This window comes from Parus major, chromosome 2 (genome assembly GCF_001522545.3).
Source record: "Parus major isolate Abel chromosome 2, Parus_major1.1, whole genome shotgun sequence".
Classification (NCBI taxonomy): Eukaryota; Metazoa; Chordata; class Aves; order Passeriformes; family Paridae; genus Parus; species Parus major.
In genome coordinates this window covers 20,351,365-20,415,505 of record NC_031769.1, presented here as the reverse complement: position 1 = coordinate 20,415,505, position 64,141 = coordinate 20,351,365, and the positions used below count along the sequence as shown (strand labels likewise).

Here is a 64,141-nt window from a genome sequence, read left to right as displayed (position 1 = left end):
GTTTACTATGGTGGCAAAACCTAAACTTTTGGTTTCAGGTACCCAGGAAGTCCTCTTTGTCGGCATCCACTGATTCTCAGACATCTGAAATGCAGACATTTTATACAAAGAAACAGAAAATGAGAATATTCTGCCAGGATGAAGAAACAGCCTTGTCTTGAAAATCCACATTACAACGAGCTGGATTGCACCCAAAATGCCAATTTGTTTTCAGGAGAGGAAGTTTCTTGAGATATTTAATATTTTAGCTACTATTAGTAAATTGTGTCGACATTTTTACATAACAAATGAGACCATTTGCTTGTATTTGCTCCCCCAGTTACACAAACCATCTCTGTTTCATTAGTCTGCCATTAAAAGACGCTAGGGGCATAGGTTTAATTTAAATGAAACACCTTTCTTACAGTGAGACGCCAGATTGATTTACATGCTCTCGCAACACATGCCTCATGGCAAAATACAGACAGCTCTCATCTGAAACCTGAGAGCTATTTAACAGTGCACAGCAATACTTAACTACACTCCAAGCCTTGAAGATAAGAATGTTTTATCCAAATTCATTACCAGGGTTTTGGACAGCATAACACGTACCTGCCACATTTTCTAGCACGTGCATACACACTCAAAGCTGTAGGACTACCAGCAGCCTAGACCAAAGACCTCAGCTTTCATATGGCTACACAAAAAGTCCCCTGAACATACTGAACAAATTACTTTTTGCTGCTTTAATGCAGATCTGGTATATTCTTTAGGTTTGCACCATTCTGTTTTCCTAGAGAAGGAAGGCACATTCCTGGGTGTTTCAGTGCACCAAGATTCAATGCTGATATGCTGATGGACTGAGAAAAATTAATATTCTCCTGATGCAACAGCTTACAAACTGAAGGACTAAATAGCTGAACTCTGACCTCTGCTTTGCCTTGCCCCCTCACCCCTAGTCTTGAACCATGGTTTCCCTGGCTCACAAGACAGTTGGCAGAGGAATTACTGCTGCTTTTGCTAACACTTCTGTGCCAAAAAATTCTCAGTAAGCCTCACCCAGTTCTTGCTGGGTCAAGCAAAATTATGTCACTAGATTGGGAATCTAATTCTTAAGTCTTGAGGAAAACCTGTTGTGAATCTACTGATACTGTTATGTCATAATTCCTGCCTGGATGTTTCACCAAAATTGCAGTTTTCAAAATCTTCTGTTGCCCCTATTCCTGCGCTATGCATATGTAAAAAAAAAAAAAAAACCAACAAAAATCAAAAACTTGAAAAAACAAAATCCCTGAAGTTTTAATTAAGGAAAAAAAAATTGGGTCCTTTCATCTGCACTGAAAGCCAGCTTATCTTCTGTATCTGCAAAATCAATTGCAGGTGCATTTGGAAGTATTTGTACTGCTGACTGTTTGACTGACATCTTCAAATAAATTGTTCATGGTCCAAGTACTCATGTGTAAAGTTTACACAATTGAATTCTAAGTGGATGAGGGAAGCAAAGCTTGACACCTGTATATCATGGTTGCAAAAATACACCTCTTTGAACCCAGTCCTGCCTGCACTTGAACAACATGCTCCTATCAGTCGAGCTAGATCCTAAGGCACTCAAGCACGTGTGGAAATACCCTGTACCCTCAGATATCTGCATGTTTTGATCCATAAAACAGAAGCCTGGATTTACCTGGATTTATAAAGTGTTATAGGAGAACTTGATCAACAACCTTCAATATTAAGCAAAAGAGAATATTAGCAGAGAGCTTTCACTAAAATAAATACATTGAGAATTGAGAAACTCACACTGAGAATGTGAGTTTAATAGAATGTTTAAGTAAACACTTAAATTAAGACAGGTAGCCCATTGTCTTCTTCAAGATCATGTTCAGCTGCTTTTTTTTAACTCATTCATACATAGCTATCAACAGCACTTTTAATCAAACTTTGCAAAACACTTTCCTATAGCAAGTGACACACCTGGCAAACTTACGTGAGCAAAAGCCAATGACTTGTCATGAATGCCACAGAGCACTGCAGTGCTCCTTCTGAAGCAGCAAGAGCAGGACAAGCAGACACACAGCCTGCACAAGTCTGAACTACCTTCTCCTTCCATTGGCTGGATGACTAAATGTCACATTACTGGGGCAGAAAACACTAAATTCTCACTGCTGCTACTTACAATGTCCACTGGGAAAAAACAAAAAGTTGGGGGGAAATATCCAGGGCTGTTAATTTGGCATCTTTCATGACACGAAATTCACACCAAAAAAAAAATTAAGAAGGGAAAAGCAACGGAGGCAGTTTCAGCAAAATGACTGCAAAGTTGTACTTAGTTGTGATAAAACACTAAAAGTGTGGAGTGACTCTGCTTTCAAAGCAATTGAAAAGGTGCAGCTCAAATGCAGCACTAAGCGTAACCAGTTTTTTTCTGGTAGTGTCTTCAGGCTGCCAAATGTATTTTAAAAAGAACCCCATTTAAAACACATCCTTATAGCAAAATGCACAAATATTATCTAATTGGACAGTAAAAGGAGGGGCTGGCTTCCTTTCTTTCAAGCAAGAATGGCTCAAGAAAAGAACATTTCTGTTGCACCACAATAACAAAGCTGTAAGTGACAACTGCATTTTCCTATCAGTTTCAGCCTTAATAGGTCAGTACTACCACTATCACACTGAACTTCAACTTGCTGTATCAAAAAAATTAGAACAGACAGGCACAAGTTTAAGGCAGTTGGTACAATTTAGCTTGACTTAATAGGGTCTTTCTGTGGGAGGATGGCTAGGGGTATAACAGTCCTAAAGATATATTCATACCTTTCTTTGATGCTTCATAAGATCAGCTGCTTTCATAGTACTGGTCATAGAGATATTTATCTGGTTCAGAACATTTACTTAGTCCTTGTTTGAATATCTCAGTCTTCAGTCTATTAAATATTAGCAGATTTTTTTTAAATTTTCATCAAGTTCGGATGCAAGCAGTGACAAATCTTTTGTTTTGTTTTTTTTAATGGCTCTTTGCTCTCCACTCTGTTTTCTGTGCAGACATTTTGGAGCTGACCCACCATGTACTGCTGCTGTTGCACTCCTGATGCCTTGAGAGGCTACCTGGAACAGACTCTAGGCAGTGTTAAAGGAAAAAAAGTAGGTATTTATTAAAAAGGCCTTCAAAGGATACACCTTGGGCAGTACAACAGACTGGCCGTGGCTCCACCCTACATCAGTGTTGGGTCATACATTTTCACACTTTTACATTATTTATTCCATTTAAATATTAGGGTTACTTGTTCAACTACAGCTTCAGGTTATGAAGTTCCATCCTCCCAGATTGCTCTCCTCAATTTGCTGTTTATACTTTTTGGGCCTAAAGCTGCAGCTGTGTCCTTGGTTCTCAGGCTGGAAAAGGATTGTTTAGTCTAACTACATTGTGAAGAGGACTTGCTAATACCTTATATAAAGTTCAGAGATATATACTAATGCAGTAACAAATCTGGAAAATATGAAAGCTAAAACTTAAGGCATCATTCCCAACAGCAAGACTGATAGAGCAGTAGACAGTTCCTGAGTTCCTTCTCTAGACAAAGTAGCTATTTGAGGCAATTTAGATAAATTAGCCCCAAGTCCCCTGCTGTTTTACAGAACATCAGATTTTCCAGCAATTAAAGGTGTCCTTGTAAAAGGAGGCATCCACTTCTCCAGGTCTCTGGGGTAAGTGATACAACTGAAAGGAAGCTATGACCAGGATCTTCATCATCTGGATCGGGTGTTGAGGGCTACTGGCTGGAAAATCGCATTGCGTCTGGCTGAGTCCAAAACTCTGGCATGTGATTATTTCTGAGTTATAAATATTTGCCTAAATTTATTAGGGGGAGCCACAAATTGTTAGAATACAAATGGCTGGAATTGAGTCTGCATATTTGCATATGCACCCATGTTACAGTCAATTATATTAAATATACCAAGTTAATATTTCTGAATTGATAGACTTTCAGCCAGGAAACAGATATATACCCCAAATTTATAAAATGTTCCCAGTATCTCTTATTAGTTTGTCCCATCTGTTTTCCTCAGAAAATGATCTCTCTATAAACATGAGCTTCTATGCATGATTGCTGTCACTGGTACAAATAGGAGGTGGAATTTCACTAAATAAAATTTTCACATTCCTTTGCACAGGTGATTACACAATCTGCATGACAATATAAGAACTTAGACTTACAACTTATGCAAAGCAATTAAGTAGGCAGGTACAGCGTCTCAAGTGCACTGTCTGAAATAATTAATATAATATTCAGAAACTGTAACTTATCCTCTGAAAATGCAACATCTCCTGATTTATCTATCACTGAGAGAGGAGAAAAAAACACTCCCGTTCATAATAGGAATATTGTGGCATAAGGCTTGGTTGGTATCTTGTTCACCAAGGCAATAAATCAAAGAACACAGCAGCCAGATTTTTGAAGAAAGAATGTTTTCAGCTGAAAGAGAACTGTCCTTGACTTTCTTCATGGGGATGAAAAACTATGATTCGACAGAAAATATGAATAAAAAATTAAAATGTACATATAAAATAACTGTAGTTCTAACCTCAGAAATCAAAACATGGGAAAATGAGAAATCTCTCCCTGTAAGAGGTCCCAATTGATAATGCTGTTTCAGGATACAAGGGGATACTGTCAGCTTATAATTTAGAGAACAAAAAAATTAACCAGAAAAGCTCCTTTTAATATCTGTTTTGCTTTTGTGCAAGTGTATTTCTGCGTGCATGTGGATTAGGATGCATGTGTGGCTTTCAGTTCTTTGCTACCTCTTATATATATTATTTTTTTTTTGCCTGCAAGAGCAACACAAACAAGGGAAGATTGACTAATGCACCTCAAGCTGAAAGTTTCTCTCCAGGGAGAACTGCCTTTGCCCACACAGTACACCATTAAAAATGGTGAGGCTCCACATGGGAGCACAGGGCTTCCCACATGCAGCAGCCTGCAGGATCAAGGGAATTAATGATGCAAAATGTTGTCTAAAGCAGCACATGACCAAAGAGTAAAAATCTATAAAAACTTGAGGAGCTCCTTGTAAATGAAAAATAAAAACAAAAAATGTTTTTTTTGGCCTGTTCTCCCACAAGCATCCAATAGGAGAAAATCCCTTTTACTTGTTTTTCTGATTGCCAGTTAGTTGTTCTTGAAGAGCTGTCAGTTTTCCCCTTTTCCCATGGCTACATCAATTCCAGTATGGTGTGCACAACACAGAAGGGAACTACCTTCAAGCCAGATTCTTGGCCCTATTAGAAATTCACAACTGACGAATTATGCAAGAAAATGGTGAATCCAGGTCATCCTCACTGCAGCAATCCCCAGCAGTTGCTGTAGCCTCTGGAAGTGACAGCAGTCAGCCTTGAAATTTCTACAGCCATGTAATATGACTGGAAGCAATACCATGGAGTATACAGTTGGTATCATACAAATTAATACAGTGTAAATTCTGCCACTTTGCTGCTCACCCCAGTGAGCTCTTTCTTTCCCTTTCAAGGAGTAGCTGTGCTGATCAATAACTAGAAAATCTGTTAGAACCAGAGAAAATTGTTTGCCTTGTGAAAACCGTTTCTCTCCTGTAAACATTTGCTTTTAAACAGCATGGACTGACTGCAGCTGCATCCTACATCGAGCAAGCCAGCAGAAATTGCTCACCCTAGTTTGACTTAAAAGGGGCAGTCATTTCTACTTTTATCAGTCGGACTCAAACTTGACCCCTCACCCATCCAACTTATGGTCAACACCAAGGGATTGCAGGATCAGGATCATTAAGCACTGCTGAATGGACAAGTCCTAAAGCAAAGCAGAGGGACAGTCAATTGTAGACAGAATGCAGCAGATTTATATCCACTAGGTGAAAGAAAAATGACTCCTAAATGGGCTGGAGCAGCTGTGAAACTAGTCTGCCACAAGCAAGCATGAAGCATGGGAGTCTCAGAGAAGAGCCTCTTTGCTATCCAGCTCTAAAAGCAATTACCACAGATAAAAGCAAGTTCTTGGCAGGGCAGGCAAACTGACAGGGCTCAACTCTTAAACAGCAATCTGATCCCAAGGGACCTTCCAGACCACTTACAAACCTACCATCACAGCACCATTACTGACTGAAAATATGACAACAGAGTAGGACTGGGAGAGACTGTCCCTTCAAATAAACTGATGTTGCCCAGAAAGAGAGGCAGTAAAGAGAGGATTCCAGTGTAAATTACTGTCCTCAATGCACGTGTTAGGGAAAGCAATACAGTCAGCGTTAGCAAGTTAGCTTCAGTTCTGCAAATCAGAAAGTAAAACTCTCAGGCATTTAAATTTTTAATTGAATCCCCTTTTAGTGTGCTAAATCTGATTGTGATTAGCGTTCAGTAGTTAATTTCACGGATCAGAACAATTGTTCCATAATCTCCCAAACATGATTCTGTAAGGCCTAAAGCTGTATTACATTTTTGCTGTAAGCACAAACTAATATAATTTTTAATAAAATATGAAATAATAATATATTACATTGTATGGAGAGGCAATTATTTGGTCTAGTGGTAGGCATTGATTTATTTTTTAAAAATCAGAGAAAAGCTCAAGGTTAAAGTGAGGAGTTACAGGGAGACTGGAGAAAATACAATATCTTTCATTCTCTAAAAGAAAGTCTTGAACTGTGTGTCTCATGAGCCATGACAGAGAGCAAAAACTGAGAAGATAGAGCAGAGCAAGAAGCTGGACACTGAAGCATGGAAAGATGTATGCTTATTATTACTTAGAGAGACAGGTGAAAACAACAAGTAAGTGAACAAGCAAGAATAAAAGATCAAGAAGATGCAGTTAAAGCTGAAGCAGTAGCAGGTGGCCATGCTGTAAGAAGGGAAAATAAAGAAACCCTGCTTCTGAAAAGAATAGACAAATAACATAAGTTTACAAAAAAAAAGACCTCACAAACAAAACTTTCAGTATGTGGATGGCTGGAGTCAGAACTATAAAAGTTTTACTCAACAGGGAAATGGTTAAAGGCATTGTGTGATAACTCCTCTGCTGAAGGTGCAGTTCTTTGGAGCAGGCTACCTTAATGCAAGGTCCAGGCAAGCTAAGGCATGCATGGGTGCATCATGATCACCAGGGGTAATCTAGATAGCATTAATAAGTACAAATACTTGAGCTTTCCTTGATCAAGCATTAACCAATTTCAGATCCATCTGTTCTACTTTGGATTGCAGCCTGAATGTTGCATGTTAACTTCATATGCTTCTAAACTGCCATTGGTTGTATCTTCTATTAAATAATGTTCATAATTCAATAACCATCTGGACAGAACAAGGGCAGTGTTCTCAGTAATTTCAGAAACACTACTTAGAGAGTGGGGCATAGAAGACCTGATCCCATGCCCCTAAATTCACTCCTAGGTTTGAAGAACACTTATAGCATCTTTCTGTGCCCAAATTAACAGTGGAACATTTAAACAAAATAAAAAATGTGATTTTGGTGAATAAACCAAAGGCTTGTAAGCCAAATTTTATCTTTTGTTAAACATAAGCAGTCTCCTGACCTTCAGAGCCCTTTTCCTAAGCAATGGAAATATGAGGCAAATGAAGAACAAATCATGTTTCCAACAAAGAAATGGGAGATAGAGAGCTGATTTAAGGAGATAGGATTTGATACAGTGAGTTAGTAGGGAAAAAAACCCAGTGTAGCCTCCTTTTATGGCTTACTTTGAGCCTGCAGAGCCATCTCCATTTCAATTCTCCTCATTAAGGAGTTTTCTCATTTTCAGCTTCCCCCATTAAAGACATAAAGTTTAAAAGGTGTCAAATAACTGGAAGAAATTGTGTTTGTACAGTGAATTGAAATCTAGCAGCCTTAAGTTTTGCCCTCAATTACATCCACATGAACATATTTGTAACTTTGGTACTAATTGCAAGTACAGATGGTATCAAAGTCATTTATCTGCAGCTCTTGGGATTTATCAAAAAAATGAAGGTAAAGTGTCAGGCTGAAGTGACAACTCTTGGTTTACTCATGTGTGTTATCACTGATCACCAGCAAAAATAAGCTTGAATTTTGTGATACTGAATTAAGTCATCCTAGCACTGAGCTGGAAACAAAGCAGCAGTTGTTTCAAAATTTCCTCCACACAGTACTATAGAATGATGTTCAAATAAATAAGTGAGTGAAACAGTAAAATTTACTCTTTTTTCTTTTTTTTATTGTACTGTAAAAAAAAATGTTTATTGAGAAGAGCTGGAAATGTTTATTTGGGAATCTTTTGCTGTTGACCAGCAGCCTTTATAAATTATGCAGATTTCCCCATCAGCCTATCTTCCACTCTGTCAGTGAAACTTTCCTCTTCTCTGTTCCTTTTCATTCCTCTCTTTCTTCTGTCCCTCTACTGTGTCATCATCTACAGTAAGACACCTGCAGTTTAAGACTGTATGTGACTTTCATCTGTCATTTTCTTAAAAAGTCTGTGCAGTCACTTGTCATCTAGATCCAGTAAACTTATGTACATGTCTTTGAAAAAAATTCTCTTAACATGGAAGGTGAACATGCACTTTTTGCTGAAAACACCTCAGAAGCTTACAGACTCCCAGGAATACTTGTCTGCATACTCCTCTCTGGGAAAAAAAAAGTTGCTTTTGGATCAAACAAAAGCTTGAAAATACTTACCTCCTAAAATATTAATCAACAAGATAACAGGAGAGGTACCATCATACAAGCTGCTTAGAGTTTTTAGCCCAGTCAAAAGAAAAACAGACGAAGGTGCTGAGAGAATTGAATTCAATGGTATTCTGAAACAACATTAAGCTGAATTCTACAAACTTTCTTAATGATCAGCCTGGCTTGGCTTTTTCTAAATACTCTCCACTAACTCAAGTAATAACTAAGAATGTAGGATTAAATAAATCTTTAGTCAAAGTCAACATTGTTCTGCCTTTTGTCTCTAGAGACATATTTACTTTTGCTGTTAATGAATATCTTTGTGTTATTTCTATTTAAATATTATGTATTGCCTACTTCTTCCAATTTTTATTTGCTCCTTGGAACATCTGCAATTTAACACTCAGACTGGTATCTACCTCTTCAGTACATCAGATTTTTTCAAAAAAAGTCACTGTCATCATTGAATAACGCTTAATCAATAAAACACAATTTCCTGAACAAAAAAGTCATACCTGAAGCCCCTTCCAAACAGTCATGGTGATTTCAAAACCCTACTTACCATACAATTCATATCCTGCATGCATAGAAGGAATCCTGTCTGTCATTCTGTCATTTAAGAGCAATAGGCATACGCCAGATTGACAAGCAAATTATTCTTTCTAACCCTCTAAGTTTATGGAGTCCCTTTGGAAAGAGCATGATCAATAAAGGGTTTCTCTGGAGGATTATTTTTTTTCTTTTTTTACCCTTTCTGAATGAATAATCTCTGAAGTGTTTTTTATGCTCTGGAGGTCCTATTTATTCATCCTACCAACTTGTGGGTTATATTGTGCATATGAGCAAATTATACTTCCTGTTCCTCAACAGCATGTGCAAATGCTTGTGTTTGCAATGGCCCTTGCACAAATAGTGCCTAAATTACATTCTGACTCTCTTTCCTTTCTGTGCTTACTATCTTCCTGAAGAAGGAGTAATACTAATCTGGGGTCTCCAGTCACTAAGTTTTACTATAGCAAACTGTAATTTTCTGTCATCAAGTCATACCAGAAGAATAACTCATATACAGCATGATACTGAAGAAGTGCTTTCTTGTACCTGAAATTTCATCTGATTTTCCAGTCACATTAGAATCACAGAACCATAGAATTTTTGGACTGGAGAAGACCTGTAAGGTCATTGAGTCCAACCATTAACCCAATACTGCCAAGCCCACCACTCATGTCCCTAAGCAGCACATCTACATGTCTTTTACATACCTGCAGGGATGGAGACTTCACAACTTTCCTGGGCAGCCCAGCTGGCCTAATGAAAGATGTAGTGTTTTACTGTTACCACAGCCTCTCCAAAAGGTACTTGTTTCAAAGACAAAAAAGATTGTATTTAAGCTTGTCAGTTTTTCTTATCAGTTTTTCTCTGAGTAAAATGAAAACATGGCATGGTTTTTCTGTCTCCTGTATCACCTGAGAAACTGAGCCCCGAGCAGAAGATTTCAGTCTGGAAGAGCTCAGTCCCAGGGGTCCCACTCCTTGGGGTCCCAGTGTAGTGGTTCAGCTGTTTCCATAGCTACCCAGGTGTCAGTGGTTCTCACAGCCTCTCTGCTCTGGGAAAACCCACCTGGTTTTGGGACCTATACATCCTCTGGGTATGGACCCTTGAGAGCACTTTCCCCAGGTCACCCAGGCTCGATGTTGCAACTATTGGTCTGCTCTTTTCTTCATACACCTTTGGAAAGAGAAGAAATGCTACTGAAGCTCAAGCACTGCAAGTATTTTGTCCTTATTTTGTGTCTACTGTTAAACAGTGGACAGAGTTTATAACAGGGTCCCAAATGGAAAAGGAACATTGGCTTCAGTGCTCCTTATGGTCATGCCATGATTGAGGTGGACAAAAGCACAGGCATGATTTAAACCTGACCAAACTGTAACATCTACAAAAGCTACTGACATCAAGATTTGCTTTAATGCAGACCTGGCAAAATAAAGAACAACTTTTCTTTTTCATTCTTTTTATAATAGTAGACTATTTTTCCATGTTTCTGAACTATGCAATAAGGATATTTTAGCTTGTGGTGTTACTGACAGTTGTCACTGCTGTTTGTATACCTAAAAGGCTTTAGGGGGCAAGAGTGGTGGGTTGATTCCCCAGTTTCATGAACCATTTAATCTGGCAACCAATTAAATATTTCTAGAAAGACCACAGCCTGGTTTTCAGAATTGGAAAGTGGATACAAATATCAGACACATTACACAAGGCTGTATATCACCTAAATTGTGAACCAAGTGTCATATGTATAGACTCTGCCAGCTGCTGACTTGTTTTCACTGTTCACTATGCATTTGGTCTGAACGAGGCAGTCACACTATGTTTACAAGCCTCTGTTTTGTAGCAGGTTGAAGTCAAGGATGTAAAAATCAGAAATATAGTATCTTACTTTGCTTTGGACATAGTGAAGATTGCTTTAAAGAGAAACTCATTCTGCATGTGTAAAAATGCAGATTGAATATGGTTTTACTTTGTACCTACCCAAGTTTTAATACTGCTTGTAAATTTTAAAACACAAAAGATGTAGAAGTGCAGGCCTTATGTAAAATTCATCACAAATCTTCAAAACAGGTTGGATATGGCCAGTGACAAATGATGCTCTATAAAGCATTACTTGACTATTTTTAACATACCCCTCATACATAATTTCTCCTGCACTGACTGCCCAGCAATATGAACATGTCGAAATACAAACCATTAGAAATGACGGGCCTTCATGTCTCCAGGTCTTCATATCTCCACTTAATCTTCACAGGACCCCTACTCACTTGACTTCATATGAGAAGCAAATAAAAACAAGTGGAACCATCCCAACAGCTTAGCTCTAGCCATCTATTTAAATTAATCACTACTGCATATTCCTGGTGAGTGGACGTTAATTCAAAAGATCCCAAGCATTTCACTTATGTCACTGTTTTCATCTTTACTTTCCCTTACTGGGCAATAACTTCCCTTCAGTTGAGATCCTAAAAGTTGTGTCCTCCCCACACCAATATCAGCAGTCATTGAGGACTCTAACCCTCAGGTCTAGTATTCTCAAAATGCCATTTTTACTTTTTTTTTTTTTTTAAGCCAAAATTTAATTTCTCCATCGCTTTCATAAAAGAACAACTTTATTCTACTTCCTACCTCTCTAAAGCTGTTTACTTCAGCACCCTCCTCATTTTTCATCCACTACCTCCACTTTTGTCCTTCACTGTAAGATAGATGATAAACGGCCCATGCATCAGCATGCATTGGCTTTCACTCCCACTTTTGCCCACTCACTTTCTGCATCACAGGATTATCTGGGATCTGAATAAAAGCTAGGATCCATCTCCCCCAGGCCATATTAAAGGCAGGCACACAAGAATCCATTTGCAGGCATCGTGCTGCTATGCCGGCACCAGCCTGTTACAAATGGGAACAAGGAAGAGTCAAAGTAGAACAGATAGCAATGAAAAAAGTACTTCTCCCAGAAAGGCTTGAGGTTCACTTCCTGACTTCAGATTACATGTCTCCTCAATGCACCGGCTGACTTTGCTGCAGCTTTGGCTGCGTGTAAGGGCTAGAGAAGTTCTGTCCCCTGTGTCTTTGCTAGTCATGTTGTCAGCATGTTTACCCTTCTATAAAATGGAATAGTACCACACTGCACACTGTGAGCCTTAGGTAAATAAGCCACTTTTGAGGTTCTCAGTAAAGGATTCTGAAGGTGAATTCTTCATCAGAAAAATTTCTTTACTGAAACGGTTTAAAAGCATTGGAATGGACTGCTCCGGGAACAGCATAGCACTTAGTGCCAAGATAAGGCTGACATGGCAGTGTTCCAAGGTTGGACCCAGTGATCTTGGTAGCCTTTGCAACCTTAATGATTCTAACTTGATGTTAGTTGTGTTTTTATTTCATACTCTGGACCTGCACTTTCCTCCAGAATCAGTCATTGTCATCCTGGGTGTAGATACTTGGAAGTGCATCTTCAACCTTCGTATTTGCATTGAAGGGCAGATTAGAAAATATTGCCTCTTGCAAGCCCAAGCACTCAGAGCGAACTCCCACCCCCCACCCCCGCTCCCCCACAAACTGACTCAGTGATTCCAGCCTCCTCCCTGTGTAAACAGGGGGTACGCACAACGACAGGCAGGATGCTCACAGCCACCGACTCACATTCGTAGTAGGAGGCAAGGATGACACAAAGCACAGCTGCCCCTCACTCCACGGGGGAACTCTCGGGGAAGGGGAGTGAGGGGCAGCGGGCTGGGCGGGTCGGTGTACGGAGGCATTGGGACAGCGCTCCACTCCGCAGCCCTTCTCCCGCTCTCCCGTGCGGCACCCCGAGCTCCCCAGGCCCCACCGCCCCCAGCCTGCTCCGCCACTCGCTCCCGTCCCCGGGAAGTCCCGCCCCGCTCGGGGCGGTCGCGGCTCTCTGCCAGCCGGGGCCCTGCGGGGCGCGGTGCTGCCGGCGGAGGGTCGGGCCGGCGCGGTGAGCGAGCCGGGGCTGGGGAGCGCCTGCGGAGCCGCTCTGCCACCTCCCGCGGCCCAGAGCCGTGCCGGGCCGGCCCTTGGTGCCCTCGGCCCGATAAGGCGCCCGGGCCGGGAAACTTCGCCCGAGTTGAGGGGCGAGAGCGGCTTTCGCTCGCTCCGCTGCTGGCCCGGGAAGGCCCGAGGCGGGAGAGCGGGAGGCGGCTGGCGGTGCTCGGGGCTGGGGCGGGCGGGGAGCGCAGAGCTGTGCCGGGCTCGGGCCGCGGGCCGGGGCTGCCGCGGGCCCGGCCCAGCCGGTGCAGCCCCGGCGGAGGGGCGCTGCGGGCCGAGGGGCAGAGGTGGCCGGGACGGCGGCGCTGGGTGAGGCAGGATCCCCGCGGCACGTCTGGAGTGTGAGGGAACGAGCAGCTCCTCTCTGCAAAAGCGTTTTACAGCACCAGATGATAGTTACCAACAGTGAGCCCCGAGCTCAGGCGGCTTCACTGTGTGAGTGCAGCTACGCTGCTATTATTGGTGCTGGTATTTAATATTTGCACAGCCATAACAAGTTAAATATTGGAACTACGTCCTCTCCAGTACTCCTCTCCCAACAGTTCCCTAGGGTATCTCTGTGAAGGAACAAATGCCTCAATCCAAAACTGGGACCTTCAGAGCCTGCCTTCAGCAGCCTCTCCATCTGGAAGCACCAGCAGCCTACTGCAAGATGCTTCCAGAGTTGCTTAAGCTTGTCAGGGCTCGGCAGCAAAGCTCCAGGCTTGCCTGTGTGTATTGTTTGGATTCCTATACCATGCGTGTTCTCGGTGGCCTGAGCCTTGCTGCCCGTTCCAAGACGCTGTTGTGGCAAGGTTCCCTGCTCCCCTGGCACCGGCTCGGGGAGCTGCGGAAGGGAGGCTGGATCTGAGCGAGGGAGGTTCAGCTCCCCCTGCCAATTGAGCTTCAGCACGGTGGCAAAGCCACTGCTGGGCAGTGGCCTTGGCTTTTGGCAACCCCTCTGCAGCAGGTCGTGTGTTGTGGCTAGTTTGGTTGTAAGTTGAAGCATACAGGTCCTGTTGGTGAGGAACTCCGAGGAGCCTAGCAAGTACTTGAATGTATATATGATCTCTAAGATACCTGTAAACATAATTCTTTTTTTTTCAGGTGTCTGTTATTAAGGGTGGTATCTTCTGTATGCTAGAGGCTTGTGACAGTTCTTTAATGAAACAAATTTTTAACTGGAGGTCACTTACTTTTGGGAAATTTTGTTTTACTTGTCTGGAATTCCCTTCTGCTTTACACTGGATACATTATTCAATGTTCCCTGTCATAATATGTTCTGTAGTGTGTAAAGGTTGTTGCCTTCTTTCTGCTGGGGGCTGTATTTCGGTGATGGGTGAAGCAATGCTTCTAATAAGTAGTTTTGTATCATTTTGTCAGGTACTTTGGGGTTGTTTGATGAAAGGCTACATAAGTGTCATTTATTATGAATGCCTCCCATGTTTTGGAATTTAACAGTCATAATATTTTCCATCCTGTCACCATCATCACATTCATTTTCATAGTTATAATCCAATGTGGCAACAATGGCATTCAGATACTTAATTATATTTCATGTAGGTGACCAATGCTAATTTATTAAATTAGTGCATGGTGCAGCAGGAACAAGTGTCAAAGCTTCCCCTCCATGGTTAGGGAACCATCAGCTTGCTTCTCACATATAAAAATCAGTATATAGAGGAGCATATGGCTCCAGTGAGTTCTGTGTTTATTAAAGGACTATGCCTCTGAACATTCTGTGAATTTTTTTCCTTACTTCACTTGATGCAGATCTAAAATGTTTTTCCCATCTTTCAGTACTTGAAATACTGAACAAATTCATTTTTTAGTCAGATGAAACCAAGACTTCTTAAGGTTCATGAAAACAGGAGGCTTTTGCTTGCATCAGACTGGCCACCTGTCTGGTATGAGGGAACTAGAGATCCATCTAGACTGTGGAAACCTGAAGTTCAAGTCTCTGGTTTGATTCAGAACAGTGTTAAACTCTTTTACATTTATTGCATTTCTGGAAAACTGGATTGCCAGCTGTATTGGAAGGGAGGGGTAGTATCCCATCCCTCTAGTTCTAAGAAGAAATTACATCTTCTCAAAACTGCTAGGGTAGGTTTTCTGCTTTGATGTAATTTTTCAGGTTACAAATTAAAAAGTTTCCTCAGAATTTTCTAAGCAGTGGCCATATCTTTAGTCTGATAGTAATATGTATGTTGGTAATAATTCAAGAAAAGCTTTTTATCCTAACAGTAGCTGGGATATGTTTCACAAGTACTTAACTACTCAGATAAAAAGAAGAAAAAAGACCACCACCACCATCTCTTAGATGACAGCTTTAAGTAAATAACAGTTTTTAACTTGGATCCCAGAAAGGTAGAATCACTCTTCTCAAAGATATTTTGAAACCCTACTTTTGTGTAGCCAAAGCCACAGGGTTTTTCTTGAAGTAACTTCTGTGGAGGAGGTAGGATCAAAGAACAGTGTGTTACCTGCTGAGCTACTCCCTTTTCCTGCTCTTTTGGGATCTCACCTCTTTCCTCAAAATGTAAAGAGAGAATTGTTTTATCCCACAGTTGTCTTTGCCCTGTCAGAGTCACTACAGTGAGGATTAGTGATCAAGTGAAAGGAATGTACCTCTTTTTTTGCTGTGATTTGTGTACCTTTTGGCAAATGGATTCTTTTCAGATGTGTCTGAAAATCTTCAACTGGTTTTAAAGCTTGAACTCTGGCATTCTGTAAGCTTTATTGCTGGACTTTGTTCTTTGTTGTTCAGTTCAACTGGGTAGCCAGGATTTTTTTGAAAAATAGATAATAGTTTCCAGGACAAAAATACTGAGTTTGTATCTTCTTTCAGAAATTCTGTAATACAAAAAGGCAAAACAGGATTCTATGTCCAGTTAAGACTGAAAATTCAGTATTACCTGGAAAAGTACTAGAAGGATATGTAGGAGACCTGACAATTTTGTCAGCTTGTGTGTGTTGGTTGTTCCCAGCATTCCACTGTTGTACCCAGATGGGAGTAAGAACTTAAAAACAAGTTTAGTTCTGTGCATCTAAGCTCTTCACTCCCTGGTAAAGAAGGTGGTTTTCTAGAAGCCCCTGCTTATTTAATTTGCTGCAGTCTGTGATATTGAATGAGACACTGAACCCAGTCCCCATGTTCTTTTCCACCATGCATGGCTTTACAGGTCTCAGTCGATTAGCGACTGGTGTTCTGTCACAGAACTGATGTTGGGGTTCATTCATCTAAATTTTTCTAGATAGTAATGTTCAGTCTTGATGAATATCATTCATCCATTGCTTAGGTTTGTATGATGCATTTCTGCATGTAAAGATCATTGAGTGATTTGGTGTGGCTCTGTAGGACTGTACAAGTGAGTGATAATGCTCCACCCAGCATGCTTACTGAAATGTTTAAGCTCATGTGAAAATACGTGTATGTGGTCTTAAATAGAAAACCAATGAAAGTCAATGAGAATAACAGCAAAGAGTGGAGTTAGATGTATGTTTATTTCAAATTTGAAATTTAGAGGGAATGAAGGCTGGATATGCATTCATGAAAAGTAGACTTTCTTTCCTACATCTTTTCCTAGCAAGAAAGAGAGTATATGCTTGTACCCGAGAACCCTCGAGAAGCAAATGTAAGTCCATTAAGTCTTAAGAATATGAGTGTATGTATCAACATGCAGGACTTAGCCCATATTTGCATATAGCATAATGTGACTTCTGTTCTGATTTTTGGCCTAAAAACACTATGTGTGCATGTAAAATATAATTAATGTAATGTTTGACCCTGGAGGAGAATTTTTATCTGACCTTTTATCAGGAGTAATTTTGGAAGCTGCCCAAAATGAAAAATCCCCTGAAGTTCTTCTAAAGAGATGTTAATGAAAAAACACTTAGGGGTATGCTGGTCTCAGATCTCTCCGAGGAAGAGAAACTTCAATGTGACTTTGCTCAGAGAAGCCTAGCTTTTGAGACTGTTATCTGCACAGAAATAAGGTAAAATAGAAGTCTGACTATTCTAGTCACAACAGCTAAACGTTAACCAAATTGGAAAAAAATTGTGCAAAGTTCTATATATGAAGTGACTTGGACTCTGCTTCTTGGGGCAAATCACATGCGCTTGCTTTGATTCCCAAGGTTCGTCCACCCTGCGAGACTGGTACAAGACACTGTGCTTGTCCTGGTGTGGCAGTTCAACTCTAAGGGAGCAATCTGATTTAGATATGCCTGGCTTAAAGCCTGGCTAGAGCCAGAACATGACCTTCAAACCATGCAAAGCTGGAAGATCTGTCTGCCATGAGCTGAGCCACAGAGAGAAAATGCTGTAAGAATTTTCTCTTTCCTTTCAGGTGAACATTTAAAAGCTTTCCTTCTAGCTTACCCAGCTTCTTATCTGAGTGTGATTTTCAGAGGTTCTTAGGACAGGGGGTCAATATATTGGCCTTTCCCATATGTGTACTAGTGTTTACATTTCTCTTAAAATTTAAGTGACTGCTTTTAGATTGTAGAACATTGACAGTGCCACTCAAGCAATGTAGCTGCTGTGGAGTATGTGTACTTGCATATTTTGGTGGGACTTCTCTTTATCATATTTGGATTATATAAGGCTTTGCTAAAGCTCTCCTAGTTATTTTTCATAGCATATACTGTAGCTTTATGTAGTAAGTCTTACTTTTAGTATTCCTTTTTGCTTTTGTAGTGTACAGGTTTTTTGTTGCTCAAACCATATCTAGAAGATTTAGTGAAAAGCAATATTTAGCATTTCATTTACCTTGGCTTCTTAAGGAAATAGGTTTTTGAATGGTTTGGGGACCAGAGGTAGGTTACTGAAAGCCACAACATTAACCCACTATTTTTAGTGTTTCTAGAATAGTGTGTTTCATGAAAAAATGTGGCAAGGTAGAGTAGATGATGCTTTTTAAATACTCCCCCACAAGAGTTCTCTAGGCTTTGAGTCTGTTGGCCAATTTCCACCCTGTCGAGAGCTTACACATCTGAAATGGTGAGGTTTGTGTGCATGCTGCATGAGGATACAGCCACCCAAAGGTGGGAAAGTGCAGGTGCTCACTAAGGGAAGCACTGCAATATATAGTCCTGTGGGTTTAGGCAGGAGTTTGTGTGGGAGAGAGGCACGATAAGTCTTCCCTTCCTCTCTCATATGAGCTTTATTCAAGGCACAAAAAATCTCACATGTGAAATCATTCCTTAGGACACAAAGCCTTGAGTTAGCTTGAAGTTCAGCAAATCATGCTATTCTCATAGCTCCATTTTGGGAGGGGAAAAAGACCAATGCCACTTCCGACCAATTTATATTCTGAAGACAGGGAAGAATGCTTATGACTTTTAATGAAAATAATTTGTCACCTTCAGAGCAGTATATGTGCCATTTCTACAGAAGAGACGGGAGTTTATCCAGAAACGTCAATTTTTTCAGTACTTCCACTCATTTTCAAATTCAGTTTCTTGGGCAGAGTAACCCAAAAGCAATGTAAGATACGTTGCTATCTCATGTAACACAAACTAGTGATGACGTGAGAATGCCTGTGCAGAAGTACAGTGTAATAGGTCTTGGACACCTTTGCAGTGACTGGGGCACAGGGAATTGCTGGACTGAATGACAAGTGAATCTGCATCTGTCCTGGAGCAAATGCAAGTTCTGTCCTCCAACCACCCAGCTGTGGCAAGCTCAGCTCCACAGCCTCTGTAGCTGTGCTTCCCGACAATATGCATGAGCAAAAAAGCCGTGCTTACTGAAATCCGTGTCTGAGGGAGTGCTGGGTTGCAGGCATGTTTGCACTGTAATAAGCACTTGTGAATATATTTTGAAGGTAAAGTGGATCTGGCATCCAGCCATTGGAGAGGTTAGAAAGCTTTTTTGTCTGGTGGGGAAGAGGAAAAACCGTGTGGACAGTATTGAGTTCCTTCATTTCTGTAAACCTCTACAGGGTTGGCAGAAGCATGAGGGAAGAGAAAAATAAGTTAATTTTGTAAATTCTTCCTGACATAGTCTACACATGTTCTCTTACCCTCTGCCTCTCCTCTTTCTTTGTCTTGCTAACATTTTCCCTTGTCACAAAATGTTTACATGTAGGGAACCGTGAGATAACACAGCATAGACTAACCAGTAGTAATTTCCTCCAGTTGTGTCATGTATTTCTAATTAGTGGCTTTTCCATGCTCTGTAGGGGTTGCTCAAACTAGAATTGAGTACTCAAAACATTTCCTCCATCTGCATAAGTATATAGTGAGCCCGTGTTACGTCATGTTTTCCAGGGCTGTGTGGTTATAAAGGAAAGAGCCACTTAAAATGCTCTTGATGCAGCCAGGGCAGCCCTTGTTTCTAAATGGCAGCTGTGTTTAACTTTTTCTGGATACAGTTAATACCCATTGAGCCATTCTTTTTGCTTTTTTTGTAAATTTTATGTCACAGCAATCTGGATTTAATGTTGTTCTAATCTCACATTGTAATGTAACAACAATGAAATGATTCTCGCACCGGTCTATGGAGAATCTGTGCTAATGCCATTAAAATGTGCTTACCAAATCAAAACAAGTGCAGAATTAGCATATGGAAACTGTGTTTATGTGATTATAATGTTTCAGCAATATGAGATTACTGTAGGAAGCAACTAATCCAAACCTAGGGGGACTTCCCATTACAAGGCCATTAAAATGACACAATGACTGAAGTGCACGTTTCAGATGGGAAACGTGGAAACATAAATCTTGTCATCAGTATTCAGGCAAAACATCTATTGAACTCACTGGAGTTTTTACTAGAGTCAGGAATGCAGTGCCATGACCTTTTTAGTAGCAAGTCTCTTTTAAAAATACCTCTAGGAAAAATATTTACTTCACCAGGATTTGATAGGTGGCTAACGGTGAGAATTGTATTTTATGTACCATACAGTTAGTGGTTATAAAGATTTGTCCAGAGTTTATTACAAAAATGATAAGGTAGTGTTTCACAGCTTTTGTGAAATAGTACAAGTTTTGGTTATATCCTAAAGCAGTTTTCTCATTTTTTAGTCTGAATCTATAATTTTCAGGAAATATAATTTATTTCTCTTTTTCTACAGCACACAGAGCTGAGATGTCTTGGTTTGTGCAGGAGCTCTTTGGAAATACCACCACATAAATTAGTGATTTTCAAAAGAAAAATATCTGTTATTGTCAGAAGCTACCTATTTATTTTCTGTTGTAGGAATCAGCACATTTTCCCATCCCCTCAGACTTGGTTAAGACTAAGGAGATATCATTCACATATCCTATGCAGAGTCATCTGAAATATATTTGTCTTCTCCTGGATTGTTTCTTGGCTTGCTCCATAGTCATGGAAGGGGGATAATATTACAGAAAGTGACTTGTACTGTCCTATTACAGGCATTCAAAATAAGCTAGATGAATTGCCTGTAGATATGTCCTTCCTTCTCCACTATGAAAATGGTCTAGATGATTGTTCTGTAGTAGACATATATCATTTAAATGGCTAAATGAGGTGATGTGAATGCAGTCCTTGGTGTATGGAAGAAGAAACTTCTTCAAAAGAAAGTTCTGTGTAAAACATGGCATGCAAGTCATTAGTAAACCACACAAACAGTGATTCCTGTAGTAACATATACATGCTTAAATTAAGTAGGAATCCTTATTCCACTTAAAAAGTATCTCCATCTAAAATCTGTTTTAAAAACATATAATTCTGATTCCATGAAATGAATCGTATTGGAAATCATATATCATAGCATAATCAGGAGAAGCTTTTTATATGAATGACAGTAGGGAAGATTCCAGGACAGTGGTTTCAAAAATATTTCCAGTCACAGGTTGTTGACTATCTTTATTTTTTATAGTTCTTTTATTAAGAGTGGTGGGTTTCTAAAACTGTGTTAGTAAGCAGGAATAGGCATTAATATATTTTTCATGAAGATAAAATTAGGCCTACTTTTTTGTTTGTGTCAGTTTCCATTTTTTGTGATGCTTCTTATATTTATAAAAATCCTTGGCCTGAGTCAAAAGGTTCTGTAAATTCTGTATGTGAGCTGAAATCTAGAATTTAAAAATCAACAGGTCTGTTGCAAGAGAAACCTCGCACGGGAACTGGTAATTGATTTGTGTCAAGCTTTATCAAAAGAAATTAAAAACTTGTATATTTAATTGTATATAGGTTTGGTTTGCTAACTTAATAAATGGATTGGAAAACTGGCAATGAACATGGGGAAAACAAAGTGTGAATCCAATGCAGAGGGTAGTTATTGCTCTGTGCTGTCAGGGTTTTACTGAATACCAGAGTGTAGATATTTGCATTGAAAAAAAGTAGGGGGGGGGGCAAAAAAAATAAAGCAAAGGTAATGCTTAGATTTATTATTAAATTTTACATAATTACAGTTGCTTTGCTGTGCATATAAGAATTACTCAGATCACTGAACTTTCCCCAAAATAATGGGTTGCTCTATATAGAACACTAGCCTTCTTTAAGCGTGGAATTAATGACTGCTTAATTGAATTGCAGCTAGGAGCAGTTTCTGACTAAGACAGGTATTTTGCTTTTAATTATTTGCTCAAGAATAATATTTTCTGAAATCATACACTTCTTAATTTGTTTGGAACAAAAATAAATCATCCTATTAATCAGCCAGCAGTCCATTCTATGAGAGTAATTATTCTTCTACCTTCTCAAACAAGTTAGCATGCTAGTTCAGGAATGAGATTCCTAAAAGAACCGTTCTTCCTAAGTCTACTTTTACACAAGGCAAGTAAACATAGTCACTCATTTCTCTTTTTTATGGATGGCAAACTCTTTATATTACAGTGAGCACCAGCGCTATAGACTGCACTGGGCAGGCAATAGCTGCCTTTTGCAGGGGCTGGGTCACTTTTGTGCATTGGTTCTTTGGCAGTGACAGCTTCTCATGAGATCAAAGTACCCCCAAAGAGATCTTGAGGTCCCTGTGCCCTTTGATATGTAGAGTTCAGTGCCCTTCAGATTTCAGTTTTTCTGTCATCCTGGTAGATTAACTTCAACAGTTAAAAGGAAAATGTCCTCTGAGGGCTTTACCAGTTACAAACCCATGTTTATGACATTATTCACTAAAAGGGAGGCAGAAATGGGAAAGACCTCTCTCTTTAATCAATAATGCATGCTCTAGTTAGTCCTTTCCTCTGGACATGATTAAACATGTATTTTGTTTCATAACTGATGATTTTGGTTGACTAGGGATTTTAACTATATATCCTCAAGCCTTTGTGACTAGCATCTGGAAGATCTAACATGAACGGGTTGGTCAAGACTACCTCCACTCCCAAAAGGGAAAAAAACCAAAATCCCAGTGAGGAGAGCTGCAGTTAATTCTAACCTGCAGTGAGTTAGGCCAAGTGGCTCAGTGCCTGTAACATGAATGTAGCCTCAGTGTTTGTCACTGCTTGTTTGAAGTTTTGAGAAGTAACATTGTTTCATTGATATTAAAGATGAATTAAAGAGTGTCCATGATGCTGAGCCATATATCAATTGTTAGAGTAAGGTCTGTTCTTACTGGTAAAATATTTGCCCACTGAAGCACTTTGGCTTTTCCACAGCTGTTTGTGGGCCATCCTGTATCTTTGGCATCTGTTGTCAGCCTTAGATGAGTGGTCCTGGGCTGTTCAGACCTCCGGAATGCAGCTGGTAGGAGAACCTGAGCCCTACTGAAGCCAGAGGAGCAGATTATCATCCCCCACCCCTTCATTCCACATAGAGAGGGACAGACAAGGTGCTTAAACACAGATAGCTTCCTCGGCATGTGAGAGGGACACTGAGTCTTGGAGGCCAGGAATAAATATACTGAACATACCAGTAAGGAATATTCAGCCTTGTTGCCAAGTGTGTTCATCTGGTGGCTGAAGCTGACAAAATTTGACAGCTGCTGAAGAGCAAAGAATCCTAAATGAACACACAGTGGTTTTATTAAATAGGAAACATTTATCTTAATGTGATACTGACTGCACCACAATAAATGATGAAATTTTCCATGTACTGGAATGTGATGTGTTTATCTTGCATGAGTACTGATAGAAGCACAGTTGGGTAAAATAATGCCTTGTTTTTCATATTGACCACCCTGCTGCTAACAGCTTTTGGAAACATCCCAGTGAACACACACAGAGTGTAGGTACATGTGCAACAAGGAGGAGGGATTTCAGAAATTGCCCGAGAAAATGCTGCTCCTTTTGAAATGTTTTTGTTTCCTTTCTTCTTCCTTCCCAGACTCCTTTAGGATCTGAATTTTTTTTCCCTTTGTTAAAGAAAAATGCCTTCCTTGAGCGGAAAAGTGCAGACTGTCTTGGGCCCTGTGGAGCCAGACTGTCTTGGCTACACTCTGACTCATGAACACTTGACTATGAACTACAGCAGCTGCTTTTGTCCACCTTCTCCAGGCCAAGAGCCTTTGTCTAATGGGCCCATTGAGATGAAGAACTTGTTTTGGATTAAGCAAAATCCCTACAGCCATAAAGAAAACCTTCTTTTGTATCAGGAAACAGACGCTGTGAGGGAGGAGCTGCTGCATTTTAAAGCAGCAGGTGGTGGGACGATTGTGGAAAACACAACTACAGGAATTGGCCGGGATATAAATACTTTGAAGAAACTTGCTGAAGAAACTGGAGTTCATATTATTGCTGGTGCTGGGTTTTATGTGGATTCCACTCATTCTTCTCAAACGCAGGCCATGACAGTGGAGCAGGTAAGTCTTAACCATTACTTCTGTCCTGTGAATTATCCCTGGGCAAGCCAAAGTTGGGGACAAGTTCCAGTAAAATAGATTAAATACAGAGATGCTCAGCGTAGAAAATGCAAACAGCATTACTGCTTGTGTGTAATAGCTGGAGCAGCACTACTTTCTCTGAGGGATTTTTTATCATGAAATAATAAAAGGAAAATACAGTATTTGCTGTGTGGACATTTGGTACACCACCAACTATCTTGAGTTTTTTGCTATTTTTTAAGGAAGGAGTTTATCCTTGCTACCTGTTTTGTCACTTTTTCTGGCTAATTGCTTCCCAATGAGTTTAGCCAGCATTTGTAAATCACTGCTCTCCTCAGGCAGTGTGTTATGGCTCTCTTCTCTATCATTTGTCCAGATTTTTCAGGGCATAGTCTACATCAGCCTGTTTGTACCATGACTAAGACAATGTGTTAATAATAACTGAGGTCCCCAGATATTCCTGTAATAATAATATTCATCTTTTATTAAGAAAATGTGGTGATGAGGAAAAGAGGGAATGGAACTCTCCAAGGTAGGCTGTGAAAGGGTATGAATAGAGCTGAAATTTTTTTTTAATCTCCCACAGTTTACAAATGAGTCAAATTAATTTTAAAAATCAATGGTCAAAACTTGAGCAGTGCTGCCAACAAAACTGGACCCAAGCTTGCCCAAACTGTACACAAGAGTACCGCTTCTCCTAAATGTTCTTCCATTGCTTGAAATACAAATAGATACAAATAGCATAGACACAAATAGATTTCTCAAGGCAAAGGCTTCCCTTCTGTGTTTGGTGGACCCATGGAGACCCACAGATTTCCTCTACTCTGAACTTAGAAGGCAGGCCATCATCAGTGCCATTTTGTGCTCTCAATTCTGAATGTATGCTTAAGATATATGGCCTTTTCTGGGAAAGAAAAACTAAAGCTTTTATAACAAAGTAGTTTTATTGAGAGATTCTGATGAATGAGAGATTTTGTCTATGGGTGCTCTAAAGTGGGCTAATCTTGATCTTGTAAATTTGCCAAACAAGCTTTGTTTTTGTAGTTCTGAAGCCAGCAGAGCTCCTGTTGTTTTACATTGCCATTCCCATAAGCAGGTTTTGCCTTAAACTTTTCTCTTCAGGATACTTGAGAGAGTTTCTTCCTTCCCTATCTGAATGACAAAGTTTCTTTATTCTCTCATCTCTTGTTTTGCAAAAATTATATTGAATTGTGTCTGGACCCAATTCAGGAGTGCAAGGCAAAGGTTTTGGAATAAATTAACCTTTTTTTTTTCTTTTCTTTTTTTTTTTTTTTAAAGAAAACCTAATGTCTGCCTAAATCAGAGTTCAAATTGCATGTACACCACCTTTTTTTGGCAAACCTGGACAGATGTGTGACTGGATACTGTTAAATTGATTTTCTTCTGTGTTTATTTTGGTCTTAGTGAATGGCTAGCATAACATTAGTTGACAGAAACCAGATTATAACTGCAGTGTTTTCACACAGCTGTTAATTAAATAAGTTCAGAAAGACCTTGAGAGTATAACTAGCCTAGCATTACTAGGCCGAATTTGATGCTATTTACCACAAATAGTAATAATAACCAAAAATATAATTTTCTTGTTCTCTAGCTGACAGAGATTATTGTTGATGAGGTACTCAAAGGAGCAGATGGGACTAATATCAAGTGTGGTGTGGTGGGAGAAATAGGTTGCTCCTGGCCTTTGACTCCGAGTGAACACAGAGTGCTTCAGGCAACAGCACAGGCTCAGTCACAGCTCGGGTGCCCTATTATCATCCATCCTGGCAGGAACAGTGACTCCCCTTTCCAGATTATCCGCATTCTGCAGGAAGCTGGGGCTGATGCTTCAAAGACAGTCATGTCTCACCTCGACAGGTAAGGAGACTGTTCACTGCTTCCTGCAATGTTGCCACAACTCACTGGGATTTTGCAGAGCTGCACTGGGAAAAGTTGACATAAAGTGTTATCCTCAAGTTTACTGACTTAAAAATAAGTGTTTATATAGAGCTTGATCTGCATCCAGCACTTCAGTTGGGATCAGCTTTTAGATTCACATTGGTAAGAGATTTTGGTATTTTAAATGCTGCCTTCGAAAGCCTGGAAGAAGGATTATGAGTAACCGTAGCTACATTTAAAAAATGGGAATTCCATTAATTTGTATCCTTGCACAAATCCCTGTATTTACAAAGCATTGGACATGGAGCAGCTCTCACTAAATCAGGTTGGAAGTTGCTGGACTTCCAGTGTTTCTGAAAACTGGGTCATTCTTAATGGCCTTGCCAAAATCTCTCAGAAGCTAATGGAAATTTCCTTGATTTGGCTGGAGTCTGGATCAAAGCAAAAGGCATATTTTTAATGCTCTACTACCAGACAGAGGAAAGACTACTTAAAAAGAAAATAGTTAGGTTTTGGATAGATTTCCTAGCATAGACCAGGTAGTTAACTTTTAGTTTCCTCGAAAACAAAATCCTGGAGCTCCATGAGTCATGGAGAGAAATTGGGATGCTTTTCTATCTCCGCCTTAGAAATACAGCCTCTATTACCAAATCAGTTTTGTATGACCTTGTGTGAGCTGGAGTATGTCCAGGCATTGATTAGTTTGGCCAGTTGCTGAATAATGGAGACTGTGGTCATATGATTCTCAGCAATTGGATTGTTTGCCCTCAGTGAGAATGTAATACAGGCAGTAGCACTGTGCTCCAAATTTGTCATGGTTACAGACTCTAAGATCTTGCAAATCAAGTTACAGGTGCTTGCTATTCACACAGAGCTCCTTGTTTTACTTGAGGATTTTAGGAGCATAAAATTCATGCCATGAAATTATATTTGAATATTTATAACTTCCTTTTTGTATTTACCTGTGATTCACTATATCTATAGCTGTGTTTTTCACCCCTTTTTGAGGAAAAACTGATTATTTAAATCTTTTTATGACAGAAGACTGAGCAAGCTACAGATATCAGTACTTACATAGCCATTTTGATACAACATAAATATGCAATTATGGTTTCTTGCCTCTTACACAGTTGTAAATTGTCAAATTAAGTAATTAATGAATGGAAATTAAGCAATATAAGTAGGAAAACAGAGGTGCAGTTTCAGTAACAGCCACTGATGCACAATATGACATTTCCTTTTATCTCTTTCTATCATTACTTTCACACATTCAGGTTGGCACTTTCTGTAACATAAACTACTGTGAAATTTGGCTTTGCAATGTGCATTTAACATTTTAAGTCTCCTCCAGTAGGAAAAATACACGTGGGAGCATCCCAGTCCCTTAAATGTGAGATAAATTTGTACATAGCTCCATATTTCGTGTCTGCATTTCATATAGACAGAATGGTAGTTTTCCAGTGGATTTACAATTAAATGATAAAACTAAAATGCTAGCTACCATGTCTTGCAATTTAGCACCTTAGAACAAAAGGCAGCAGGTATCCATAGTGGAATGATAGTGCACTAAAAGACTCCAAGCAAAAGCTATTGAGCCTCAACTTTAGCCATTTGTTAGGGGTTTAGATTATAAAGGAGATCAACCTCTTGACTCAACTCACTTGAGTAACTTTTGTTAGAAGAATCACAGCAATTTTTATGAATTTGGGGCATCATAATGATATGATGTCTATCCCCATGGTATTTATGGCTGAGGTCCACATCATGAGGTGCTTCACCGTGTCCCACCTCCTTTTCCATGAGTTCAGGGCTGTTCAGGGACAGTGTTGCCCAAACACCCAATTCCAGCTCAGAGATCAGCAGTTTGAACTGGGAACTGCTGCTGTTGCTACATTCTTGTGGCTCACAGTGGGACCCAGTGGCTGAGGAAACAAAGTTCTCTGACTCTTCATTGGGATTGCACACCCAAAAGCATGACACTAACAATAGTTTTCAAAATAAACTGTTCTGGCTGTGATTTTGAAATAGATTGTTGGGTTTTTTTGCCACCTGCACAGGATTGAATACTCTCGGCGATTGTCTCTCTGTGAACTGAGGAAGGCTGGATCTAAAATAATCTCTGCACTTTGAAAACTCATTTGGTGATAAACGTTCAGTCTCTGTAAACTGTAACATTTATTTTAAAATAACATTTTTTATTAATTGCAGTTGGCAAGTCTTACACTCCTGCTGATGGCAGGCTTATTTGAACATGGATTTTCTCTCTCTCAACCCATCTGTTCCTCCTACTTGATCTGTTGTTAAGTCATAATATTGAAATTATGACATCAGTCATTTCCATAGCAATAGACTGTGATGTAATTGTGTAAGGTAAAACTGCTTTGTGACATCAATATCTGCAATAATAAAAAAATCTCCCAACAAACTACTGCCCTTTTGGTTAACTGTGCTGCTCTTGTGGAAATTTGGTTTCTTCTTAAAAAAAAAAAATTGTGTAGCAGCTATAAAGATAAAATTGTATAATTTGAGTGTTTTTGTTTTTCTTTGGACAGCTTATACACTTGGTAAAAATTATTCAAAGAAAACTCAAAATATTCCAGAGGGCTCTTATTTCTGTTGCTGTTCTTTTCTAAATGAGTGAGAGGTGTTAGAAGCTTTGTTCCTTCACTTTTCAAATCTGCTGCAAAGCCCATGTCCCAGATACTCACAGTGCCATTATATATTTGGTGAGAGCATTTCTTTAATGTGTTCTGGCCAGATCCCAGTGCAAACAATGATATATTGCCATTCTAATGGCAATCTAGAAACATCACTGTACAGAATAGAAACTAAAGGCAAAGTTGTGTATTACCGGTGTGTGATGGATGAAACAAGCCCTGGATGAAGCTGTGTCCTGTAACTCTTTCGGGAAAGTAAATCTGTCTTGTGTACATAATTCATTGTCTTTTTTTATTATTATTATTATTATCTCTATGAATTAACCTCCTCCTTAAATGTCCTTCCTTGTTAGGTTGTCTGTTGAGAGGGTTAATGATAGCAAAAGTAAGTAATTTTCCTGTTTTCATTTAAAGATTATCGTAGAGGTTTTCATTATTTCATGGGGCAAGAGTTGGTTTTGTTTTGTTTTAATGCATGAAATCCCATATGAATGTAAGAAGGACAATGCTGTGTATCATCTTAAGTAGCATGTGTCAAACAATAGTCCTGTTTTTCAAATGGGTGAATTTAATTTTAGATTATTTGGTTTTTTCCTTCCAAGTAGGAGGTCACAAAGTACCTGTCCTCATGCCATAAGGTGTTTTATTCCTGTTACAGTGCTGATTCTGTGTTATATATGTTCTGCAGGACCATATTTGATAAGAAGAAACTTCTCGAATTTGCTAAACTTGGATGTTACTTAGAGTATGACCTATTTGGTACAGAATTCCTTCATTACCAGTTCCATCCGGATATTGACATGCCGAATGACAATGAAAGAATTGCAAGGTATCTGCTCCCATGCAGTTTTAGCTATAGCATGGCCATTGATAAAAAAATATTGGTACTTGTTTTGAGACCATCACAGAGTGATTCTGCTTGTTGTTAAAAATTGTCTTCTATCATACTGAAATAATTCCATTTTCCCCTGCTGCTGTCATGTCATTAGAGCAGCATGTATCATTTCTTCTGTCTGACAGGAAGATGCAGAATCATAGTGTTGTACGAAGTTATTTGAGAAGATGCAAGAGCTTTTTTAACTTCATCCTCTGTCCTAATTCCATGCTGATCTGGTCACAGTTATACAGTCTGTAAAAAGGAAAAGACTGGAAATACTGCATTTACACTAGGATGAAGTACTTCTGTTTGAAACATAGTGTTGGAAACTCAGTGCTGCTACTAAACATCATCAGAGCCTCATCATGTATCTCCTCACTGGTTTGCTAACCCAGCAAACTCATTGGTTGTTCTGGATGGATTTGTGCTTCCATCCTGAAAAACTGCCTTTTTTCTTCCAAGCACTTCATCACCTTTTCTCCCCCTGTCCTTTTGCCCTTTCTCTGTTTTGAAGGATGTGATTCCTGTTTCCTCAGAGCTCCCATTCTCCTCACACTCACAATTTGAAAATATTGGCCCCACTGGCAGGATACCTCTTCCCTGCTTCTCATCAGCACCTGCAGTCTCAGCTCAGCTGCACAGCAAATCTGTTGTGCTGTGCTAACACAAAGTTTTGCCAAGGAAATACATTCTGTGCAGAAACTGTCTGAGAGAAGGTAGGATCAGCTGGGAATGGACACCTCACTCCTTCCACTCCATCTGGAGGTGTGATGCTGCCATGCTGTTTGTCCACACTATTTGTGAGCAGTGAAGTAGCAGGTGTCTGAGGGGTGGGTTGCCATCCTGCCTGTGTCTTTTTACCTTCCAGAGTCACAAACAGGTCTTTCACTCTCCTCGATGAGAAAGATTCTGTGATTGCTGATCACTAATGAAGTAACTTCTAGCTTTCCCTTACATCTCAGACATAGCTTCCCTCCCCCTCATTGTCAGATTAATCTTGAAACAAAGCTATTTTCAAACTGTTCTAAGAAGGTGCTGTGGTTATTCTTCCACCCTCCCAAACATTTGCTGCTGCTTTTCACACTAGAAATTGTTTTTCGTTTACACAGCGCTCTCAGTCTTGCACTCGGTATTTTAAACTGTTGCAAGGAATACACAGTTTTCGCATTTAGAATGAGCAAAGTTGCTTTCTCTGCTGTGCCTCCTGCCATCTCCTGTGCCATGGAAAGTCAGGATCTACAAAAGCACTGGGGAATATATAGAGAGGACAGGACTAGGCCTTGGTTAACAAGTGCGTTAACCGTGTCAGAGTTTTCATTCCATCCATGATACTTGCTCAGCCACTGTTGTCTCTCCTGAAACTCTCTGGTGTCTGAGTATTTCTTGCAGCAGGCTGTTCATAGGAAGAAAAGATGAAAAAGGTTTTCTTCTCATTGCATAGTGTATGTGTAGTTGGGTTATATGGATGTACCCACAGTGGACTAGGGATGGCTGGGGCAATCTCCTTAGGGTTTTGTTTTGTCAAACAGCACCACAGAGGAAGAAATAAAATTGACCTCTAAATGAAAATGGAAAATACTTGTTCACATCTTTTCTGTTCAAAACATAAACTTCTGTAGTCATAATGTACCTACTTGACACAGTTTAGTTGTCTGTGTACTTCAGCAGTTTGGCTGCAGTCTGCTGCCAGTGCAGGCAAAACACTGACTTTTGTTCTGGGGCAGTTTGGAGTCAGAAGCAAGTACTAACTAAATATAGAGGAATGAGCAGAAAGGAGCAACAGATACAGAATGGAAAGGATCGTATGCCTCCCCAACCTGTGAAATTGGTCCAAAGTTAAAGGATTCTAATAACATGTTTGGTCAGTAAAAACTTAGTCCCACCAGTGCCATTGCTCTTACTTTCTGGTTGGTTTGTGTTTTTTCTGTATTTCAGGCTGGAGGAGATTCCTGTGATGTCGTAAGGCTATGGTTTTTGTAGTGTTGTGCACTGTATTGCACAGTGTATGGTGGGTTTTTGAAAAACAGTAACATTTTACCAAATTCTATCAGTTTTGCCTTCCTTTTTCTGCCCGTGCTGGTTAGATCCTGCTACTTGTATCTCCGTGTAACTACTTGTAATAAAATCTGTCAGTCAGGCCTTTCAGATACAATGTGGATACTTGTAAGGCTGGTTGTCTTCTTGCTGATCAAAGCATTGTCAGGAAGGTAAGGATTAGAATTTCACACTGCTGGCAAATGATGGAATTGGAGGCCTTCATGAGGAATGAGCACATTCCAGGGATGGTCTGTCAGTGCTGCAGTCCTGTGCCAAACTAAATGGAAGCTTACCGAGAAACTTAACAGTCATGCAATACAAGAGTGTAGACATCCACATAAAAAAAATGAGCTGATCAAGGGAGTAAGGCTACCTGAATGAAACATGGAACAGAAGGACTTGTAGCAGTCCTACTACAAGAGTGTGACCAGGAGGATTACCTCTTTTTCCAAGTTGACTTGTCATTTTGCCAAGGCTGTTTAGCTGCACTGCCGTATTAATGCCTTTTATTTCCTGGCAGTTATGCCTCTTATTCCCTAGTGCTGTGCTATGCCAGTCTTATTTATCTTCTTTAACGAACATCTTTGAAATGTGTTTTGATGATAACTGTCTGTCTGGAGTATGATACTGGCAACTTCAAGTTCTTATTTACCTGCTTTGCTAAATGGGATTCAACCAAAGATATGAAAGTATTTGTGTAATTGAACCAGGCTCCTTTAAAGACCTGTCACACACAGAGCCTGGACATTATCAAATGTAATGGGACCAGCTTTGTGGCACCAGCAAAAAGTAACCTGATGAGAAATAATTTATGTAGGAAATTATTATTTACTCATTTATATAAGACCTCTGTCCCATGCATGGTGATGCTGAAGTTCTTGAATTGCTCTGTGGACCTAATGGATCTGGAAATGCAGAGTCATGTGCCAAAAGAAAATAGTTTTACTTCTTCATTTTGATGTGTGTTTTCGGAGGTGGGGTATTTTTCATGCAATAAAAAATGCATTTTATTTTCAAGTAAATGTAAGGAGTGTATCCTCTGAGCACCTAAGTATTTTCTGTTATAATACAGTCCAGCAGTACAGTGATGTAAGAAATATAAATCCTGGTGGGTTCTGTGCTGTTCCAGTGAGAACTTTCACTGACAGGGACACTTCTAACTTTTGCAGGATTCGTATGCTGATTGATGAAGGCTATGAAGACAGAATTCTGATGGCTCATGATGTGCACACCAAGAACAGGTTGATGAAATATGGAGGTCACGGATATTCGCATATCTTTAAAAATATAGTTCCTAAAATGCTAATTAGAGGCATATCCCAAGATAAAATTGATAAAATACTCCTAGCAAATCCAAAGCGGTGGTTGACTTTTAAGTAGGAATAATGAATAAATATGCCTGATTTATAAGGAAGCTTGATAAAATTCAGATTTCAGTGGAACAGTTGTTAAAAAAATCCGAAAAACTGAAAATTATTAAGTAGATGCAAACAAACTGATTATAACTTTTCTTTTTAATTATAACATCAAAATTGTGTACTATCTCTACATTTTCTCCCTTCTGAAAGTTTTCTTATGAATGATTTACTGAATATGAGTCTACTTACAGAATCTTTTCAACTGAAATTCTAAAATAATTGTTTCAAAATCATAATTTAATACTGTTACTGAATGTTACCTCCAGACTACTACTGAAGATGCGTCACCCAGACTTGGAAGGAAATTATGGTTTTCAGTTACATTTCCTGTCTCCAGGGCCTGATTTTAATCTTTGTATTACTCTGTATTTAATCTCTGTATTACTGTCAATCTTCTCATTACCCTTGTATTCTTTAAGTAATGCTTAAAGGTCTGAAACTTTTAATTAGCTTCTATAGACAAGAGAAGGCAAGAGGAATCTCAAATAAATCTGAAAAGATAATGTTTCTTTCTAGTTTAACAATTTACTTAGTTGTAACTGAAAATGTAAAAAATACATGGAAAAATATATTTTTGAATAAAGCATTTTGATCACCTCTTAAACTATGTGCAATATTATTACAGATGTCTTTTTCTAATTACTTTAGTTTTTTTATCATGAACTTGGAGTCTCACAGCAATCATGTAAAACTTGACACATACCAGCTTCTTTTTGTAAGGATGCAACACCAGCACTCAAAATATATTACATAATACAGTTTTAATGAGTTGTAATAGTTATAACAAAGGTTGTGATATAAGTCTTTACAAATCAGTATATCAAGATATGATGAAAAAGGAAGAAATGTTTGCCTTATATGTGGTTTTCACATGAAGTGTGTTCTTTGCTCTTGTCTAACTTTAACCAGGGCAGGTGATTTATCCAAAAATGGTCTTATCCAATAGCCTGATTTCAGAAGCTTCTTCAGATTTGACCATGTATGTCTCGTAGTATTGAGCTTTATCAATAAACACCATAGTAAATGCACACTGCTGATTGTGAATGATCTCTAAGTCTAGGTGCAGGACTGTTGGACACTAGGTAGGGAATCTCTAGCTACACTGCCGTGGGAGTGCACTGGCCAGCAACAGCAAGGTGGAGCAAACAGACAAGTCAGGTACACATCTGTTATTAAAATAATTGCCTCGTAGAAATTAAACAGGAGTAACCACTACAATGTACAGATATAGGCTGGCACTTTCTCATAAGGTAGAAGCATTAACCATCTGGTGAGATAATACACAAGCAGCTGGCAGCATGATGTCCCCTTGTAAACCCTGGATGAGATTGCCTGGCGATCCTCTCAGTCAGCCTGGGCTCACTCGGCATTTGTTTTGAATTCAACGACTCAAAACAGAAGGAGTAACATGTTCTGTTTAAGGTTCACTCATTCAAACCAGATTTTTAAGGAGATGCATAAAATCTCTATAGACTTTTACTGAGTAGCCAGCACTGGTGAGCTTTTTTGTCAGAGTGGCAGACACTTTGAAAATTTTAGTGCAGATAAATCTAAGTTTGTACCCTTTTTACATTAGACAAGGTTACTTGTGGCAGAGTGTATGAAATAGCAATGCTAGGGATAGCCTCTATTACTCTTTAATGATTTATAGAAATGTTACCTTGATTTTGCCAAAAAGTTAAAAATGAATAACGTAACAAAGTGTGATAAAGAAATTTAATAATCTTGCTGAAATTTGGGTTTAGAATGGAACCTGCAAGTTTTAACCTTAGAGAAATCTCCTCCCAAAACAAAAACAAATAATAAACCTATTTTCTGAATAAAAAAATTATGTGGACATTACTGCTATGATTGATTTTAAAGCATTTTTATAATTATGTATCTGTGTTTAGTTTAATTCTCCAAGCCATTAATCCTCTATATGGATTAAGCTTCTTTGAGACTTTATATATCTATATCTATATGAATGAGAAAAATAGGTTTTAATACACACTTTTTTTTTGCATGTAAATATCTGCTTTTTTCTTTGCATATGTGTTATCATTTTTTGGTAATATGCTTCTCTGTGTCCATCTCGTAGGCAGGCCTTACCACAGACTGGTACTAGCTTCCATGGAAAAGGTCTGACAGCATTTTCTCACGTGTCAGATCTCCCACTCTTCCTTTGTTGGAAAAGTCCCACTAACTTCAGTGAGACAAGACACCTAAAACAATAAAGGTTTGACCCATTATATTCCTATGAAATTCTAGTGGAACATCTGCAGTACATTAATCCGTAACTACTTTATTAAAAATAGAACCCAGGTACAGACTAAGTGCTAAGACTAATGAAGACTAATTGCTGCAAAGAAAACACTCTGCCTTAGTCTGATGGTGTGGATGCCAGGCTTTCTAAATATTTACACAACTAACCATCAAGAATGGGCCTGTAATAATTGTCTAAATATATATTTACATGTATACAAATTAAAAGCCAAATCCCTTTTCCACTAATAGCAATGAGAGTTTTGCCATTTGCTTTGGTGGAATCAGGGATATGGTTCAATAGAATAGTTTGTCAACTGTAAATTTTTTCAGGGAAAATAGTGTTTCTTCTATCTTTCTTTTTATTCTAGAGGACAGCTAAGGGAAAGACAAAATTTAAGTAGCTCCACTGGATTGATTTTATGTTAAAAGTCTAATGTAAACCTACAAAGCAGGAACATTGAGTTAAGGCTTGAAGCTGATTACTTTCTAGTTTTAAGTGGAAGGGTAAGAAAAGTACAAGGCAAACAATTTCTTTGCAGAGAGAAAGTGTATTTTGATTACCTCTTCCTTTTATTGTAAAATCATTCCTCACCACACTATGAGTGGACTCCAAGCATCATTGTTAGCAGGTAAGTCACAAGAACCAAAGCTGAAGTATGGATAAAGCAGCAAGATCATAACACATTAAAGTATCATATACACTGAAGAAATAACTCAGCGTCCTTAGGTGGGCTTTTCTTCCCTATAAAAATTTGATCTATGTAGAACTTCATTCACATGGACACTAACAATGAGGAAGTATTTGCTTTGGCGGAAGTGGATCGCACATCTGTTTAACTTGGTTTGTGGTTTTTAAACATAAGGTTTCTCTGTGTTGTACAGATGTGAATCAGGTAGCATTCGACTTTTCCCCCCGCTGCTGAGGTGTTCGGTGGTCACTCTCTGCCGGGGTGCTTGTTTCATTGACTTTTGCCACGCAAATCCATCGTTTAGAAGAGCAAGCTTCATTTCTCGACTGGTTTGGTGGGTCTTTTTACTCATTATCAGTCAGCATAAATAATAAATCCAGAAAATGTGCTGTATTTGTTGTTGTTTCCTCCATGTGCTTTTCCTCCATCTAATTTAATGTAAACTTCATCTCCTGGCTCCAAGTGAAGAACCACGCTGTTACTGGCATAGTCGTAGTTCTGATCAGCATCCTGAGCAATTGCACTAGCTCGGACCTACATAAAATACAGAATAACTGGTTAAGAAAACTCAGGCAATTTTTCCTGCCTGGTGAAATTAAAGCATATCCTCAAAGTTTTATTTAACATGCATGAGTTACTACTTTTTAAACATCTGGCTATGTATACTGTAGCTTATTCCTATGGCTATTGCTTATTTTCTCCTGCTGTACTTCTGAAACTAAAGCAGTAATAGTCTCCTTTCTCAGTCATCCGATGAATACACAACTGCCTGATCTTCTGTAGATGTCTGGAGCCTTTTTAAAAATATCGGTGAGGATAGCTGGAGTTGGGAAAACTGGATCTGATCATGTGCCAGATTTACACTGGTGTGACTTTTGTAGCAGTGGGACAAGTGATTGACAATGGTGAAGATCCACAGAGAGGCCCACAAGGCCCACAGGGAATTCCCAAGATGGACTTTTTTCAGAGGCAGTTTATTGTCATACTAAGTAATAGGCTCATGCTGCAAAGAAGACTACAAGAAGTACACCGCCCTCCACACACATGCACACAAGCAGTCTGGATTTGGAAAAACTGCTATTACCACATTTCAGTAAGCAAACATTTAATTTCACTGTTTTGAAGAGATGCACTTTTGAAAAAATCACAGGCAAGTCACTATTTGCTGTAAGAGGTTTTTGGAATTTACAAGTCATTGAAGGCTTTTCATTTGCAACTTTCCCTTAAACATACTTTTTCCCCATTTATCCCTTGGTGTTCTACTACTGATTAAATTTGACATTTCATGAAAACTGGAAGTAATCTGTAATTTCAAGATATATGTTGGTTTCCAGCAATAAACAGCCTGTGCCATTGCAAGTCTCCAAATCATTTATATATAATTTGACTCTGTTTGGTAAAATATTTAAACATGGTTCTATGTGATTTATTTCAGTGTAACACGTCATCTTCTTGTTGCTTGTCTTTGTTCTAGTGTAGTTACAGAGCAGTAAAAGATTTAGTGGCATTGCAAATCTGAACTAAGTAATAATGCATGACTTGGCGTACTATATGTGGGATTTTTTCTGCTCTGAACTGAAAAAATAGGCTATAAGTCACAATTTTCCATGGATTCCTTTCAAAGTTTACATGATAAATTTCTAAATTAAATTTTCATGTGATATGATTTCACATTAATATTGAAATGTTAAAAAGGAGGGGGTTCTTTTACCATGCAGGATCTTACGGCATTATGCAGCTTAAAAATCACAGTAGGTGGAAATTCTTTATGCATCCTCTAAGAACAGTGAGAAAGGCTGCAAAGGCTTGCAGAGCTGTGACAGGCTGCAAATTTAAACTGATACGTGGCATGATGAAAAACCCCAACTATTTCAGGACTTCTTGATCCTGGCTTGCCTGGTATTGTTTACAGAGGTGATCTATTTTGCTAGTTTTTTAAGCAACAATTATTCTAAGTACTGGATGTTTCCTTTGGAATAGTGTCTGGCAGGGCAGAGTTGAAGGCTCTGGGCCATTAACCCTGGAAAGACCTTCCAGAGAAATAATGGACTGAGATGGTTGCTGGCAGTGGAAATGGAAAGGGCAAATGGGGAGGAGTGAAAAGGCTACAGACAAGGTAGAAAAACTTTCACAGAGAACTAGTATCTTGCATAATGGTGAGAAAAATGGTTTAAAGGAATTTTCAAATTTCCATTTACTTCCTAATGAAATGCTACTTCATGGATTTGTATAAAATCTTGTGGATGGTAAGGGAGAATTCAAAATATATCAGTGACTGTCCTAAGGGAGTCAGCATGTGGACACTGGCTACAACAGCCAATTCATTTTTAAGAGTCTACATAATACATGCGGTCTGGGAAAAAAAATATTCTGGGTATTGAAAGTCTAGAAACCAAAATGCAAATCTTACTGCCCTGTGTGTAGCAGCAAAGCTCCTGGATGCTATTCTTAGTGGGTTTACCTTCTTGCTTGGTTAGCCAGAGCAATTTCTTTATGAAGCCTAGGAGAACAGTCTCAAATGAATTCTCAGTGTACTGCTGCAAGAGGGTAAGTGTATCTCCAAATTAAAGCATTATGATAAATATATTTTACAAGTTCCATGTAAGTTCTTTCATGAAGCTGCACTCTCAGCCTGCACACACATACCTAAGCTGTGTGACCTCAGCACTTCCCTCTCCAAGCTAGATAACCATTAAAGCAGACAATGTGGTAACACTGGGTTACCTTGAGTTTCCATGTACATATTGCTTAGGAATGGTTTTGGGTTTTTTTTTTCTGTAAGTCATACAATCTTTAATATTTTGGGTTTTTTCATCATTAGAGAGCACTGGATTTATAATGTTGCTTTTGTCACTCCATGTAACTACTTACTTCCAAAATTTCTGAGCTTCCTTACAAATATACATAAAAGCTTGTCACATCAGAATTTAGCGTTTCAAGTATAAATCATAATCACTGAGGCATTAAAACTGTGGGTCGATTTAAAACCATTTATATGCAGGTATTTACCTAAGTATCTTGTATATTATACACAAATTTACACCTTCTTTGGGTGTTTTTTTTCTTTCTTCTTTGAATAACTTTGAATATGAGTTTAATTTGTCTCATGCCTGGAACTGGAAGTAGCTATATTTGGAAATAGTTAGACCTCAGGTTTAATTGAATATTTGTAATTGGACACTTCTTTAAAACTACTGCTTCATATTTATTTTTCAGGGTTTGGGAAAATAAACACTCTACTTTATAAATAGGGGTAAAAATAGATCAATTCTTTAATTGTAAGTAAAATTATGTTCCTGCAGTGAACAATATTGCTTTTGTAGGAGGATATCAAAGTGAATATATTAGGATGTACTTTGTTTTACTAGTCCTGGTTTATCTGCTGAGACAGTATTTATGGTAGACATTTTCTAATTTAATTAATTGCCACCGATGTCCTCATTATTCTGTTTTCACAGTCCTTCTGAGGAGTCATAAACAAAAGGTTAAGTGGCATATCAGATTAATTTACTGGCCGCCGCCGCTCCCGTGTGCGCTGAGCACAAAGGGCCGCCAGCCGGCCGTGCTCGGCGGGGGAGGAGGAGACGCGCAACCGAATGAGTCTTTCCGCGGCCGCCAGGCACGGCGGGGACACGGGGTCCGGTGTTCGGTCCTAGGGACACTGCGGGGAGCCGATCCATCCCCCGGCCTACCCCGCCGGAGGGCGAGCAGCCCAGGGAGAGCGGCAGCGCCGGCTCCGGGCTCCCCGAGCGGCCAGCCCGCCCTGCAGCCCCTGCGCGCCGGGACGGCTCGGGCGCTCAGGGACCTGTTGAGCCGGCGGGTCCCTCGCCCTCCCGCCGCACGGGGGCCGCGGTACCGGCGGGAGCACGGCGGAGCTCCGGGGACACGGCAACGACTGGGCACCTCGCACTGTCCCTGGGCACCCAAAGCCTGGAGGGACGGCGGTGCCTCTAAACGCCGTAAGAATTAGTGCCAGCCTAACCGTATCTGTTAATTAAGCACAGAAGAGGCGCAAAATTGCAAAGGATGGCTCCCCGGGGCAATGTAACAGGCACAACCCCTGCGAGAGCAGTGACTATGTTTATCCTAATTAAAAGGGATGATTCCTCTGAATTTCAGACGACAGCATAGCGAGGCCTTTAATTATTTCCGATGTTTCCATCCTGCCCACGGAATGCCGACAGACTCGGGTCCTGCCCGGGCTCTCCGGACAGCCGGTGTGCCTCCCGGCACGGCCCGTGCCGCGGCGCCGGCCCGCCAAGGGCTCAGGTCTGCGGCCGCCGAGCTCGCTCCATCACCAGCTCTCCTGACAGCGAGAAGAAGCCTCCCTCCCCTCCGGGGCCTGAGCGTGTCAAACCCGGCGCTCCGCTACGTGGGAGCCCCGTCCCGTGCCGTGGCTGCGTTCCTCCCACTCGCCTCACCCTTTCCCCACATAGCACCACCCTATCCTGAGCTCACCCACCGGCCCTGGCTCTCTTTTCTTGCCGGGGATTTTCCCCTCCCCGAAGGAGCGCCGGGCTCCTCTTGCCCCTGCGTGGGCAGCGTTGCTTGTGCGCCCGCCCCCCGCTCCCGTCCCGGCAGAGCTGCGGGCAGCGCTCCTCGGCGGGTCGGTGGCCAGGGCGGGCCGGGAGCTGCTCTGCTCAGTCTGGGAGCGGTGCCTGCGGCACGGCTCTCGGAGAGGAGAGCGCGTCGAGTCCGCGTTCACTCAGCAGCCCCGGCGGCCTCGGCTCTGCTCGAAACACCCGGTCCCACGGCAGCCTTCGGGCACCCGAGGCGGAGCGGAGCGATGCTCCCCGCAGGTTCCCCGCCAGCTGCCGAAAGGCGGCCGCCGGTCCCCCTCGGCCGCCCGGGCTCGGGCTCCGCTCCCCCGGCACGCATCCGCGCCGCCTCCGGCGGTCTCCCGGCTCCCCCTCCTCGCCCGCTTCCCGCCCTTCCCGCGCCGCTCCGCCCGCCGCCCGCACAGCGCCCGCTCCCACGGGGAACCCCCCTCCGCCCGGGCGCCGCTGCCCTCTGTCCCCGGCTGCCCCCGGCGCGGCGCCCACCTGGTTGTTCTTGCAGAGGTCGGCCCACATGCTGGTGCCGTCGCCGCCCCGCATGAGCACATGGTAGGTGAAGAAGTAGATGCCGGGGATGGAGCAGGTGAACTTGCCGGTGGTGGGGTCGTAATGGTTGCCGAGGTTGGTGACCACGTCGTCGAACTTGAGTACCTCGTAGCCCTCGTGCTGCCGCTTGAGGCCGGCGTAGAAAGCGATTTTGGGGACGGTGCTGTAGGTGGCAGCGCTGATGGCCCCCGCCGCGTTCAGCCCCGGCGCCCCGGGGGGGCCCGGCAGGCCCTGCCGCCCCGGCTCGCCCTTCTCACCCGGCGGCCCCACCGGGCCGGGCGGCCCCGGCTCCCCCGGCGGGCCGCGGGGCCCCGCTTTGCCCGGCCGGCCGGCCTCCCCCTTGGGCCCCTGGATGAAGGTGGGCAGGGACTGCATGAGCCCGCGGTCGGGCGTGGCCGCCGTGCTGGGCGCCTTGGTGCCGCCGTAGGGGTCGCAGACCATGCGGCAGGTGCCCAGCATCTCGTAGTGCGCCGAGGTGCCGGCCGAACTGACCAGCACCGGGATGAGGATGACCAGCAGCAGCACCATCACCACCCCCAGCGCGCCGGCCGCGATCAGCCGCCGCCTGCTGCCCACCAGCCGGCTCAGCGCAGGGCGATCCTCTTGTCTGCTTTTGGACAAAATCTTGATGGTTGGCGGGGTTCCTCCTCAGAGCCGAAAAAACGCCGAGCCCGCTCGAGCTCGGCTCCCCTGGGGCTCGGCCGCCCTCCCAAGGGCCGCCGGTGTTGCGGGGGCTCCCGCGGGTCGCGGCGCTCCGCTGCGGCCGCTGCAGCCGCCGGGCGGGAGAGGGAGCGGAGCGGAGCGGGAGAGGGAGAGGGAGAGCTGCCGCCGCGCCCCGGCCGCCCGCACTTTTATGCTCCCGCTGGCGATCGACTTTTTTTTTTTTGCAGGCTGTGCCAGTCCGAGTCAACTTTCCCTGGAACTTGCCTTTCCTCTCGCGATCGCCCCGCTCGCCTCCTCGCTCTCTCTCTCCCTCCCTCTCTCTCTCTTTTCGCAGAGACGACAGTCCTCAGCGGGGACGCGCCTCCCGGCCGCCCCGGTGCCCGCCGCCCGGTGCCCGCGCCGCCGCGCCGGAGCCGGAGCCGGAGCCGAAGGGAGAGCGGGATCCTGCCCGGGTGCCACCTGCCAGGAGAGGAGGAGGCTGACGAGCGCGCTGGAGCAATTTATAGGCACCCAAAAGCGCAGGGGAAAGGGGAGCTGCTTTGGCATCTCATTCCAGCATCTGCTCTGCTCTTCCCACTCACAGAGAGTTTGGCATTACTCTGGCAGTGTGGGAAATATATATTTTTTTTTCTTTTCTCCCTCCCCCACCCCTCCCGCAAACGGATGAACAGCGAAATCGTGAGCCTCACTCACTAGCTGCATCTTGCGATGACAGCTCTTTCTGAAGCAGACCGAAAGGAAGAGATGTGTTTAGCAGCCTCTGGGTACCCTTCAGGTCACCGATCGAGAATTAAAAGGTCAATCCACCTCCTGCTTAACGATTCCCTGAGGCCACTTTGCCATGTTAGTGTTTTCTGGGAAATACCGCTTTAAATGCAGGGATGTATTACCAATTGTCCAAGTAAAAGTTATTTGAAAATATACCTCCCACAATAATAAAGAGATTAACGTGTCTGGCAATTTCGAATCTCCCTCTTACTCCTAGTCCCAATTGCAACCATAAAGGCAGAGAAGGAATTAGTTTTTCCTGTGAATTAAAATTGACATTCTCATCACCTGCTACAGTGTTTCCCGGTGTTAAAGCCCGCCGCTGCTCTGCTTGCAAACTGACACTGAGGGAAAGTGTTCCCTTTTGTATAGAAGCCAAAGAAAAGTCCGGGGTATATGCAAAGCGACAGATGCCTAAAACCTGAGAAAAAGATGTCTTTGGCTTAACTCAGGGACAGCAAAACATTTTGTTAAATCATGGAGTTTTGTTTTGGTTGTTTTGTTTTGTTTTGTTTTGTTGTAGGTTTGGGGATTTTTTTGTTTGTGGGATTTGGGGATTTTTTTGTTTATTTTTGTTTTTTGGTTGGTTGGATGGGGTTTTATTTTGTTTTTGTTTTTTTGTTTGGTTGGTTTCTGTGTTTTGTTTGGTTTTTTGTGCATGAAAGGCTTCTCCTCCTCCAAGGTCTGGTGGACACCTCTGTGACAGAGTGGGAAGGTGAATGTGCAATATTAGTGGCATTGTTGCAGAGAAAATATTAAAGAACTTGTCCTGCTTACAGATATACAAGGTACACAAAGAGCTGTTTAAACAAACAAACAGAATTGATTCCTAAATCATACTTCTGTATTCAGGAGCAATGGACGTCAATCAAACCTGGGTGACATTTGCCTGTCAATACAGGGATGATGGCTGGAAAGAATGTGACTTATTACAGCAAGGCAAGAATCAGAAATGAGCAACAGTGGCAAATAGGACAACAACCAAATAATGGCATCTCCAGTGATGATCAGAGGGCTGTGATCTTGTCTTGGATTTTATTAGCACGAATCTGCTCTCCCCTCACCGTTCTCTTTTATTTCTTTTCTATTCCGCAACACAATAAGGTCAAACAAGCCAACAGTGGGAAACAAAGATTCATTGATTCTTCCTTTTAAGCAGAAATGTCAGCAGCTCCTTTTGCTCTTTCCTGAGAGACTCAAAGGCATCGAGTGTGTCCATGCCGTGCAGAGACGGACCAGTCCAGCTCCTTATCTCCCAGAAAACTGTCGACAAAGCTCCCATTCATGCACTTGTAAATATTCCTCCCTCCCCTTTTAAAAAAGATTTTTTTATTTTCTTTTTTCTAACACTCTGTCTTAAAAAAAACCTTCTTTATCTGGCACTGACACAAGCTAGCCAGTTCCCTTAGCTAAGGGCTTCCCCTCAAGACCCAGAAAGGCAGTCAAATACACTTGGAGGATTATGTTCATATCTCATTGCTCTCCTCACCCCACGGGAAAGGGCTTTCAGCACTGTTTTTTCTTCTGGGCAAGAAAAACTGAAAAGATGTGCCAGAAGTGACCGCTCTGTCTCAGCCTGTAGCTGGGCCCTTGAGGTGTTGTATTTAGTTGTCCCTGAGCCAGCTGGTTTTTGTGCCATCAGGGTGTGCATAAACCTTCATTGCAATGGATGTGTTACATGTTAGGCAAAGAACAGATCTCATCCTCAAATAAACACGAACCTGTTGTGCTCTGTGAAGCCATTGTGAGGCTGGGTGACCTACTGGCATCAAGCACACCTCAGTTCCTTACTCCAGCTATGATAACCCTGATTCTAAAAGTGAGGTCCTACTGTACCAACCATGTTTTCTTTAATAATTTTATCCTCACACATACTGCCTGGGATGCTCATTCACTCTGAACTGTTGCAGACCTTCTCCCAAAGAAGACAGACAAAAAAATCACAGCCAGAGTAACCAGAATAGAGAGATCAGGGCAAATTCTGGGTTGTCAGCAGAGCTTATATGTTAGCTTGGAACATAACCTGGGACCTTGGATTTAGTTACCAGATCAACCTTAGTTCCCAAGGAAAAATCTTATTTTCTTGTAAAACTAAGAATGGGAAACCAAAGTGCTCAGAAGTTATGCACCAGAGATCTCAGCAGCCTGGTGCAAATTAAAAGGAAGAGTAGAAAACTCTTCTTACTATGGGACTTCTGTTGTCCTGAAATGGGGTGTCAAAACGTTGATTTGCTGTAATTAAGGCTTGGGTAGCACTTAGGTTATAATCCCTCCATGCTAAAGGCTGGCAGTCCAGACTGACAGTCCACTCTTAGTATAACCATTAAACCTACATGAGTTGCTGCTACTCTTAATGTGCTAAATTTATCTGTATTTTTGAAGCCCTCTTGCTGTCTTGCTCCAGCCTTTCAGCCTTTTTTGTTTGGTTTCTTTCCCGTTCTCTGGGCCCTTGTGCATCCAGACTCACAGTTGGTGTTCAAGCTGTATCACCTGCAGCTTCTGCTGTTTGCAACAACCTTGTCACAGCCCTTACTGACTAATTAGTTAATATTCATACAGAGACTTAAAAACATAGAGCATAACATGCATGTCCATTTTACACGTGTGCTGCTGCCCCAGCACTAACACAGGGGAAACTGAAAAAAAAAACATTTACAAGTTCATCCACTGGCACACAGGGCAGCACGTTCTGCAGGCACCAAGCACAAAATGGCTCCTCCTGCCTGCACTGCTAAATTTAAAGTTATTGAATTCAAACTGAATTCAAAGCCCAGGAAAAATACTCTGTGGAAAAGGGCAACCCTTTACCAACTACAGTAAGCAGGAATAACATGGAAAAAGGCATATGCCTAGCAAATGAGTGTGCCAATGCTGTGCCAAGCTCCATAATGCTCCTGCTCACTCCTGTCTGCATCTGGTTTGCTCTGACTTATATTTTCAATCTCTTTTATTATTATTTTAGAGAAGTGTTTTGAATTTCACTCTGCTCAAAGGCTTTGAGCTACACTGTACTGTTACAAACACCAGTTTAATTATGTATGCAAAGGTTAGCATTTCAACCTGGATACCAGTGATTTGGTCAAGGAAAAAACATGCACTCATTCCAACACATAATTGGGTTCAATGCTGGAAATTATAAAGAGGGGAAAATATTCATGTCAGTATAGGTGGCTGAAAGGTACCATGATGACAGACATGGCAGTGACATGTTACTACCCCAAACCATCCTTTGTATCCTATTCCATGTCTGTTTCCTTAGTTTGTAAAATCAGTAATGACTTTTGTGTCAGGTAGCAGGTCCTGGAGAGGACTATGTCCTGCACCAGTTTTGGCAGGAGCTTGTACGGGCTCTAACTAAACTCTGTTTATTTTTAAACTAAACTCTGTTAGTTTTAGTTTTAACTAAAACCTGTTTTGGCCAGGATGACGGAAAAATATAAATCAAATATGTTTATAGACTTGCAAGATGCCCACTGTATTCCTTAATAAAAAATAGGCTTTTCATACTCAGGGAAAGAAAATCAGCTTTGGTGTGTAAAAGAAAAAGATTGTTTTGCTGGTTTTTGGAAGTTCTTATCTGTTTTTGGAACATAGGAAGTCCTTTCCAAGGCTATTCTCTGCTACTAAGGGATTTAAGCCATCTTTTTGTGTGATTGGAAATACTGTAGATTAAGTTTTATTGCAATTAATAAAACCCTTTGAAGATCAGTCTCTGAATGCAAAGACAGGAGAATGATTCAAAGAAAATGTGTCCAGCCTTGAAAGGGTTACATCCACTTTTCAAATCCAAATTTGAAGGAGGAGGGAGTTCGAGTAGGGCTGTCGCTAAAGTGACAGGGCTCAACAAGGAGAATTCACAAATAAATTTGACATATTTCTTCCTTTTTAGTTTTTAATCTGAAAAGATCAGTCAAATATGACTGGTTACTGGGGGGAGGGAAGGGGTGAGAGCAGAATTAAAGCAGAAAGATTGGAACCAAAATCATGCATGTCGTGTTTTGACTGGTGAATTACCACAGATATAAAAACATAACTGTGTATGTAAAAATAGGTTTTAAACACATAGGGAGCTGAAGATTACACATTCAGCTGACAAAGTTTAAGGATATAAAATAGTCATATATGACACTTGATAATTGCAAACATAAATAGCAGTAATTAACCATAAAAGATCCTCATAATTGTAAGTGCTCCTGTTTATTCAAAATAATACAGTAGTTGCAAGCAAAAAAAATTGTTCTTTCTGTTTTTTTCTTTCCCATTCACCTTCAAGCCTGCTGGTTTGTGTCTTCTCTGTTTCCATCCCTCCAGAGTCATGATCTAAGCTGGTGAATACAAGGCTGCAGTGCAGTTTGGGAAAGCATATGTACAGTCAACCTCGGGACTATTTTAGGTTATGATGCAAGTACCTCTCCAGCCACAGTGTGGCCTGAGCTCTTTGCTCTTGCCCTGGTGAGAGCAGTACAGAACTGCCAGAGCTGTGTCAGATTTGTGGGCTCTGGGTAAAGCTGCACCCACTGACATCCTCTTTCTAACCTATGCCCCTTTCCAAGTGGCAGGTCCAAGCTTTGCTTTGCACAAAAAGCTGGGATTTGGACAGTTTCTGGAGAGTGTCTAATAGCCATGGTGCTACAGAGGGGTAATAGAGCAATGCTTGCACCAACCAGTAAATACTTCCTGCATAAATAGTCTCAGTTTGCCCATAAATACACTGTTTTTCAGGAGTTGGATTTCCAGCCAGGATGGTTTTTACACAGCACTTCCACCAGCATCCAGTGTCCCTACAGACCATGATAGCATCTGCTTGCAGCAGGATCCAGCTCACAGCCTAGGTCAGCTGTACTTGCTGAAAACACCTTTTTTTCTCTCCACACCCCACTTTTCCCTGCCTGTAGGATGGGCATTTTAACTCATCACTCTCTTTTAATGAACTGTTGTCCTCTGCCACCACCTATGTAACCACAACAGTGTTGGCAACATTTTCCGTGTAGGCTTCCTGCTTGATCCACTCTCCTCCATTTAACTCCCTTCTGGTCAAAATCCATAGAAGATAACCTGTCACAAGGAGGCACTCAGGAAAACTCACAGTGTTCATTAATAAAGCCTAAAATACAGAGATAGTCATAAATGCTATTTAATCAAGGAGTATTGCTAATAACGAAGGCTACAGTGTTGGCATTCTTATGAGGATGTAAATAGTGAATACAAAGGGGTGGAAGATAAATGCCTCTAACATGGGAGTAAGATTAAACAACCACTTTGTCCCTGCTTAAAACTATACCAATAAGCAAAGGCATATATCATGCTGCACTTCTATTAAAAATTATGTCAGTAGTTAGAGTCAATCAGGAGGAGATTTCCAGATGATTTGCCCATGAGAATGATTTTGGTTACCTTTGAAATAGTTATTAGACTGCCAATGCTATTAAAGAGAGATGTTAGGGGAAAAAAGCAGGAGAGATACAAGCTTTTCTAAAATGTCATCTGTGATTTACCCTTCCTCTTCCAAACCTGAAAGACTCCCTTTCCATTGTTCTACCAACCCAGAAATCTCTGGCATTTCATACTGGAGTCCTTTATATTCATCAGGAGGTTGATGGATGGGCAATAAGAATGGATAGATGGGAGTGGAAAACTCAAAATTAAAATCCCCAGAGTGGCAAGATGCCCAAGAGATTTATTTTTTCTTCTGTCATCCCCTCAACTGAATTTCTTTTTTGTGCCTGATTATTGATTTCTGGAGCAGTTAATGGTGTAATTTACTTTGCAAGTTGCAATTACTTGTGATCATTCATTTTTCTTCCCATCTGTTCATTAGATAAAGCAGGAGACTGTTTGATCCCAAACAATCTTCCCCACAACAAAATGGCATACAGTGGACTTTAGTGTGATCCTGCAAGACTGCTGAGCTTTTGATCATTATGGTAGGCAACTGTGTTTGGAATTTTGTGAAAGCAGGCCTTGCATTGTTAAAAAAGACATGTTTTGATATTATTCTGTAGGCCCAATCCATCACAAATTAGGAATAACTCCACTGATGTAAATTGTAAACTGAGATGTTAACTAGGATATGTGAGATCAGATTTGAGTCTGATATTTGCATCGCATTCCTGGAATCTTATTTCAATTCTATTCGCCCGGTTTGCTAAAATCAGTTCACTGCAACAGAGTTGCAAATCACAGGGAGATACAATGAGCGCTCTCCTTCCCAGGAGGGACTGATTGTGCCTGCACAATGAGGAAGGGACCAGGACATTCCTTGCAGCATTGTAGAGATACAAGCCTTGCCGAGGAACCATTGTGTATTTTTTCCAGCATAATGTATTGCCAATGCCATTATTAATAAGCCATCCTTTACTGGATGTAACTTTAGGTTTGGTATTTGTTATTTTATTTTCTGTTATGTTACTTGGGCATTTAACAATAATAACAAGTAAAGGATGCAGATCAGAGACAAAAATAGAAGTATTTACCCCCTCCTGAGATATGCATGTGTTCTTATGCAATTCATACATTTTCAGCTAGATTGTTTGTGTTCTTTCTATGTAGCATTAAAACCCTAGTGTGCAAAATTACTGCACAAATCCAAAATGCCTCAAGTGAGAAACAGAACATGACTGGCTGGAGAACATGTCTGCCATCTGGGACAGAGATTTTCTGATCTCCAGGAAGAGAAAAATTCAGCTAGAATGTTGCTTTCATGCACTGAGACATTACACATATGTTTTCAATATGGATGGACACACATATGTCCATGCACATGCATGCACACAAATGTAGAACAGAAATGTGTATGTTTGTGTGAAATCAGAACAGAACAGTAAAACCTATGACTATCACAATTCAGGAGCCTCATATTTTGTGTTTTTCTGTTCAAATGTAACCCAAAAGAGCAGGATAATATACACAATATTCCATGGAAATATTCTCGACTACTGGCATGCACTACTCTACTGAGCTAACTGATGGAGTGCCAAAGGATGTTTGCACTTTACTGGAGCAGCTCTGCTGTCCTGGAAGGAGCCCTCGCTCCTGTGCTGCCACACAGTGAAGCTCACTGGACTTACAATGGAGTTTCATTGCTCTCTCTGAGAATGGAATTTACCCTGGAATCTCCTGTTTCATTAACTTTAAATCACTAATGCCAGTCTTTCAAAACCTTAAAGAGGCAAGAATCTTTTATGGATTTTAATGCCTGGGAGAGAAAATGAAATGAAGAATTTTCACTGAGTGTTCTGATAAATGCCACTTTTCCCTGCAGTGCTGGAGGGAATCAGAAAAGGATATCTGAGCAGAGAGCAGTGCCTCTGAGCAGAGTAAGACTATTGTGAACCTGGGTTACAAAGGAAATGCCACTTCTGGAGAGCAGCATTTCCTGCCATAATGTTGAGAAAAACATGTTTAGGTATTATTTTGAGAATCAATTTTGAACCAGGCAAGATGCAGCACAGGGAGTGTGTCTGCAGAAGGAATCTTTGTATTTCGGCACAGGGCGCAATGCTGCAGCAAAAGTGAATGACGGCAACTCCAAGGCAGCTTTGAGCAAATTCATCAGACAACTTGTCTGGCAAGTGCTTCTCCAACATTTGTCTCCCACCAGGTAGGGATATTAACGACTTTAAGCACAAACCAAATTTGTGCTGCCAAATTTTTGGCTTGGGTTCCTTTATTCAGGAAGTATGGCAAGCGGAAAGCAATATGCTGTTGTGCTGCCAAGCATGGACACTGTGGGATTCAGTCACCAGAGAGACTGAGTCTAAAGACTTTGAGTCAGTTTGCTTTTTTATGTATTTAATCATCCTCTTGGGTTTTATATCCTAGATATGTCTTCTTTACACTGGGTAGGCATTTATTTGGCATTTAACATGTATCTTTTATTAGGTTTCTGTTCTTAACTATATCCCAATCACACCTCCCCACTCAACCTATTACAGTTTTTTCTTTTTAAAGTGCTAATAAATAGCTAGTCTGAAGCAAGCAAGTGGATATCTCAGTGACAGCATCACATCTGGGTTTCCCTTCCTCTTGGTGTATTCACTGGGCAGGTAAAAATACAGTTTGGTTTTCTATTTTTCAGTCAAAATAAACTGCCTCACCTCTGTGGTTTCAGCATGTCATGTTAGAATAATCTCCTTCATCTGTGCAGCTTCAGATGAGGGGCACAAAGGACAAACTGAGCTGCCCTTGCTGTTTCCTTTGCAGGGTTCTCTTTCACTTGTGCAGAGGTGAGATCTCAGTGCAGAGGATGCTGCTGCCAGAGGACTGTGAGGGGATGGCAAATGCAAAACCATCCCCAGAATTCAAGTCACTTGAAAGATTCACGTGCCTTCACTCCAGACAATCACACCTGCTGTGTTCCTGTTTATTCCTGTTTAGGTGTTTGTGCCACGTTTCCAGAGTGAGAACACTGAATATCAATGGGCCCATGGACACTATCCTGGAGTCAGGTCTTTATTCCCTACAAATGCATCCTCTTTGTGCTGCTTTGTCTCAGCTGTATGAAAATGCAAATTGACTAGTTTCTAATTGCTTTAAGGCAGGCTGTAGAACTGTTAAAAATACAGATAAAAGCTGTTTTTTGAAAACCTGCAGACAAATTTGTCACTTGCTCCCACAGCCTTTTCCAGTGGCCACCTGCTCAGGGCAGAGGGTGCAGCATTTCCTCACCAAGAGGCATCCACAGTGCTGGCAGAGAGCAACAGAGAAAGAAGTATTTTTCCTGATGAGGACACAATTGCAAGGTGATGGCAACTCTCAGGTAAACTAGATTCTGCAATGGAGGTGCTCCACTCTGCAAAAAGGCATGTGTTTTCCAGGCTCCACATGAGAACTCTGAGAAGTGTAATAGAGAGCAAAAGTCTGTGGCTGATCTTGTTGAATGGGACAGATGGAAACCCTTGCCAAAAATAGCTTTGCAAGAAGTAGAACACATGGTAAATTGCATTAATTTTAATAATTGCTTTTTATGCTTTGATAAAAACTGGCAAAGACCTAAAGGATCCTCTACCCAAGATAATTAGCATAGTTCTCCTTGACTGCTCCCCTTTAAAGAGAATGCTGTTTTGAGGCTCTCATGGCTCACAAAATTGAGAAGGATGAGGCTGCCCACTTGTGCCAGGAAAGCAGAGTGCTCAGTAGTATGTGGGACCCACCAAAAAACAGATTAGCTGCTGATATATCTAGTAGCTTGAGGCCATTAAAGCAGCCTTGAGTCTGCAGCCTGGCAACATCCAGCATCTCTCTGGCCACAGGGTCTTGCAGAATCACATTCTGAAGGTGAGCAGATCCACAGTCTTTAAAAAAATTCAGCAACCACCTTTTTCTGAAAGTAAGAGCAAATTTTAATTTTTTAATCTTTTGTTTTGTTTTGTTTCCAGGAGACACAGAATTGTCTGATGTAGGAGAAAGGGAACAAGCACCTCCATTGCCCCCTGCAAACAGGATTTTTGGCTACCATAGTGCCAGGTAGAACTGCCCATTTGTCACATGAAAAGGAATGGGAATGGAATCTACTGCATCTTATCCCAATCACTGGTCAAGATTTAGGGATGCTTGACTTGAAAAGAAATTTTCATACCTAAGTAATCTCCTCCAGCAATGGTGCTGGATGCAGTGTCAGACAGCACCAGCACCCCATTCACTCCAGACATCTCACCAGCTTATCTCAAGTGGTTTAGTCTTCTGCCCAGCTACCACTTAAACCAAAACACAGAGCTCCAGCTGCTGCCAGTGTCCAGGCCAGTGACACAATTATCTTCTAATTGATGTTGCTAATACATGGCATCTGCTGTTCAAACAGCTCTGAAATAACATTTAATTACCCGGGGGGTTTCGGTGCCACCAAAGCCTGTGTTTCTGCCCAGTGCTCGGGAATACATGATTGTAACATTTTTTAGCTACTTTACACCACACTTCTTGAAATGGATTTCTCAGTCTCTTCTGAGCTGAGCTCCTTCAGGATACTCCCTCACAGGGATCTCTGCTTATCTCAGCTCTCTGGGTCAGGAAGAAAACTCTAAAGCTCGTTAAGATTTTGTTCCTTGTGTTTATTAGGATGTTATAAAAGACTTGGCAGGCCATCCCCAGACCCTTTTGCATAAGTTCAACCCACCATGGTATGGCTCACTTTGGCTCTGAAGGCACAAAATGGTCCTGAACTATGCAGTTTCTTTATCTTTATACTTATTCTGACTGAATTAACAATAGACATGTGTATTATTTTTCTTAATGACCCAATGACCCATCACCTGTGGCATTTTCTATCTAATCTCTTACTATTACCCAAAAACCTCTAGAAGAAGAAGATGAAGAAGAAAGAAGGAAAAGAGACAACACCCTAAATCCTGCATCTTGTCTTCTGCTCTCTAAACTAGCTTAAACTCTAAACTTTTTTACCCAGTGACTTAAGAAAACTTTCTAACCTACACACACTTTAAGTTTTTCTATTTAATTTTAAAAATTGTTTTCATGTAACACCATGAAAACATGCCCATAAATTTAATGTTATATGAAATTCAGTGTTTTCTTGGATGTCTGAGCGTGGTATCAGAGACAAGGGCACACACTTTGTGCCTCAGATTCCAATAATGATGTGTTTCTTATTCAGGTGCTATACATGTTAGTATGAATTCAATGTATTCACTTTTACAGCTAAAAAGTGTGCTTGTCAGCCCAGATCAGAGTCAGTCCAAGATACAGTCACAAACCTGTCAGAGTCAGGTGTGCAAGAGTATAGTGTCTAAGAGCAGTTTTTGTTTCTATTAGATTAAGGAAGCTCACTGGAACTGCAGTTTTGTCCCCAAAAGAGCACTCTGGGACTGCAGCTGAATGGGGTTGATTTTCTTCTTCCTGCCAAGGCCAAGCTCAGTCAAAGAGACAGGATTTGTGCCACATGAGAGCAGCCTGGGCAGCTCTGAGTGTGTGATAGAAATGCATAAATACAGAAATATAAATGTGTCTGCATGCAACTAATGCCCCAAAAGGGCACTTGAGCTAAACGTTGGTTGCTTGGGAGTGAGATTTGGATGTGCTAAGCACTGATTGTTCAAAGTCCTTGGGCAGATAGGCTGAAAACTCCTTTTAATTCAGGTCTTCTCCAGCCACAGGGATTATAGAAGAGAGCAAACTCATTCTGGTGCATGAGGCCTGCTCTCTCACGTGCAGCATGGTTTGGCTTTTTCCTTCCCAAGCCAGAAGCAAGCACATAAGCAGGAGCTCAGCAGGGCCAGAGGGATGCTGTGGCCCAGGTGGGACACAGCTGCTGGCTGGCAGGTTTGTGCTGCAGAGCTCAGAGCAGGGATGGCACCACAAGCAAGAGCTTCTGCATACTGCTGCACCCCCAAATGCATCCCTGCCTTCCCATGTCCCCCCTGCACCCCAAGGATCTGGTCCTTGAGCATGTGTGTGCACATTGTGCTGCTGATGCCATCTGTATCCAGTAATTTTTTAAAGCTCAGTGATTTAGACTGACAAATAAATTCTGATTTCCTAATATGTTTTCTTCACATCTTTGCTGTGTTTTTCCATAAGAATTATTCTGTTCAGCAGCTTGGGAAAAAAACAATCAACAGCTAGAAGGTATATTCAACTTCAGGATTTTGCAGAGAATGATGATGCCTCTTCTTTTATTTTTATTTTTTTCCTCTGAAAAATGTATTTGTATCTGTGTTTCCTCCACTGGCCCTATCCTGTAGCTCTGTTTAACCTGATATTCTGTCACCACTCCTGTTTCTGTTGATGTGTTTCTGTGAGGTTGGCCTGTCATGCTGATATTTTGCTCCTGCTTTTTTCCTGCTGCACTCTTGTTCAGCAGCCTCCTCACACAGCACCTCCAAGGCTGCAAGTGCTCAGTGAAGCCCTCTTCAAACACAGCCCTGAGCTGAGGAACACCGTGAGAGGGGCACAGAACTGGGGAGAAGTGGACATACCTGAGCAAGCACTGCAAAAGGGATGAGGTATTCTGGAACTGCTGGGCTGAAACATTTGACTGCATCACAGGCAGGAGATGAGGACAAATTTTTGACTTTTCTGCAAACCTGTGGGTTTTGACTGTAACTGAAGATGAATGTCTCAGTGTGTCAAGAGATGAGAAATCTTAGAAACACCAACAGAATACCAAAAGTGCTGCAAGGAAACAGAGCTGATTCAGTTTCTTGCCTTACTTAGTAATCAAAGAAGTTGCTTTTGATAGCTTGCTCGTGAAAAGGGCTTTGTCATTTTTCTTCCAGAAATTAGCAGAATAAATTCCGGAATTTATTTGAACTACTGTCAGGATGCCAAAGCTATGCAGGGAGTGGGACAACTGTAAAAACTGTATTTTAGGACTGATTAGGGGAGACCAAGCCCCCAGCTTTGTCATGGTTTAATCAGAGCCATCAGCCTGTGCTCATAAATCCCATAAATACAGAAATCTAGCTAGGCACTGGTGGGATTTTTGAAGACTGCCCAAGAAAGTGCTGTTACGCCCATACTGGTTGAGATGAACAGGTTTGAGTGATGGCAGACAAGTCATTTTACAGTGGATAATTAAAAGCATTACATACTGGTATAGAAGGAGTTTGCATGATGAGTGAGCTTTGCTATCTGGGAGCTATTTCCAGAATGATGGATACAAAGTTATCTGAGCATGCTAGACAGAAAATTCTCTTTTTAATCCATTATATGAATAGGCTAGATTGTTTTTAGAGATGGTGCCTAAATTTCTGTTTAGAACCAAATTTCTGTACTCTAGAGAGGGACAGATTTTACCTGTAAGAGCAGCATGGATGTAGACTTTCTGTTTAGGAGGAAAGATCCAGAAACAAAGCACTGCTTTGTGCTTAATCCCATTCAAAGATTCTTCACAGTCATCCAGGTCTTGTGGTCAGTTCAAAAAGGGAAGAGGGGGAAGAAGAAAGACCAAGACCTGCCTGGTAGAAGGCTCTCTGCTGATAGGGCTTGGCTGCAGAAGGAAAGCCTGCTTGTTACCAGTATAAAAAGTTAATAGAAATTTCCTCTGGACCTGAGTGCTGACACTCCAGTGCCCAACAGTCATGAGAGAACTAAAATTTTCCATATGCTAAAAGTCATAATGTATAATGTGGTTGTCCATTTTTTCCCAAAAAAAGAGAGAGGCCAAGCTGCAGAGAACTGAACAAATCCAGGTCCAAACCTTCCTTTCTTCAAATGCTTTAATTGTGCTGCTCTGACCTCTGCTCCCTGGTTTATCTGCTAACCTCTGCTCTGAAAAATTACTCACATTGTTTGTGAAGTGCACCCACCCACCGCAGCCCAGCTCGTTTCCTGTGTGCACCCCACTGGTAACCCCAGGAATGGAGTGGCAGGCCACAGCTGAGTTTGCTTACAACTTATTTGCATTTCCTATAGCCCATCTGCATGCACAGAAGGGGAAGTCACTTCCCAGGCTGCCTGCAAGGGGCATTGTGACTGATGGAAAGAAGAATACGAGACCCGTACCAGAATACCAAATCTCAGATTAAAGCATTTTGTACTACAGAAGCAGTTTAACATACTTTGCCCAGAGAAAACTTCACAAGAAGTCTGCCAGGTTTTGGAATCATGAGGGACATGCTCTGTGAAATAAGGGCAGAGCATTGCCACTGCCACGCTGTTAGACCTTTCCAGACACCTACATAAGAGCCCTGGCTTTCAGAAATGTGAGAATACTGCTTTTTGCCACAGCCCTTGGATACAGAGGAGGTCATTTTGAGGAGCCCTCAGTGCCCAGTCCTTGCAGAGGCAGCAGGCAGGGCACCCACTGGGACAGGCTGTCCCTCTGTCCCTGCACAGGGCACCACACTCCCTGGAAGTTTTTTTCTCTTCATGATATTTTACAAGTCAAATCAGATGCATCCACCTTCATCCACTCCCTTCAGAAGTTTGAGCCTTTACCCTGGGTTTACTAAACCCATTATTTTTGGGGTGGAACCACCTGACTCCTAAGCCAGGCTGAGGAGCAGCCAGTTCTTCAGGTGATGTGGTGAGTTCAGCCTTGAAGGCTGATGAGCCTTCTTGCTGGCTGAAACACTGAAATGGAAAATACTGACTGAATGAGACTTACAGAACATGAGCATTTTCTACTCAATCACACTTGAAATTTTTGATCATTGGTGCTACAGGTTACAGACATATCTTCTATCCTCCTGGAACAGCCACCACACAACTTGTGAGGTGAGGAGGAGGAAGGTAGGAAGCCCTATCAGATAAAAAAGCTAAGGCATGAGGCAGAGCAAATGTGCTTTGGGTTTCATCAGCAGTTTTGCACCCAAATTAGGCCTGATGGCTGTTACCTGGACAATGGTCTTGCACGATGCCATGAGTCACTCTTCAGCCTAAATTCTGTGTAACCCTTATTAACAGAGTGAGCTCCTGCAGTGGCTGCTGACATCTGCTTCAGTCTCCTGTAGTGCCACACTGTGTTCCAGCAAACTGAGGCACTGCAAAACCCTGAAGACAGGAGTTGTAATCTCTGTGAAAATGTTTAGCATTTGGGCCCGATTTTATTTTCCTTCCTGGTAGGAAATGTCTGCCATGGCACCTTTAACCAGGAGAGCAAGTCTGAGTGAAAAAAGATTTTTTTTTTCTTCTTTTATAGGGTCAATAAAGAAAAATTACATTAAACAAAGAGAAGGTAGGAAAAAAGCTGATTTGAAATGAGTAATAGATATGTGGTCTTCCTAAAAAAAATCCCACAGGAACTGATTATCTCAGTTTACAAGTAGTTTAAGGCAAAATGCAAAACAGTGATGAGGCTGGCCCTCACCATCACTTTATAGGGGGATTATTCATATTGTTTCATAGGACGTGGTGAATTACTAAAAAGCTGTCTCCTTTGTGTCTGTGTTGCAATTACTCCCAATTACTGTCACTCACTCTTCTAAGGGATTTCTCACTGCTGTGTTTGCAGGGGCAGTCTCCTCTTGCTGCTGTCCTGGGAATGCTGGGTCTTGGAGCAGGGCTGGGCCACTGGACAAGCTTTGCACAGGTGGGAATGTTTGAAGAGGGGTTGGCCCCATCTCCTCTCATTGCTATCACCCCATGCTTCTGGCCCCTCTTTTGTTTGCCCTAATTACAGCCCTGTCCTTTCATTCCCCACACCAGGGGCCCAGTCAAATGTAGGGAAGGAGCCTCAGGAGAACGGTGGGAGGCGCTGAATCCTCCACTATGTGTGCTCACACCTAATCCTTGTCAGGACTGAATTGTCCATCCCAGGAAAGTCTCTGCATTTATGAGAGGGAGTAGGCTCTGTAGCAGCTCTTCTGGCTTGGGGTGGGCTCCCCGGTGCCATCTCCTAATCACCTCCTCCTGTCTCACCTTTTTCCTCCCCTCCCCTGTTGTTGGCTTGAGGAACCTGGCTGATTTCAATACCATCAAAAAATTGGCTTGAGACTCATCTAATTATGCACCCTGTTTCTTCCAGTGTCCAAAACCCATGGGAAGTGGGGAAAGGAGAAGGTTGAGACCAGCTTTCCTCTGTCATTGTTACAATGCACCTCCCTGAAGACTCATGCTCACAGGGTGTGAAGACTTTTATGTCTTGTGATACACCACAAGTGGCTCCTGCCACCAAGTCCTCTCCCTCTGAGCCAAGCCCAGGTGCCTGCACCCTGGGGATGGCAGCAGCCCTACTTGCTGGCTTTGAAGCTCACTTGCCATGGCAGAGGCAGACACAGCCCTGTGCCTGGCTCCAGGGCCCCTGTACCCCCTCCTTGTCATGGTGGCAACCTCTTGTGCCAGTGACATCCCAGTGCTGGCATCACCTTGGCTAGGCAGGGCTTCTCAGGAAGCAGTAGTGCACCATGGAACTGCAAATAACTACTGTGGAAATGCAGCTTTATTTTCTGTTTTCATCTGTATCTGATGCATTCTAACTGAAAACAAGAGCCATGCTTTGGAAAGGAAACAAAACTCAGTCTTCTCTTAACTTTTCATCTTTTTCTTCAAAAGTCCAGATCCTTGTTCTCTGGACACTGCTTAGTTTTGGAAAGATCTGGGCATTAGTGAGACAGAAGCATTTTGACTCATCCTTCCCTCGTAGATTCAGACTTTTATCATGAGTCTCTTATTAATGACAATAAAAGAGCAAACCCCAAGTGTTTGCCATTATTGTGGGATTGTTCTGCACTTACCAATGTGACTTCTCTCATAAGCACTATTTCTAAGAAAAAAGTGGCACTGACTCACCAGAGAGACCCATGTGCAGGTCCTGAGGACCTTGGAGCAGCACCTTCCTGCACTGAGAGGCGTTGGGTTCAATGCTGCTCACTGCCTGGTGTGCATTTATTTTTGCAGTATTTGCCTCTTACCTTTCAGTTTCCAGAGGGCTTGTGAGCTTCACGAGCACCCAACAAATCCCAGGGCTCTCCTTGCTGCCTTTGCAACCCCTACTCCAAAGCAAACCTTCCTCCCTCTACTTGTCACCCTGAAAAGTCCTCACCACCTGCTAAGCTTTTCCTCCCTCTAACGCCCTACAACGTCGAGTGTGTTTATCAACCTGCACCTCCACTCTTGCTCTGTCCACAGTGGTCCTCTGGTCTCACTTCTGCCTTGTAACCTCCCGGGGTAGAGCCAGGCTGGGATGTCCAGCGGTGTTTGTTTGCAGTGACACCTCATAGGTATTCAGGCTGCTCTCCTCCTTGCTGATGAGCCTCATCTACAGAGTTTTCCTGCATAAAAAACTGCACGTGTCAGAGGGGAAAGACAAATGACGATAGCAATAATGTAGAAGAACATTCTCTGAACATCTGAGAGGGCTGAATCATGAACCACTTTTATCAAGGCGTACAAGAGGCACTTAAATATTAGCTGCTGCTTATAAATAATATCGGTATGTTAAATACACATTTTCACTGTTTTATAAAGCGAGTGATCTCTATTTGCTTTCAACTGGAAATCATAAAGTAAAAATCAATGAGCTTAGATCAAGCTTGTATGATGGTCCTTCAAGAGCCAACTGACTCTATAAAAATGACTGTTTTCTAACGAAGATATAATTAATTGGATTGAGTTGGCAAAGTTTAAGTGCCTTGTCATATTTTGACTGCTATGCTGTGCTTATTGATTTTATAGAACACCCTGTAGATAAACGCAATGATTAATTTCATTTGGTTTACAAGAACAGTAAACTTCTATGCAAAACTGGATACGCTGTTCTATTTTTTAATAACCAGCTGTACCTGGCAGAATCATGAGTCTAGCTGTGGAGCTACACCAGGTGGCCTGGCCTTCCCTGGTTTCTTATTTACGCCAAAGAAATTCCATTTTTCTCCCAAACCCATGGGGTTTGTAATTTCAAGGGGTTCAGAGAGAGTATTTTTCAATGTTTATTACTTGGGTATTTCTGTTTTCTTTCTAAAATAAGGAATGGTAAGTTTTATTTCGTGTTTCCTGGTGTGCAAAGCCATCAACCACAGGTCCAAAACCCAGGCCTAGATCCTGAACCTGTTTCTGTCAGTTCTTGCCTCGGGATAGGGAAGGTGGCTCCAGGCTCCTGGGGAGCCCTTGGTGCCTGGGGGTTCCTCTGCACCTCCCTGCTCTGCCCCGGCTGTCCCCCCAGCTGGGGGCTCTCCCGGGGAGAGGTGCAGAGGAGCATCCCTGCCCTCAAATCCAGCCACCAAAACCATCCTCAAATCCAGCCACGGCCAGGCCAGCCGGGGGTTTCTGGCTGCCCCCAGATGGGGCAAGCCAGGGCTGTGATCCCCTCCGCACACCGCAGCGGGGCTCGGCTCGGTGCGCGGTCCTTGGAGCTGTTTCCCCCGAGGTTTGGGGTTATTTTTAGCCATAGCTACAGCAGTCGGTGCCACATGGCTGCCTCTGAATTATTTGGTTGCTTAATTGGCGGAGTTGATGTAAAAGCAAAGTGAGGGGAAAGGAAATACCAGCAGCCTCCCTGGGGACACCCTGCCAAGCCTGGGGGTGACAGTCGTGCTCACTGCGAGCTGTCTCGGCATGTTTTGTACCGGCAGCTCGATGAACGAAAAGGATTTCAGGCCCGAGTTTTAGCTCTCCTCTCCGGCTGTATTCTTGCCCCCACTGCTGGCACAGGCGGAAAGCGCATCCCGAGCTGCTGCCGGGCATCCCCCCTGGCTGCACGGCCGCCTCGGAGATGCTGGAAGCTGGACCCCAGGCGCACACGGTATCTGCAAGGTACCGGCATTGAAATCAGAGCTTTGATTTTTGTGCTTGCCCTCAGAGCGGATTAGTATTGAATATCTGATCCACAAGGTTTTTAATGAGTCTCTGGGTATAAACTGGCAGAGCAGAAATCTTCTGAGTAGCCTAAGCTGTCCAGAAATGAAAACAGGGAAGTCCCGTTGTACAGTCTGGATGGAAACTGCTAAAATCATATCCCAGGAACTACCCATGCACTGCATTCCTCCAAATCTGTGCTCTCTTCCATTCCAAACACAGATTCTCATTTCTATGTGACGTTGGGAAATCACATGTGCCAGGCATGTTTGAGTAGCTCCCTAAAATAAAATATCTGGATGGATATGAAAACAAAGAAGTGGCTGAGGATGCTCAAGCCAGACCACCAATAACACGGCTTCTAAACCCCATTGCTGTGGGGCGGGAGCTGACAAGATAAACCAGTTCTCCATGCCACTGCTGCCACATCCTAAACTACACAGTTGGAGGGCAAACAACATCCAGTATTAATTTAAAATCCACTCTCCTACATAGAGTCTGAGCCACCCACAGCCCAGCACGACTCCAGTGTTGCCCCCTCTCCAGCAGTGCTCCGTGCTGCAGGTCGAGCCTCAGACCAGCTCTTTGGCTCTGCTCTCCTCTGGCTGCTGCTTGCCAAGGCCCTGCTGTGCTGAGCCCCACAAGTGGCCCCTTCCTAGCCCCACCAGGACTTCTTCTGCAGCACTTAGTTCCTGGGCAGTGGAGCTCGGTGTGGCTCCCCTGGGCGCTGGGTTTCACGTGAGGATGGCAAGGCCATCCCCAGGGCAGGAGGTGTCCCTGCTCCTCAGGCTCTGCCTGGCAGTAGCTTCCTTCCCAGTCACTGGGAACTATGCTGCCAGCAGCCTGCAATTCCCCTGCTGGCAAAGCAAGGATTAGCAAAACCATGAGGAGCACAGCATCACCCAGGCTCGGGTACAGGAGAAGACTGCCCAGGAACCTGCAGGATGGCTGCCCTGGGAGAGGGCACCCCATTTAGAAGATTAGTGAAACAGTTGGGGTATCCAGTACTTGCAAAGCACCATCTGCAGGTATGCATCACCCCAGGCTGGAGGTGCAGCTTGTCCCCGTGCCAGCACCCAGCTGGACACAGCCATGCTCCCCACTCCTGCTCACATTGGGGGCTGGCCCAGCAGCAGGCCATTTGAAACATTACCTTGAGTAACTGGGGTATCAGGAAAATTGTGAATGTACATTCAGCCTGGGGCGCATCACTGCTTGGCTGAGCACTGGCTGTTCAGGGCTGCCAGTGGCACAGGAGCAGGGCAGAGCAGCAGAGAGGCTCTCACCAGCAGCAAGGGAGCCAAGGTGAGGATCGAGTGCCCTGGAAAAGCCACTTTCCCCAGTGCTTTGCCCCCAGTTCCACCTTGCTGCTAAAGCTGCCTCTGAACACGTCCATCAAGCTGCAGGGGTGACTCCTGTGACTGGTACTCGCGCAATTGCCGTGCTTCTTGATCTAAAAATATGGTTAAAATTTTGCTCTTGAGACACATTGTAAAAATGTCACTTTTCAGGGCTTTCTCACAGCAGGGATATGGTTCCTTGTGAGCTGTAACTCAGCTCCTGCTCCGGGGGGGACTGGAGTGGCAGTACCTGCCTGAGGCACTCACAGGTGAGCTGGAAGGGGAAGCAGGAGCTCAGCTGTGCCAATGGCAGCAGCTTTGGCAGCAGTGCTGGATGGAAATCAACCACAAAGATTTATAAATCACTGCTCTTTACAGGCAAATTACTCCCCCTTAGGTAAGAGGAAACTAAGTACCCAGGAGGGGAAGAAAGTCTAACTTTTGGGAGGTTATCATGGTTTTCATCCCAGAACACCTGCCAGCCCTGGTGTCAGTGCAAGGTAACCAACACATGGCATGAATCTGAGAGTATAAAAGATGTGTCATTACAAGAAGGAGTAGGAGGAAAATAAAGCAAGCTGACAGCTCACATCCTGTGCCATAATCCTAGAAATCGTTAATATTTACAAAATTAACAACTAATATAACCGATGACAATCTCACTCCTCCTGGTTGTCATGAGGATATTAACAGTTACCACCCGCTACAAACTGGAAATATTCCCCGTCTCTGGAGCTCCTGCTGCTCAGCAAGCGTGGGGATGGCACAGACTTGGCCTCCCAGCTTTCCTACCAGCCCCAAGCCATGAGCCAGTGTGGAACACCCAAGCCCTGCTGGAGCTGGAAGTGCCTCCGCACTCTGACCTCACTCTGCTTCCTGGGAGCAGAGGGTCAGCCAGAACAGGAGGAAGATTTTTCACTCCCCAGCTCCTCCAGAAGCCCAGGATCCAGCCCCATTCAGTGATGGCAGGGAGAGCCCTGAGCAGGAGGATGGGGAATACAGCCAGTGCTGCAGGGAGGAGAGGTGAGGACCACACCAGCTTGGATCATACCTTGGAACAAGCTGCCAGTTCAGGAGAAACTCCCACACTGCTGCTGTGATTTGCCAGCTGTAAGGATGGAAGCTAATTGATAAACAGATGCTACTGTCATTTCCTTAACATGAAAGACCTGACTAAAACCAAAATAATGGTGCTTGAACACCAGTGACTCCATAGAAAACTTATTCCCAGACTAGCAATCATAAAAAGGTGAAACTTTAAAATCACAGTTGCTGTTACTTATTTTTGAAGTAAGAAAGAGAGTAAGAGCAGTGCTCAGTTTCTCATAACTGGGATTTTTTTTTTTATAATTGTTACCAGTCCATCAAGAGGACTGCAGGAGGCAATACAGGGTTGACACTGTTAAGTACAAGAAAATTGTGGATGGTGCCTGCACAAGCAAGTTTTCTGGTTTCATCTTGCTCTATCCTTAGCAAGTAACATTAGTTCCCCAGGCCACTCTTTGCACAGGCACAGCATGTCAGTTTTATGGTAATTTTAAAAGGTTTCCTCTGTCAGGTTGTATAGTACACAAAAAATTTGCCATACTCTTTCCAGTTCACCGTATGCAAAATCAAAACAGAGAATTACCAGCATAACTATTTTCAAAGAGCTTCCAGGTACAGGAAAGCAGTAAAATACCAAATTTTCTCTTCACAGGAATGATTTTTCTCCCCTGGAAGAGGCATGCTTTTGGCTGCATGAAAGGGTGGCCCAAAGAGACAACCTGAACAAGTGACCATGAATGAATGAATGAATGAATGGATGGCAAAGACACCCACTTCAAGGCAACCCGAGACCAGGGATCCCATTTTCAATTGGGCCAAGTGAAACAATACTGATCAGTGGAGCAAAGAGCAGCTTTTCTAGGGCTGGCACAGCACAGGTGCTCACTTAGGTGCATCAACCAAGGACTCATTGGAAGGGGCCTCAGTTTGATGGATCCTCTGGAGAAATGACCATGGGGACCATCATGAGCTGCACTGCTCATTAAGTGGTTCACTACAATAAGATACAGCAACTCCTTTCCTTGAGTACAATGGGGAAATAAATGTGACCCAGTAAAATATAACATTGTTTTTAAATATTACAAAAGGAATGACCTTAGAGAACAGATACATAAAACCATCATACTCACATTAAAACTGTTGCGTAGTTTGCTCTAAGCTGGCACATTTTTAGAAACACTAAAACCTTAGCACATCCCAGATAGTTTGCATTTCTTTCCCTTGTCTTTTATTCTGCCCTGCACCTCTGAAGAGCATTCCTTTACAACCCATTTTGTTTTCTGTTTGTAAAGCTTTATGC

General features: G+C 42.2%; 2 protein-coding genes across 3 annotated transcripts; one reads left to right on the top strand and one right to left on the bottom strand.

Moving 5' to 3' along the window:
* Window positions 1–13,057: 13,057 nt before the first annotated feature.
* On the top strand, window positions 13,058–33,403 carry PTER (phosphotriesterase related). Of its 2 annotated transcripts, none has more exons than XM_015619165.2 (5): window positions 13,058–13,146; window positions 23,416–23,890; window positions 25,524–25,789; window positions 29,156–29,296; window positions 32,551–33,403. In XM_015619165.2, the coding sequence occupies exons 2-5, from the start codon at window positions 23,459–23,461 to the stop codon at window positions 32,759–32,761; spliced, it is 1,050 nt and encodes a 349-aa protein (XP_015474651.1). In that variant the 5' UTR covers window positions 13,058–13,146; window positions 23,416–23,458; the 3' UTR covers window positions 32,762–33,403. The 2 variants fall into 2 exon arrangements, with proteins under 2 accessions (XP_015474651.1, XP_015474650.1); XM_015619164.3 differs by lacking the exon at window positions 13,058–13,146 and adding an exon at window positions 17,294–17,499.
* A 140-nt stretch (window positions 33,404–33,543) lies between these two features.
* C1QL3 (complement C1q like 3) lies at window positions 33,544–42,428 on the bottom strand. The gene is made up of 2 exons (XM_015619167.3): window positions 40,778–42,428; window positions 33,544–36,269 (listed from the first exon to the last, which is right to left on the bottom strand). The coding sequence occupies exons 1-2, from the start codon at window positions 41,363–41,365 to the stop codon at window positions 36,090–36,092; spliced, it is 768 nt and encodes a 255-aa protein (XP_015474653.1). The 5' UTR covers window positions 41,366–42,428; the 3' UTR covers window positions 33,544–36,089.
* Between the last annotated feature and the right edge of the window lie 21,713 nt (window positions 42,429–64,141).

Bases quoted from the DNA above. Each gene is read 5' to 3' on its own strand.
- PTER (XM_015619165.2), top strand. From the start codon at position 23,459: ATGCCTTCCTTGAGCGGAAAAGTGCAGACTGTCTTGGGCCCTGTGGAG. The intron at 25,790-29,155 runs GTAAGGAGACTG...TATGTTCTGCAG, and splicing joins GTCATGTCTCACCTCGACAG to GACCATATTTGATAAGAAGA. The intron at 29,297-32,550 runs GTATCTGCTCCC...TAACTTTTGCAG, and splicing joins GACAATGAAAGAATTGCAAG to GATTCGTATGCTGATTGATG.
- C1QL3 (XM_015619167.3), bottom strand. From the start codon at position 41,365: ATGGTGCTGCTGCTGGTCATCCTCATCCCGGTGCTGGTCAGTTCGGCC. The intron at 36,270-40,777 runs GTGGGCGCCGCG...TATTTTATGTAG, and splicing joins ACCTCTGCAAGAACAACCAG to GTCCGAGCTAGTGCAATTGC.